Source organism: Electrophorus electricus, chromosome 1 (assembly GCF_041902795.1).
Source record: "Electrophorus electricus isolate QZ-2024a chromosome 1, ASM4190279v1, whole genome shotgun sequence".
NCBI classification, from domain to species: domain Eukaryota; kingdom Metazoa; phylum Chordata; class Actinopteri; order Gymnotiformes; family Gymnotidae; genus Electrophorus; species Electrophorus electricus.
The window spans coordinates 38950533-39022621 of record NC_137497.1 but is presented as its reverse complement, the minus strand read 5'-3'; the positions used below and the strand labels follow the sequence as shown (position 1 = coordinate 39022621).

At 42.3% G+C, this 72089-nt stretch overlaps 1 protein-coding gene across 6 annotated transcripts; it reads left to right on the top strand.

Annotated features, from left to right (window-relative positions):
* Nucleotides 1-42118: 42118 nt before the first annotated feature.
* Nucleotides 42119-48917, top strand: slc35b3 (solute carrier family 35 member B3). 6 transcript variants are annotated; one of them, XM_081719100.1, is made up of 11 exons: nt 42539-43077; nt 43374-43421; nt 43535-43762; nt 44332-44453; nt 45066-45220; nt 46653-46760; nt 46963-47060; nt 47291-47383; nt 47529-47640; nt 47760-47829; nt 48241-48917. In XM_081719100.1, exons 2-11 carry the CDS (start codon nt 43419-43421, stop codon nt 48389-48391), a joined length of 1140 nt encoding a protein of 379 aa, XP_081575226.1. In that variant the 5' UTR covers nt 42539-43077; nt 43374-43418; the 3' UTR covers nt 48392-48917. The 6 variants fall into 6 exon arrangements, with proteins under 6 accessions (XP_081575213.1, XP_081575226.1, XP_081575222.1 ...); XM_081719096.1 differs by having other exon boundaries at nt 42539-43259; XM_081719087.1 differs by lacking the exons at nt 42539-43077; nt 43374-43421 and adding an exon at nt 42119-42242.
* The last annotated feature ends 23172 nt before the right edge of the window (nt 48918-72089 follow it).

The following is a 72089-nucleotide window of genomic DNA, read 5'->3' as shown; positions in this document are numbered from 1 at the left end:
GTGACACTTCTCCGATCTTTTGTAGGCCTCGCCAAGAACTGAATCTGTTAATACTATGCTGATAAAGGCATTTTGTACTCTGATTGGACTTTGTTTGAACAAGGTTCCAAATGAACACTGGGCCAGCTGAACTAGACCTTAATCCACAGTTCTCGCTCCGACGCTCCCTGTAGGACTTAGTCAAACACGGACACTGCACAAACAAATCTGCCTGCCAGAGAAAGGTTGCACTTCTAATTAAGGGTCCTCCAGTGTGTCCTCAGTTCCAAGTCAAGCGTCAGCTCACCCTGATTGGTATAAATCTTTCCTCCTTGAAGGTTGTGCTAGAGGGTCAGGAGTTCGCCAGGGTGGTGATTTGCTTGTGCGTTTAAAAGACCATTGATTACATAATTTGGGGGGAGCAGGTATGTCGGACGGACCCAGCTGTGGTGTTCCGTTATTCAGGGCTGGGCGTGGGGCTCGGGGGTGGGGGTTGAGGGGGGTCAAGGTGGAGATGAATGCTTACGTCAAACGAAGCCTGCTGCAATTACCTTCGCACTGCTAGCAAGCCCGTCTTGGACAGGGTGCCGACATCCATGCCTGTGGATGTTCGTTCAGCCTCAGTCCCTTGTGTTATGTATGTGTCAAAACTTCTCGGCCCGAGATCGTATCTCTTGGCGAGTCCGACACTGACAGAGGGTGTGAGCCGTTGCTTGGCAGTGCAGACTGTCTGTGGGGCGATTACGGAGCAGGAGATGGCGGGCGGTCACCTTCCCGAGGCCGCGGTCACCGAAGCAAAATAAACGGCGGGGAGGTGGGGGGGGTGAGGAAGTGGTCCGCATTAGCAGGGGCCCAAATAAGAAGATGAAATGCAAAGCTGTGGTGCGTAATTGATGTGTTCCTTCTCAGGAGCCTTGCCTGCTGTTAACATGGGTGGAGGATAGTGTGTGTGTGTGTGTGGGGGGGGGGGGGGGTAATTGCTGCCAGACAGTCCTGTATATTTCAACAAAAGTTGATTAGTGTAAGTCTGTACAGTAAATAATTACAACTAATCATGCTGGCTAATGGCTATTAACATAGGAAATATACAAACAGAAAGAGGGATGCTGGTGACTTTGCTCTCATGCTGCTAAAAGCAGCTTCGAAGTGACTTTTTAAAACCGTTTTTGGAACATTAATTACAGTTCTTTTTCTTTAGATGCAGCTGTTTTTCATTCTTAATGTAGAATTTTGGTGCAAACAGGTTTATGTAGTCAATAGACAGAAGTGGCTAAAGTACTCTAAACTGCTTAAACTGTAAAACATGTGAAAATCTAAATCTATGCAATCATGTCAAAACAGCTCATGTAGAAAATGTCTGTTGTATATAATGTTTGTATGAGGGATTTTAGGCATTTGTGGCAACCTAGTGAAAACAGATATGGCATACTTAACACTATGGAGTGTTTATTGCTCTGGTAGGGACATCCATTCATGTCTATGTTGCTGAACCATTCCAGGCCCTCTGCTAACCTGGTCTTAATCACCCACTGCTTCAGGAGCCCCTGGAAACCTTTCTGGTGGTTCTGGAAGCTTTTCTGGAGGTTCTAGAAGCCTTTCTGGAGATTCAGGAAGCCGTTGAGGAGCCTCTGGAAACTTTTCTGGAGGTTCTAGAAGCCATCGAGGAGCCCCCAGAAGCCTTTCTGGAGGTTCTAGAAGCCATCGAGGAGCCTCCAGAAGCTTTTCTGGAGGTTCTAGAAGCCGTTGAGGAGCCTCTAGTACCTTTCTGGAGATTTTCTGTGCCCCTGTTTCCTCCCAATTGTTCATTAAGTCAGAATCTCTCCAAAACTGCTTTGCAGCAATGTGAACCACAAAAAAGCACTAGACAAAAAATAAAATGCAACAAGATGAATGAAACTGAGGTGAACTTTGAGCTAGGGTAAGAACAGTAGAACCAGATCTCCACAGCAGCAGTGTCTAGCCTGGGCTGTAGAGTTCAATGTTTTGCAGTAGAGTTCACTGTTTATCTAACTCTGGTTCTCCGTATACGAAAAATGTCTGTAAAAATTAGATACAATCATGAGCCTGTCAGTGTATATGTGCCCACCTTTAAACACATTAAACTACTGACACATTTGACACATACTGTGTAAATACATACAGACCTTCTATAAAAATCTGTTTTTAATATGAAGCTGTTCATTTGAATCTGCATGGTGTTTGAGAGATGTGGAGAAGCAGGACTGAACATTCATTCTGTAGGCAAATACACAGCCAGGAAACTGCATGGGTTTAACATACCTGCACCCAACAGGCACAAGGGAGAATTTATTCAGCCTTTAGTGCAAAAACCTTTTTTCATCTACGTCACTGCTGTCGGGTTTGTTCTGGGCAGTTTGTGCAGGACAGACTCAGGAGACGTTGCTTCATGAACATTTCCCCAACACCTGATCTGAGCCTTTTGATATTCAGCAGATTGTGAACTATATTTGCGACAGGTTCCTGTGGTTACAAGTCCCTCTGCAGCTAAAACCAGCTTATATCAGCTCATACATATCAGCTGGTAAAAAAACACCCAGGTAGTAAGTGAATTACGACTGGCACCAAGCTTATATTGTCAGAAGCCCTTGTGCATCCGCACTGGCCATTTTGAAGGCAGTGTGTCAGTTAAAAGAAAAATTCTCACTGAAACACCAATGTTGCCAGTGAATTAGTAAATTAGTTCTAGTGAATTAGTATTCTTTGGCTCTTTATTTCCTGTGTGTTGAATTTTAATTTGATACTTTTCCAAGTGCCTCATGGTAAAGTGTCCGTTGTTTCTTTTTCCCTTAGAAATACTTCAAGATGAGTGTTACAGAAAGCACCGGATATGCCTTGAGCCTAAGCAATACCCAGAACACACCTAACACAACACACAGAACAGTGGCAGCTAAGCTTCAGTGCATTCTAATGTCATTATTCACATCACAGCGTCTGTTTAAATAACCCTCTGAGTGACGGTGATGGTGAGGGACAGGAGTCGAATGACTGGAGGCAACAGCAGTATGACCTAAAGGAACTTTCAGGAAGATTTTTGCACTTTCAGTTCTATTCCATGTAAGATATGTATGGGGAAAACATATGAATAGTGCCGGAACGTTCGTAATCATCTATTTCACTGTGCCATAAACAAGGAATGGACATCTGTTTATTGTCCAACCGAGTGGGAGGTCTTGACTGGGGGGACTAGTAGAGGTTTGTTTTCGTGTTTCTCAGAGATGTGGCGTAATCTGTGTAACCGGTCTGCTAAGTAACTGCTGAACAAGGTGTGAGGTGTCGTGATGGGACTGCGGGATTGAAATAGTAGCAGAATTTCATTCATTTATTTATTCATTTACAGATTGTTCTGCAAAACATTTGTGAATATTTCATTGTCTAAGAAAAAATTCCACTGAGTAAGATTTTTGGAATAAACTTTCCATTTTACAATAAATGTTCCATTTCCATAAATAAATAAATTATTATTACTGTAATAAATATCGTGATTTTCCTACATTTTAATATTTTCATCATTTTAGCCATTCACCCCCAGATACAGTCTTGAACTGATTGAACACATCAGCAGTCAGCCTTAGCCAACCTAACAGAGAAGAAACACACCAGGACATGTTAATATCCAGATTTGTCCTGAAGTAGCACCTCCGACCGTTTATAAGTACCCCTAATTTATTTAACCATTCTTGAATGGCTGCCATTTAGTTAGCTTGCTCTCCACTGTGAGTCTTACCCTCACTAGAGCCTTCCACATTCTTTCAGTGACGACAGGAAATCTATTTATTGACAACCGAAGTATTATGGTTCAGAAAGAGAACTAATGAGGGTTGGGAGATGAGAAGGAGCCTCTCCCTCCACTATGCTTTAAATGAATGAGGGCCATGGAAGGAATCATAACCCACACTAGAGTGGACATCCGTCAGGTCAGTAAGGATTTGATTGTCTTTTGACTGAGTTTTAAATATTGAGGTGCTCTCCTGGGACAGTGAAATCACATACCTCAAACAGTTGATGCTCTGCTTGCGAAAACAAGAAGCTTTTCTATGGAATTTTCTCTTCAAATATTAGTCACTTTGATCTTGGGAAGTTGAATCTGTCTATAGAAACACATTCAACAAGCAGTTTTACAGGGATCTGTCTGTAGCCTGTGACCCTAATGTAAAACATAACACAGTAGATATACCGTAGATTAGCCAATACTTCAGACAGTTAGATATACTTTCACTGTCTCCTATTCCAGTGTAGTTTAAAAGGGCCAATAAGGCATATTTGCTCACTAGCCAGGGGCTGTTTTCTGGATGTTGATTAAACATAGTTCTGTACAAAACTTTCCAGATTTTCTTTAGAAGTTAAAGAAAGACATGAGTAATGGTTTATCTATTGATGTCTTAAGTCATGTTCTATTTTTTCCATCAGCTGTAGAGAGGGTTAGTTTGTAAAGACACCAATGTATCCTGTTTTGCTTGGCTGTCTGGGGAGACAAACTGACTAGTCACAGCAGATTGTAATTAAGGGATTAAGTGCTTAGAATAATAATCTTTGTTTAAACAGTCTTACTGTCTGCATCCCATCAACCAAAGGAAGCTGTTTAATGTAAAAACCAAGAGAGGATATTAGTTTCCTCATCAAAGTTTCCTTTCAGATCATTTTCTCAAATCCTTCCCCGCAAGTCTCACCATCCTACCTGTGCCATGCATGGCTGTGATGCATGTTAGACAATTAATAGTCTGTTAAATGACAAACGTTCCAGTCAGGTGATTTGCTCCACATCGCTCCCCGCATGGGGAGAGCATGAGGTCCGAAAAAGCAGGCGAAGACAAAGGGGAGGGAGGACTGCAACGAGTGAGTTTCAAAGGGCCCCGCTAGGTTGGTCAGGCTGGGATGTTTTGTATTTGACATGATTATGTATGACTTAAATGCTATACTGTTAGAATGCTGGCAAATACCAATAATAGATAACTATATAAATATATAAAAAATATATACAAATCCGAGGAACATTCCAGTTGAGTAGCTGCAGTGTAATGTAATAAAAGATGTAGTGATATTCAAAGCAAAATTGAAGTGAAGTACGTGTGTGTGTGTGTGTGTGTGTGTGTGTGTGTATATATATATATATATATATGGATGTATATATAGATACAGTCATGGCGTCGAGGAGGACAAGGGATGTAGATAGATGAGCTCGTCAAAGTCCCTCTTCTGGAATGAACCGCAGGCAGATGACTGCTAGAGTCGATAGGCCACATATCAACCTCGGCACTTTGGTGCAAAGCATTCCCGCCGGACGAGAGCAGCAAGGGCCTCCATTATCCGCAGTTCTCTCCTGGCCCTGCCCCCTGACAGGGGTATTAAAATGAAATAAATCAGCCATTAAGAGCAGCCCGTGGAAACCACAAGGCTATTAATACCCAGGCTGTCAGTGGAGAGAAGGCGTCTGATGTGATAACCACAGACTTCTAATTGTGCCAGGCCGGTTTTTATTCCTCACGTTTTTTTTTTCTCTCGGATGAAAGGTAAAAAAGAGCAGAACAAACGCATTTCCATTCATTAATTCGGTGGAGGTGGCAGGTCGACCAGCCATTTTAATCGAATTACAGCATCGCTGGTGTGCACAGGTGTGTAAGGTGGCCTGCTGTTACCAGAGGTTAAGGCATTCGTTACCAGCTATTAAGACACCATTAGAATGATATTTGCCACCTCAGCTTAGGACAATTTAGTTGATGTATGACCATCATTCCTGACCATCAGGAGATGATAGAGCATCATACATAGTTCATAACAACAGCAATGAAACATGCTCATTCCATCCCATAGACTGGATTCACAACCTGAAACAAAAATATCTACAAATGACTTAATCATAATCATCATTCCTGTGCTAGTCTATGTCCACGGGCCTCTTTACTGAGGTAGGTTCTTGGTGATAAACCTATTATATGGCTATTGTCAGCCATTTTGCATGAGTTAAAAATGTAAAAGAAACAAACAAACAAGACAGAAAGGAGTCCTGCATGTACTGTATGTTGGAAAGTTTAAATGAATCTCGAGTTGCTTGTGGCAGAGCAATTACCTTGAAAGCCAAACTCCCGTGCAGACAGAGCCCAAACAAATGGAGCCACCTTGTGAAGAGTTTGCACTTATTTGGAATTTTTCCCGGTGCCACTTTTTCAGCTGTCAGCTGTTATTGATATATTCATTAAAAGGAACCTATTCTCTCTTATCAATTTCTCTTTTGACAGTAGCATGTTGTCACCCTCAGTTGACAATGAATCAATTTACAATTATGATTGTTGATGGCCCATGACACGGGCGGCGCGGGAGTGTCATTAGATGAACATTAAAATGAAAGGCAGAGCGGTGGATCTTCAGAGCAGCCTGCTCACGCTGTCTGCCTTCTCCTTCCGCTCAGCTGAGGCTGGGCTCTGTGGGGCTGGGCTCTGTGGGGCTGGGCTCTGTGGGGCTGGGCTCTGTGGGGCTGGGCTCTGTGGGGCTGGGCTCTCTGAGGCTGGGCTCTGTGGGGCTGGGCTCTGTGGGTCTGGGCTCTCTGAGGCTGGGCTCTCTGAGGCTGGGCTCTGTGGGGCTGGGCTCTCTGAGGCTGGGCTCTGTGGGGCTGTGCTCTGTGGGGCTGGGCTCTGTGGGGCTGTGCTCTGTGGGGCTGGGCTCTGTGGGGCTGGGCTCTGTGGGTCTGGGCTCTCTGAGGCTGGGCTCTGTGGGGCTGGGCTCTGTGGGGCTGGGCTCTGTGGGGCTGGGCTCTCTGAGGCTGGGCTCTGTGGGGCTGGGCTCTGTGGGGCTGTGCTCTCTGAGGCAGGGCTCTCTGAGGCTGGGCTCTGTGGGGCTGGGCTCTCTGAGGCTGGGCTCTGTGGGGCTGTGCTCTTTGAGGCTGGGCTCTGTGGGTCTGGGCTCTGTGGGTCTGGGCTCTGTGGGTCTGGGCTCTCTGAGGCTGGGCTCTGTGGGTCTGGGCTCTGTGGGGCTGGGCTCTGTGGGTCTGGGCTCTGTGGGGCTGGACACTGGGAGTATGCACAGTTGAGTTAGTGCTTTTGCACAAGTGACATGTGCCTGTTTTAAGATGCTGCAATAAAGCTTTAAACACGCACACACACGCACACAACTTAAAACTTCAGAAGCACTTTTTTACACCGTTAATGGGGGACTTCTGTTCAAAATATCTCTGGAAACCTTGCATACTACACTGCAGTTCTCATTCTCTCCTCTCTCTCTCTTTCTCTCTCACTTTATTTATATATAAATCAAAGCAGTGTTTTGTGTGTAATATGAATTTTACATTGTTATATGGCATCAGCAAGACACTAGCTAGTGTCATAAAGTTGGATCTTTTTTACTTTTGTGCCACCCAGGTAGAGTTTCTGACCAATCTGTTACTTTATGTGGTAAATATTTACATCTTAGTTTGAGTTTCACGTGATCTATGGCCTCACTGTGCATGTGCGTACAAGGGCTTAAGTGTCAGAGAGCAAGAGAGACTGTGAGAGAGAGTGAGATGGAGATAAAGAGAAAGAGAAAGAGAGAGAGAGAGGTGTTACTTCTCCCTGTTGCTCTGAGGAAAAGCTGTCTCTGCCTCTGACCTTGTTGCCATGGTAGACTAACGTGACACTAGTGGAGATTTGATTGCCTGCTCAGGCTGAGCTCAAAGAGAAAAGACAGACTAAATGAAACTCCATCCATCTTAATGAAACACAATTATTTTCCACTTATTAATCATTGAGAAATCAATATGACTTTTCTGGGCTGGATTTGTCATCCAGTGCTGCCCACCGATGTATCATCCCTACTCATAGACTCGGTCACCTGTGTCATTTCTCCTAGACTGAGGGAGTGAAGTGTGTGTGCATGTGTGTGTGTGTGTGTGTGTGTGTATGTGTGTGTGTGTGAGAGAGACAGACAGAGAGAAGAGAGATATAAGGTTAAAAACAGGCCTGCTTGGTCAGCATTAAGATGGATGGAAGCTCATTAAGACTGATTCCTGATGAGCATTTTGCTCCCTGATCAATTCACTAAACATCGTATAATAGGACACTATCAAAGTCTGAGCAAGGTTATTGACTTATGGAACAGAAGACGGATGATCGTTGCCTTTTGATTGCCTCTCAGTGACCTTAATCGCATGTTTCAGCTGATCTGCTGCAGCAAAGAAAAGTGGGATGCGATGAGCAGAAGCAAACGCACGTTTAAGCGCATTATTCATAGACTGGTAAATACCTCACACCCAATTAGGCAAGTAAGCTGAAAGCAAAGCCCTGCTCGTAATGACTGCGAGGAGAGTGTGATGAGTTCTGTTGTGATTTATTCCCTTTCTTGCTCTTCTCTTGGTTTGCAGGACCCATGAAGCAAAGCTTTTGGTGCTCTTTTCTTCTTTCCTTTCCGTTGTTGTTTGAAAAATTGCCCAGGCAGTAATAATTTCAATGGCTCAATCCTTTGTTTTCCCTTTCGATAAAGAGAGCGATCCAGGCATTGCTGTGATCTATGGCTGCTGGGCAGTGCAGAGGAACATGCAGGGCCACGTTTCACACCCAAGAGCCTCCACTTTACGGTGGGGCTGAGCCCTGATGAGAACAGAGCATTGTGTGGCCCCCGCACGGTTTGGCTGGGTGAGGAAAGGGAACAGCGGCTGCACAGGGGTCTCGTCTTGCTCTGTGGGGTCCAGCCAGCTGGGGTGTGGTGAGTCCTACATCAGCCATGGAACGAGGCTGATGATTAGATCCCATAAAATCAGCAGAGAGCCGCCATGCACTGAACAGGCTTTCTGTGTGAAAGCCTCCACAGGAGCGGCTGGACAGGAGAAGGGGAAAAAACACTGATGGAAACATATTCACTTCTTACCCGTACATTGCATGTGGATCCGGGATGGCCCGTGCTTTCATTAAGCACATCTTAGGACAGTTGGAGCGTAGGTCAATTGGCTATCCTAAATAAATTGGTGTTTGTGTGTGTGTGTGTGTGTGTGTGTGAGAGAGAGAGAGAGAGAGAGAGAGAGAGAGAGAGAGAGAGAGAGAGAGAGAGAGAGAGAGAATGATTGTGCATGTCTGCATGTCTAATAAACATGTCCTAATGTAAGTGTTTGTGTGAATGATTGTTTGTCTGAATGCCCAGTGGTGGATGCCGCTCTGTCTTGGGTGTTGTCCTCCCTCACTGCACCCGATTCAGTCCCCCAAGGGGCTGAGGTTTCCGGTTGAGAGTGCGCTGTGTACAATTGGCTCCTACTTCTCACTGGCATGTGACTGGATCTAAAAGCTGTGTGTGTGTGTGTGTGTGTGTGTGTGTGTGTGTGTGTGTGTGTATTAATTGTAAAGCGACCTTGGGTTCCTTGAAAGGCACTATATAAATATAACTTCATTCATTCATCTGACTCTCTTCCAATTAAAGCAATAGCACACACAAAGAGGGCAGTGATAAGTCTTAAGTCACAAAAGCATTAAAAAATGTTCAGTGAGTGCAGTATGAAGGTGTCAATAAAGTGTGTTCAGGTTGAAGGTGTCAATAAAGTGTGTTCACTGTCAATAATGTGTGTTCAGGCTCAAGGTGTTAATAAAGTGTGGTCAGGCTGAAGGCATGGTTGTCCTTAATTTAAATGAAACATTTAAGGAACTCTCTCACTCTTTTTCTCCTTTTGCATTTATCACCACATTCTATCAGGTGTTGTCTCCTGCCAACATCCCCTCTGTGATCACAACATTATTTGCAACATTAGTGGAAAGAAACAAAACCTGCAGGAGGTGAGTAGCAGCAGGCTTTTAGGCCCAAAATGAATCCATTAGAATATATTAGCTGGGCCCATTTGAATTGACACCCACTGATATTCTGCAAGGCTGCTTAGGCCTGTAAAACAGAGCCCATGTTTTTGAACCTCTCTGATCTGTGTCTCTCTGCACTTGTGTCTACAGTCCTTGCTGCCTTCTTCTGGGATGTGTAGGTGAATGCAGGAAGAATGAGAAACGATAAGCAAGGACGCGTTCATGTGTTCCCCCACCGCCAGCTCTTTTACTGTTACAGCCTGCTGCAGCCCATCTAGCATAAGACATGCAGAAGCTTGGAGTCATCTGTGGTAAGGCTAAATTAATGGGCAAGGAAACAATTAATTAGAGCGGCAGGCCATAACGGCTTTACGGTCTGTAACTGCGGCAATGGAGGATTCTTTAAAGCCCATAAGTGGGTAGTTTTTAGCAGGCCAGTAATCGACCAAGAGGGGCCGCAGACCCCGGGTGCTCGCCGCGGCAACCAGATGAAAGGCTTGCGAGACACGTTTACAGCTTGCGCGAGTGGCAGGGAGGCCAGCCAGGGCCGGGCGCAGACAGAAAATGAGGCTGTAAAGTTTACAGTTAAAATAATAAAAAATAAAACACTCACGCATACACAGCAGAGGAAAGGCCAGCGGATGGTCATCTCCAGACTACACAGGGGGAGTACAAGGAGGAAGGGGGAGGGGTAAAAACCCCAAAAAAACAAAACCACAAGGTTTTGATGGACAGCCCTCTGCTGAGAGTCAGCGGGATGTTAAACTATATGGCAGGTTAGTGCAGATCTTAATAATGTTGGCACATGAATGCCAAAAAAGATCAGCATGGTGAGTCTGGCACAGGAAGGGGGGGTGGGGGGTGGAAGCTAATACCGTGTCATGCGGTGCGTCAAATAAGCCTGGCTGCAGCCCTGACCTTCCAGGCCAGATGGCAGGAGCTCGGTGGCCATGTCGGAGGGTTGAACTGTCCTGTGACCTATATGATCGTGAAGAGAGGGTCCGCTCTGTAGCAGCAGACTGGAGGAAGGACCATCTGGTGTCCTACTTGTGCTCACTCGAAAACACATGAGCACACACGCGCACGCACACACACACACACACACGCATGCGCACACACGCACGCGCACACACACGCACGCGCACACACACACACGCACGCGCACACACACACACGCATGCGCACACACAAACACACACACGCGCACACACACACGCACGCGCACACACACACACACACGCACGCACACACACACGCACGCGCACACACACACACACACACAAAATATATTGAAAGAAACACATGTCTCTACTGCCTTATGTAAACAAGAAGGCGTACATTATCCTAAACATTGTAGATGATACCGGGTTTTCATATACAGTATGTGCGCACATGAGTACGTATGTATGTGTGTGCACATTAGTGGTAAACTGGCCACCAGTTAATCATTTTAGCTGCTGCAGCAGCAGGTAACTTTAGTTTAAGCTGTCTAATGATTCTCCAAGGTTAGTGTGAATAATCGAGTAGTCCAGTTAATCTTGATTTAGGAACAGATTGTCCACACTACAATGCAGACTAACTTCCATCTCTTGCTCTTGATCTCTGTCCAGTTCTTCGGGTAACAAAGTTATGCATTTGGCATGATGCTAGCTGTGATTGTCCTCCTAAGCATTCAAAAATGATTCTTCTGTTTGTTTATTTTTTGTTGTTGTTTGGGCATTGCTAATTGCTGTCCTGCGGCACCAACCCATCTGGGAGAGTGAAGGGGAGCACATGCTTCCCCTGAGAGTTGATAAACCAAACTGCTGCTCTCACACCACCACAGGGCTGAACGGGCTTGGAGGCCAGGGCTAAGCGCCCAGGTTGGTGCTCCTGAGTGGGCAGATGTACGGGATTGGCCAGCATTGCTATGATAGACGGGACCCACCCTGAGAGCATGCCACTTGGATGTCTGGCCATGGGATGACTGTAGCATTGCTGGGATTCATATCTGGGTCCTTGTATTGTCAATTGCCCTGCTCCAGAACTACATGATAAATGTTTTATGAGGTGTTTTATGCTAGGTTTTTATACTGAAATGTTACTAGTGCTCTGTGCTGTGTAATACAGTAAAAATGGACACGTTATCACCTTTATACTGAACTCGGGCTCATGTGTAAATGTTATCAGCCCACCTGCTACCATGTTTAATATCAGTATCATCCTCTAAGGATCAGGTGGGGAATTAAAATAAAGGCACCACATCACCTCTTGCTCCAATTAAAGCTCAGCGTTAAATGAATGTGAGTATGGAGGCTGGCTGGCTAGCAGTGATGACCTAATCTCACATGAACTAACGTGTGCTTATTAGGTTAGAAGCAGCAGCAATGTGTCTTACCACTTTGCTGAGACAAGGCCAATGCAATCTGCTGAATGGAATTAGATTGTCATTGATGTTCCAGGGTGAGTAGCAACAACAGATCGATGGAAAATTACCCAGTATTGTGTGTGTGTGTGTGTGTGTGTGTGTGTGTGTGTGTGTGTGTGTGTGTGTGTGTGTGTGTGTGTGCGCGTGTGTGTGTAGATGTTAAAAGTGGTGGGTCTTGCACTAGGAAGAGTGTGGATGAAGAAAGTTCTGTTCTTTCTGGTTCTCTTCCGCTTGGAGCTAACACTATAGTTACAGAGAGGAAGGATGAGGGAGAGAGAGGGAGAGCGACAGAGAGAGAGAGAGAGAGAGAGAGAGAGAGAGAGAGAGAGAGAGAGAGAGAGAGAGAGGGAGGGAGGGTGAGACAAAAAAAAGAACAATTCCAGTACAACACTAATGGTCCACATCGTGCCAATAAAATAAAAAATGGCTCTTTTAGTTCAGTCAATAGAGAGTAAATGAAAATGTAACCTTTCATTAAATGTGCTTCTATGATGTCTCTTCCACTTGTTGGCTGTTCTGTTTCAGTTTGCTCCTTTTCTCAATTTAACGGTAGATGTGTATGTTAATGTCTCCAAGCAGGCCTTGTGATTAGGTTAATGGTATAGCTGAGTGACGTTTTCTCCTGTGGTTCCGTGTTAGATTATGCCAACAGAGCAGCAGACCCATACAGCCTCCTGCAGTGGCACACGACTGGCCAAATATAGCCAATAAACTTTACTACATCTATAAATCAAGGGGCATATAGGAACTCCACTATGTGCAAAAAGGCCATAGCTGTTTGGATGAGACATTCATTCAGTTTTAATATAATAATGATATGAATAATAGTAATAATAATAATAGCTTCATATGGATTCTCCTTGGGAAGATGCTTTAAACACACAGCCTGTAGGACAACGTGTGTAGGTCAGCTGATGAAATCCCTCTGGTCACCACATTAAACCCGTTTTAGCTGCACTCTGCTGCACTGCACTCCAAACATTCAAGATGAACCAGTTCAGTCGATTTTTATCAGCCTGTAATTTTAAGGGGAAAATTTAGCCACTCATGATTGAAGCTAATCCAGAACAGAGAATCCAGAGAAGGGGAGAGATGTAGAGGCAGGGGAAGAGACAGAGAGGGAGAAAGAGTGCACTGAATGCAGCGTTCTCAAAAATGAAAGTCAAACCTATAACCCGATTACAAACATTTGTTTATGTTTTTGTGCCCTATTTTATTATGTGCTTTCGCCTTTCTTAATGTTATGGGGACATACGGCATGGAGTCGCCAAACCGCTTATGACACATTTTCCTAAATGAGAGAGAACGAGAGAGAGAGGGTGATAAATCTGCAGGTATCCTTCGTGTGAGCTGAAAGGCTGAGGGCCCAGTTTTCACTGTGGCCAAGTTGCCCTTTTAATTAATTAGCCCTAGCAGGAAGTGCAGCCCATGGGGGCAGATCAGCCCCTCCGTGTGCTGCCAAGGTGAGAATGTCCTAAAGGTGGAAGGAGTGAGACAGGCCTCTGTAGATCCTTACGCAATAGGCACACAAGCCCACCATGCTGCTGGACACAATCAATCCCCGGGCAGCCCGGCATGCAAATCAGTACTTGCACTCGCCAGTATCCTGCTGTGGAGGACCCGGGCTGTGGCACATCAGAATAACATCCACATGACGAGCAGCGTGGCAGAGAGCAGGTGGAATGGGAAGAAATAATGTATGAATGGAATAGCGATGGGAGTGGTGTTGACCTTAGCTGTTTTTCGCCACCCGACCTGCTAGGTGCCATCCGCCACCCACCGTCTTGGAAGCAGTCCGAGCTCTGGTGCTCTTCGAGATGCCTGTAGGCATGGAGATGTAGATATTCGCACTTCAGAAATAACTCATAGATTTCTATTTGCATTCAAAGGCCAATCTGTAACAGCGGTGAAGATATTGGATGTTTGGGTTGACATGTGACCCCGTGTTTGCGTATGTGCATGCAAGTGCAAAATCTCCTCTTTGTTTTGGTTAAGAGAGATAGATAGAGTGAGAGGGAGAGAGAGGGAGAGAGAGAGAGAGAGAGAGAGAGAAAGAGAGAGAAACTTCTTTTTTTCCTTCTTTTTTTTGTTTCAAGTAATGAGTGAGTGCACCTTTTCCGCCCCAGGCCTTCATACACAATTTAGCCAGAAAGCCAGTGCGGATCATGATTTAGCTTTTGACACGACTGGCCCCTGGGCTACGGGAGACTAATACAGATATCTGACTCTCCCCCCACTGTGGAGCCAGAGGAGAGACAGCTCCCGAGCCCTTTTATTGACTAAATGATAAAGAGCTTTGTAATGATAAATAACAGTCATTTTATTGTGGAATTCCCAGAAAAGACACATACTACAAATATATATATATATATATATATATATATATATATATATATATATATATATATATATATATATATATATATATAAAAAACCATAGAATGTTACTGGCCTCTCTAAACTGGCACTGGGAAAGGTGGGAATGGAGAGAATGGAAAGAATTTGTTACAACTTTCTCCTGTTTCTCTGCCTTACAGGAGATGTTTAATTCAGTAATCAGATTCAGGCTGATTCAGAATGTTCATAAATGACTACCATTACACTTACAGCCTGAATATCACCACATCAGGACATTCACACACACCTGCATGCATGCACAGGTGCAAACATGCACACACGCACACACACACACACACACACACACACACACACACACACACACACACACACGTTCACATATACACTTATTTTGTGTGTATGTGTCTTGGATCACAACCATCAAAAATCTTTTCTATTCATATTTGGTAATTAACAGTACTAAATTACTGCACACAAATTGCACACACAGTTTACTGCATTACTACACAGAACCACACCCCAGGAATCAGTAGTATTTACTGCTAATAAATTCACTCCATAGATTGGAATGAAAACTGTTGGCATTCACACTATATTAAATTAAGTGTTATTATTCAATCAGAGGTGGTGTCAGTCACCATTTCCTTTAATAGACTATTCTGAATCTGAATCTGAATTTTGTTGGCAAAGAAAAGATCTACTGAGGAGCCTGTAAGTGAACAATCTAATGAGTGAGAAACACCTGGAAAGACACATCCAAGTTAGGCCAATTAGCACACATTACAGAGCTCACACTTTCTAATCAGTAGGGTATGGATAGCACTTATTTAAACAGAAGTCTGTAATGATCATACAGTGATTAAAAATAAAAAAGCAAAGTGTTTTAAAAATGGCATGGAAATGGGAGGAAAACAGCCTGGGAAGAGATCAGAGCTAAAGAGTATGAGGCCTACAAAAACAATACATTTTTCATTTGAAAAGCTTCATAACACATGACATAACAATAAAAACAACTGATTTTTCTCATTGAAATTAATCTGTAATTGTTAATTTTGTAGATTTTAAAATATTTTATATATTTGTGGCTGGTGTGTGTGTGTGTGTGGGGGGGGGGGGGGGGGGGGTTTCTGGGTGTGTGTAAAATGATGATGAATTTCAAGCCATTTTTTCCACATAGGTCTTACAAATATTCAGTGATCAAATGATTCGGTTGAACCAGAGGATCATTTTAATAGATCCACATTAATTATTGATTATTCTAATTAAATAAGGATAGAAATGTCTGCACAAGCATGACTAAATAAGCTTTTCAATATAAGTTTCTTAATGAGGAGAGCCTGTTAATGTCTTTATACTCTCTAAAACAACTTTCTACATAATTGTACTTGGGACTTTTTGACCCTTTTTACATATTAAACTCACTTTTCAAGGTGCCTTTCGAAGGTAGTATCAGTGAATAATGAGTTTGGAAATAAGCTCGTTAATTGACTCTTGGTAAATTTAGATTTTCTAGACCGACATATACATTTTCTCGCCTTTTAAATGTGAACTATTCCAGATAATAAAGTTATTAATCTTGCCCATATAGTAATTATCTCTGTAATTATGGTGTAATTGCACATACATCAAGGACACTTGCACATAAAGAGTAGCTCATCGCGGTTAGACCAAGCACAGTTGAAGTATCGGTCTTTGCGTACTTTACGCAGCTTTACACAGCTGCGTGGTGATGCAGTGACTCTGAAGCCCCCACACCCAGGACCGTAAACCTGCTAACAGGATAATGCTGGTTTAATTACCCTTGGTCAGCCCACTTACGAAGCCATCAGTGTTGCAGTCAATATCCCAGAAGATCCATTCATGCTCGGGCTGATGGTTAGCATGGGAGCATTTGCTGTGCGCTTTAGCCTAATTGATATCCTTATTTAGCAGGGGGCCATGGGGAGAGAAATGGAGTTCAATGGAGCAGTTTACAGTACAGAAAGCTGATCCCTAGACGAGAGCTCACTCATACCCAGTGTCACTCAGCTGTGCCATTTGTCCACATGAACATGCAGGTTTGGGGCTTGTAGAGGTTTGTTGCATGTGTCTTTACTTACTTGTTATTGTTTCACTGCAAATTCAGTCAAATGTAACTGAATAAGACCTTGAGCAGACTGCAGTGTCCCCATCTGACCTAAAGTCCCCTGCTAACACTTACTGACAACAAAAATATATGCAAGCACCTTGTGATATAGTTAGAAAACCCAGATCCATAGATGCATAAAAAGGATTCATATTCTTAGATCCACTGAATGCATATGCCTTATGCATTAGAATTAATCAAAGGGGACAATATAATGCACCATAAATGACTGCCGTTAAATATAACTGGGCTGGATTTCCAGACACAGATAAAACGGTTTGGGGCTTAATTACACAGCAGAGATTCTCCACTGAAAACCTGACAATCATTTCTGCATATATATGAAAGTCCCTCTCAGCATGATTATCTTAAAAGCTACTGTGTTTACACTTACTTCACTGATTACAGCTGTTTTGGACTTTCCTTTCACAATTAGCACACAAATTATTATTATTATTATTACTAGTAGTAGTAGTAGTAGTAGAAGTAATACTAGTATTGTTATTTTTGTTGTTGTAAACATTATGTTATTAAAACATTTTTCCTAAGTCTGCAGACTACATGTAGAAGCCTTGTTATAAATGGGTCGTATGAGTGCATTGGTGGTAAGAAGTGGGTGGAATGCCTTTATCTTTATAACAAAAGTGTCATGATTGCACTGCTGTCCTTAAACGCATATTTTATATTTTATTCGTACCCCAAAAAAATCAGTCCATGATTTTCCTGCTGCCGAGATGCGGTAACCTTCTACCAGAGAGACATGCGATATTGATATAAAGGGGGTTACCTGCACCTACCATGTCAGAGGTAATCATGTAAATAATATATGATGCCCAAGATCGGAGGTGGGGCGGCATGTGAGGTGTAGAAGAGTCGAAGGTGGGAGCAGTCTGACCAGAGGTTGCCAAAGATTCTTGCCAAAGAATAAGCAAAGTTTTTTTTAGTTCTTCAAACAATTGACTAAAAGCAAAAATAAATGAAAACTTATCATAGTGCCCTTAAAGTGGGTTTTTAGGCCTTGTGTGCTGAATTGAGACATCTCATTTTTAGTCAAAATTAATTAGCCCGGACCATGCGCAAAGTGTGAGGAGTCATAAAAAAATTATTTCTCATACTACAGCATATTTAGTATCAGAGCTTATGAGCTTCATACATATGTACATTTGGTTCATGTGTCTTTAAAAGTCAAAGCATCTTATTTAGCAACTCAAGCAAAGTGAACATGAAATGTGATGGTATTACTATAGTAATTTACAACATAAGTATAATTTAAAATGAAAAACATATTAAAAGTAAAGTCAATGAGTTTAAACATAATTTATAGTAACACCACAAGAAAGTTGCACATTTATCTATATGTTTCAGATTTCCTATGAGTGATATCATACATTCTATACCTCCAGGCTTGACTATTTGTCACAAGTTTGAGAGCCAAACAGCCACAAATGGCTTCCAATTTCCACAGAGTGTAGGCAGGCCATTTGTTTTACTGTCAGGATGAAGAAGAGCCCAAAATCGGAGTCGATAGTCATGTTTGATATGACCATTCGGAGACTGATTAAGGGTTCAATCAGGATGCAGAACCCAGGACCCAGGAAGCATGGCATGGGTGGGCCCTGGGCCCCACACATGCCATTAGCAGTAACGCTTGCACTGTTTTAAGGTAGAGAATAAGTTACTACTGAATTGACAACATGCTTATAACGCTCTGGGCCAGTTTACTGGATGCCAATTGTGTCGTACTTTGCTCAGTTCCCACTGACAATGTAATTTACGCTCACAGTCACTTTGTTCGAAACATAACTTCATTAAAAGCACTTCGTAGGCCCATCTGTTGCCATGCACAGCTTGTGTTAGCCATCCCATAGTCCTCCATCAGTGTGCATGCTCTAACCAGAGGCTTGCTGGTGACTGGATATTTTGGTGTGGGAAGCTACTCTCAGCTCAAATTGACAACACCTACAACCGTGTTGTGACCCTGCTCATGTGAAGGCTGTGTTTAGAAAGGACCCTCACCTAAACATTATCCCGTGAGCAGTGGTCCAGTGCTCAGAAACCAGAGGTAGAGAGCTGACAAACAGTGAATGATGGGCTATAGCCTAAAATTGTATAGAATGTGTCTATGGGACAGGTGTACCTCACAAAGAAGCACAGTAGAAGTGCATGGTACAAATACTGAGTACAGCTGAATGGTACAAATATTCTAAATAATCTGAATAAGGCAGAGACTAGCTTCACCATATATCATTAAAGCACTAGAGTTATCCATGGAAAATTTTTAGCCAAAGTGTGTATTTGGAATGCAGTATATGTAATATTCTGTGTAAAAAAAAAAAAAAAAAAAAAAAAAAAAAAAGTTAACTAAATGTTAACTAAATTACAGTGATATTTTTATTTACATGTGTGTAAGAGACAGTACCATTTCAGAAGTGTTTAACAAGTATAACAGCATGATTTCAGCTTTTTGCAAGATTTACAATGTCAGGATCTTAGAACGATTAAAATATTTCTGCTTCAATATTAGGTGAGCAATAACAAAAAATGAAAATAGATTTGTTAAAAATTCTTTATGTACTAAATATTATAACTTATTAGACTAGGGTTGGGTTGTTCTGGTGACTGAGAGATTATTAGATGATGCTTTTAATAATGTCTGATCTGCATCTCAGGCCTATCAGATATTATGGATTTTTGTTTTGATTTAATGTGGTTTAAACATGCCCTGTTCATATTTATGGATTGGAGAGCATTATTAAAAATGTATAAGACTGTATAAATTTGGATTCTAAGTACCATACATATTTATTCATGCAAAATGTTATTTATAAAACAAACAAAAAAAATGTAGGTAAAAGTTCTTGCATTAAGTTATAAAACATTTGTAAGTTAATAAAAATTGATTAAATTGAAACAAACTAATTTTATCCCACTGATGTCTGTGTAAACACTATCACTCTGCATTGTGCAACTGCTACAGAATTTTAAAACCTTTTGACCTTTCTCAGTCTCGACTCAAATAAAAGACATAACACCCAAAACACATACAGAAATGGCAGCCTAACAAAGTTACATCTGTCCACATTTTACAGGGACCATATCACAGAGGGCTGGCAATGCAATCGAAAATGTAGCCGGCACATAATACATAGCAGAAACCTAATGCATTTTTATTGCAGTCAAAAAGATTTATTTTCTTTTTGCTGTGTGGATGCAAGAGCTCTCACAGGGGATCACAACATCCAATTTCTGTACATTTCAACAAACATCAGTCATTATAAGTGGGACCACACAACAAATAATCATATATACACCATTACATCACATTCTGGTAATCATCATCTGACACTATCAGCTGCTATTTAGAGAAAGGAAAGAGAAGCCTTAGCAGCCATCAGCTTATTGAGTGGTAGATTTGTGTTACATCACTCCAGTTGAAGAAAGCCTCTCTTATTACTTATATTATTTATATTATAAGTAAATAATAACCAGGGATTTGGAGGGCTATAGCTCAAAGGAAGACACGCTGCCTCTGTCAGAACTTGCTAGAAGTAGCGACTAATTCCCAATCAGTTTCTGAAGATCCTGACATGAATGTCACTATTTGTGTAATCTGACAGACATTTCACTTATAAAAACTGACGCTATATTAAAATATTTGCTTTATCTGGGACGTGCCAAGTGAGCATTCTGTACAAATAGCTCCTGCGCACGAGAGCGAGCACTTGAATGCCTCACCGAGAACAGAGAGCAGGGTAAACTGCTGAAGTGTGGTAGAATTTCAGAAGTGCGGAGTATACTCACAAAAACATGGCTGTCAAAGTATGTAGGGTCTGTGAACAAGCACATGCGTGCCCTCTGGTCTCACGCGTACGCTTGGCCGGACACCCACCCTATATGTTTATGCGACTGTCAACCGCTAAAGAGTTAGGGAACGGAAAAAGTTTGTGTTTTCCTTCAAATCTTCTTTCCTCCCTTAAGGCTAATTGGAAACAGTCGAGACGAGCAGAGGTAAGCAGATGCAGCCGTGGGGGAAAGGCTTTCAGTATAACTTCAGATGCTGATCATTTTCCTGCCCCTTAGTGAGTCAGCTAGGCAACATGTTTTCTGCGTTTAGCCGTTTGTTGTTCATGGATCTTCTTAAGTGGCATTTTGTTGGGTTCCGTTCTGCAAATGGGAGTCTGTGTAGGACAAGCCTAATTCGCATTGCCACTCAAACTGTAGCGGTAACGAGGAACCAGTCATTCAATTTGCTTTATTGCTCTGAGGCAGATTTATCAGTAGTGCATCAGTGGATGGGAGGGGAAGTCCTCAGAGTGGCCAAGCACAGTAGGACCCAACTCAGCAGTCTGTGTCAGCAACAGCCACTGACAGGGCTGACTGTAGTGAATACGGCATATGTCACATTTTACATATGTAAGACAACTATGTTGAATTGACCTAAATCCAACAAGTAGACTTGCATGCAGGTTGGCTGACTTGCAACCCGAGTGCCTTCACTACATCTATCCGAAGCCCCTTGCAGAAAACAAAACCGTTAGATCTTTGACTTCCAAAATGCCGGATTTTATGCTTTCATTACAGTTGCTGAGGGTAAATGTCTGAGCTGAGATCGGCAGGAAGAGGCCTCTCTGAACCACGGTGCACACAAACACATGGCATACTCACATGGCTTCCTGTTCGGCCTGTGTTGTGGACCACGGCTCAGAAGTGGTAACAGTAAGGAGACGTTGGAGTGAGGGATCCCCTGGATCTTTGTGGACTGTCTGTTATCGCTGATTACTGCTCTTACCCTGCCATCTGCTGGTACTGCTGCTCTCTGGTTCCACACATGTGCAATCCCTTTGTCTCTTCCTCCTGTTTCTCTGCCACTCTCAGCCACGGTCTAACATGGACCACCATCTCTCTCTTTCTCCCTTCATTCTCCTGTGTCATTTCTCTAAACTGCAGAGATAGGAAGAGAGAGAAAGAGAAACAGAAAGAGAGAGAGAGAGAGCGGCAGAGAGACCTAGAGAGAGCGATTGTTACAGAAAAATAAGTACGGTGTTTGAAAGCGACTTTAATTGAGGCATTTGTTATATTTGAAAAGGTGAATTCCTCTGGGGTGAATGCAGGAAACTCGACCTATTTCATAGCCTTAGACATTAATAAAGAATGGCATCTTTTGACTTTAGCTTTCAGACCACAACCTTAAATGAGCTAAATATAGGAGCAGACATGGTAATTCCCTCCACCTTGGGGGATGGAACTTAGGACAGGACTGTGGAAGAGGGCCTCCAATTAAAAGTGCAGGAGGATCCAAGCCCACATTCCCAGCCACACTCGCACATGTGCAAAGCAACACGCATGCACATATACCATCTCTCTCTCTCTAGCTCTCCCTCTCACACACACACACACACACACACACACACATACATACACACACACACACACACACACATAAACACACACACACACACACACACACACACACACACACACACACACACACACACACACACACACACACACACACACACACACATAAACACACAAACAGACATGTCCCAAAAGGGTCTGTGCACAACTCAATAATCGTACCATTAATAATCTGAAGAGGTCTGATGCTGGCCCTAATAGGAAACATCCGGACTGAGCTTTTTCTAGCTAATATAGAGGAGGAAGTGGGCTTGTTTTGTCTAGTTGCATGAAAACATGCCATAGAGGCTGCCTCTGTTAGGAGCTGCAGGAGTCCTGCCGGCTTGTGTGTGGGAATGTGTGTGTATGCTTGGTTGGTTTTATTTAGCTGCATATTTGACTTCTGGGATGTGTCCAGTATATAGTACATACATGTTGAACCTTTTTAGCATTTTGCATTTTCGATGAAAGCATCCTGATGCACAACCCCTGTACACACTGTTAAATACGGCAAGCCGTGTGTAATCTTGCCACAAAATAACCACTTGAACCACTTCAATAAAGGTCTACAACACTAGCTCTGTTATAATATCAGATTGTCAGAGCATAATCAAATATTGCTCCTGTACTTTTGAGTCCCTTTATTTCAAGTGCGTTTCCTTCATTTGTCTTATGAGGGAAACCCCATGTGTGTGTGAGACATGTTGGCTAACTAAGAAAAAAGGGAATTTATGAGTCAAGTATGTGTCTGAGCAGTGAGGTGTGTGTAAAATAGCTCCCTGTGACATTCATGACCTGCCATAACCTCCTCTGAAATGCAGGTATGCATCAAATGAAACATTTCTATCAGAACAGCTATATATTGACAATACACGGACATAATCCATCTGGTCTTGCTGGTTTGGTTACTTGAATTATTATAATTTGTTATGGAGAAAGGTGTGCATTTGGCCCAAAAGTTAGATTGTTTGCAATTGCAGGGTCTTCAAAGAGACCATCTGGGCTTCTAGCAGACTGGCTGGATGAGATGGTTTTCTGTGGGAAAAAGGTGACCGGCGGGGCTCTTGACCCTGAGCTCCTTCAGAAAGACTGTGACGTTGCATTACATGCTGGATAAGGCACGTTTCTCCCTCCACATGGGGTCAGGGAGCACTGAAGTGCAGGAGAACCTCAGAAAACCCCACTATAGCACCATCCCCATCAGGTCCTGAAGCGTGACGAGTGAGTTGGCATTTTTCCCAGGTGCCGTGTGGATTTTAAACTGGTTTATGGCATCTGACGTTTTCTCCCCCATGCAGCCGTCGCTCCGTCTTCCTTTAAAGAAAAGGTCACTGAGGTTGTCACACAATGGTGATATCGACATTAACCTACAATCGTTTTGGATGGATGCTGCTGTAACTGATTGCTAAGAAAGTTGACATTTAACTGCCAAAGAAGCGGCTGATAAGGGCTATCAGGGCTGATAAGGGCTGAGATCCAGGGGACTCAGAGGCTGTGCGGTCAGAGCGATAACTAGAGCTCACACTCCTTTAGCGAGACATCAGGCTTTATGTGAACCTGGCTGAGAGATATTACAAATATAAATATGCCTGCGCGTTCACCATTATTGGAATCAAGGCTGTCCATGCCATGTGACATGTCTACTTAACATGCAGGCATGAAAAATGACCCCATTTGAAGAACATTATGCCAATCTTGTCTGAGTGGTTTTGGTTTGTTAAGTACAATTTCTTTCAATCTGCTGACCTGTGTACTTCACCTTGGATTTCACTCTGACTACAGTTTTTTTACTACCTACAGCACAAAGTGTGTGTCAGTGTACGCTGTTTACATGTGTTGGCATGTGGGTGGCTCAGCATGTGCGTGTCTGTGTGTGTGTGTGTGTGTGCGTGTGCATCAAGGCATTCGCATGTGTGTAAGTGACCAGGTTGAGGTGTGATCTGTTATTCGGACAGGTTCGCTGCACTGTGTGCTGGAAATTTCCCCCGAGGCAGAGTCATTCCTCTCTGTCGTGCATTCAAATCCGTACAGCGCTGAAGCCCTCAAATCAGTGGGCATACATCACAGCAGCAGAGGAAAGCACCTCACCAGACTCCCCACTGGTGGGCCCGAACCAAACACCACACACCAGAGCATTTGTTCATTCCAACACAGGAGTTGTAATTTAAAAAGGTAAGTGTTTCAATTGTTTGCTTTAATCAGAATCTCAGATGCCTATTATACTATTGTTGGGGTTCCATAGAGGATTGATTATACGTTGATTATACTGTGTGGGTTATAATAGTAAATTCTTCAGTGAAGCCAGAGTTGAGATTCCTTAATATATTTATTTTTTCTATCATGTTTAATTGTTTCATATTTATGCTCTTGTGTATAGTTACTTTTTTATTCCATTCTTTATTCTTTATTCCTGTATTTAGTTTTTAAATGTTATACAAATTATAAAGTTTCCCAGATAAAAGCAAAACAGAGTACTAACTGAACACACATTTGCACATGTTAAACTAATGCTCTTTGTCTCTCTCTCTCTATCTTTCTATCTCTCTCTCTCTCTCTCTCATTCTCTCTGTCTCTCTCTCTCACACACACGCACATGCACAGAAAGAGAGAAAACACCCATAAATGCTTCCATCTGTTCCTCGATCCTACCTCATCTTATGAGGATCCATCTTGCTTGAGTGACGTTTGGTGAGCTGCAGGTTGTAGTTCAGTAGAGCGAGCTGAACAGAACAGCATTCGGAGTGATCTTCGTATTCACACGCCTCGTGGAAAGCACCCCTCCCCTTCTCACTTCCACTCCTCCTTCAGCTCCAATACACCAAGCATAAATATATTATAATCTCATCATCTGTCCATTTATACAGGTGTCAACCACTGACATGATTTCCAGCAAGTGTAGGCTCTCCGTTAGCAGACAACTGAAGTCGCAACATTATTATCAGAGCAAAATGTATTCATGATAGCAGAAGTCCAAGAGCCTTCTGGGCTTTGTAATATAATACCGGCCTCTTTATCAAATTTAACAGTTTATTGGAAACAGCTTGTACACATGATTTAAAAATGACGGGGGAAGGCTCCGAGGACCTCTCACTTTTTTCTTTCTGTCCTACCCCTTTCTCTCTCTCTCTTGCTCTCTCTCTCTCTATCTCTCCATGTTTCTCCCACTCACTCTCTCCAACTCTCTCTCCCCCTCTCCTCTTTTTTTTTTCTCCCTAAATTTTTAACTCTCTCTCTCTCCTTCTGCCATTTTCTCTATAGTTGTGTGATGTGGCTTCTCAGTCGAGGTCTCCATAGCAGAATGGTGGGGTCCTGCAGTTGTACAGAGGCTACGGTCCTGGTCTTGCAGTCACACTGAGGCGACGGCCCCTGAAGTGGGATGGCTGCCCCACTCACATGCTGCTCTCCCAGACCCCAGGACCCTCAACCCTCTCCCTCAATCCCACAATAACTTGAGAAACAGAAAACACCATACCATTTTGGTGTCAACAAAACCGGCATCTATAAGTGTAAAAACAGTAAATATATCAATAACCATAATTCAATTTATTAATAACTTGAGCTCAAATTTTGGAGTTATATATTCATGCTTTCCTGGTTTCACCCTCACACTCTTTGACTGCTTTAATCTGGATTTTCGTGAGTTTCACCACAGTCAGGAACAAGAGCAGTGGCATATAGCCCAGAATATGTCAGCCGAGAACATACAAGACATGCAGACCTGTATGTACATATGACATATATGAGTCAGAACACTGTCATTATGCAAAACCTGCATCAACAATGATACTTTTGCTTAAGCATCTTGATGTGTCTTTCACTTCCTTTTCACGCAGGGGTTCCCATGGCTGAGGAGGCCTGACAGTGCCTCCCCTGGTAGTGATGTCTCTGGGCTCAGCAGGGCTCAGCAGCCTTGAGAGGCAGCCTTCCGAAAGGGCTGGAGTAGAGAGAGGTGGGGGGGGGGGTGATGTTCTGCTGGGGTGACTTTCTCACTTTAGGAATGTGAGAAGAGGTGTGTGAATTCCTGGAGATGTGATTTAACCAGGGAGACACAGAGAGAGCAGGCAAGCGAGAGAGAGGCAGAGGGAAAGCGGGAAGAGAGGAACGGAGAGTGACAGATAGTGTGTCTTCTCGGAGAAAGTCTTCCTCTGGGTGTCAGGCCTCTGTGTCCCCTGCATCCTGTGTTCTCACCCTGTCGTGCTATGCCTGCCCACTGCTCCTGGATCTCTTTCCCTCTCACGTGCACCCTGCCAATTACACTCTTTCGTGGGTGGACACATGATGCGGCCACCTTCTGGAGGTACAGCTGTGCTACAGCAAGTCTCTGAAGCACTCTCTGTGGAGACATCCCTACTCGATCCCTCTCGGGTTTTGGTGGTGAGCTTTTTGGCAGTTGACCACATATCTGACTGGTTACGGAGAAGAAGTAAACAGAGAGAAGCTCACCCACATGGTTGACCATGTGGAGATGTAGCTCTGTCCTTCAGTAGTAACTCAGAAGCTGTAATGACTCCTGAGGGGCTGCTAAACACAGCCAGCAGGTCCTTAGCATTGACCCTCCACTGTCATCCACACAAATCTCTCCTAATGATTTAAAGCACACAGCAGAGGCCAGAGAACTAGCTATTAACGATGTGCTTTATAACACACTATATCTATGCGCTCTCCCTCTTTCTATCTCTCGCTCCCTTTCTCTCTATTTCTCTCACTCACTTTCTTTCTGACAGAGAGCCAGACCTGGCTTAGGGAGCGAAGGAAGAGATGAGACGGGGAGTTTATGACTACAGAAGACCACCGTCTGTCTTTATGAGGAAGGGTAAAAACAAGAATGGGTTTAATGTTCTCTCCTGGATCTGGACTCACTAACCCAGTCTTTTATAGGCATCAGTTCTTCAGCTTGTGACAGGGACGATTGTTCTATGACAGTTTTGGTTGATATACTGTAAAGTGACAAATTGGTTGATTGGTCACACCTGTTTTGCAACTAACAAGACCCTGGTAGCTAAAGTGGCCAAGTCATACTGCTGTATCCCAGGGCAAGATAAGAGAAATACCAGCACTTGTTCATGTTAATTACGAGACCATGGTAGGCTGTCTGACAGAGATTGGTAGCTGGACCTGCCTCAATCTGCATTGCAATAGGAGAGAATGGAACCGAGAGAGGGAGAGGGAGGGAGAGAGAGAGGAGACTGTGGTGGCGTGATGAAAAGCAGGTGAAAGTGCTCGCAGGCATGGTGTTTATCATGCAGGTTTAGCATGCACATGTGGAAATGAACGACTGCGTTATCTGCATAGGCTGGGTGAGCTTAGGTTTGTGTACAGTCATTTGTTGTGCGTAAGTGGCAGGCTGACGGCACCTGCGAGGCCATGATATATCGGCTCCCGCCTTTCACTTCTGCAACTATTGGCCGGCGTTCAGCAAGCCACCCCCCCCCCCCCACACCTCCCCGGAGCAGCCACGCATTTGGCTTAAATGGGAAAAAGTCGACGTTTGTGTCATGTGTGTTTTACCATTAGCACCATCATCCCAGCATGAAGATTAAGGGCCTGAGTCTCTTCAGGACTGCGCTGAAATGTGGCAAATGACAGCTGCTTCGGATACTAACAAGAAATCACACAGTTATTATTTTCTACGAGAACCATGCCTCACCCATTCGTGAGATGTATGAGGGTTCATGACATTATTGTCCTGCTTACTGCTAAGTACTGTCATGTGGAAATGCACATTTGACTGATCAGGCTGCTGTCAGTTGAGTCACTGAGGCTGTCTGGGAGGGACTGTTCCCACTGCACTGTAATGAGTCAGTTTTTGCTGTCAAATAAGGGCAAAGGAGAATGGGAGGGAGAGCTGATAACTGTCAATCCCATACAAGATTACCCAGTCAAGCCAGCTTGAGGCATTTTAACACACAATCATATGTACGTGCAAGCACATACAAGTCCATGCACACACATGTGCTGGCACACACGCACTCACAAGAATATGCAAACACATGTGCATGCACACACACACATACTCTCACACATACACTTGCATATGCAGCAAAAACACACAGCTTATGCTCATTTGCACACACTCACAGACACATACACCCTCATATGCACAAACTCTAACTAGCAAACACACACATTTGCACACACACAGACAAGAAGACGTACATACACATGCGCAACACACACAATAAAGACGCACACACACACACACACACACACACACACACACACAAAGAAAACATCTCATATGCATCCCCCATCGGTTCAGAGACATCACACAAAGAATGCTTGATTTATGCTTGCTTATTGAGTTCAAAGACTTGCTTGCTTATTGAGTTCAAAAACTCTCATCCTATACCTCACCTTAGTTCACCTGTACTATTTGACTGACACCTATAGAAAAGACTTTAAACCTACCAAACCACCCTATCGTCTTTTCTAACTTACAGTTGATTATAAAAGGTCAATAGACAGTATAATAGTTTAGAGTTATACAAAACAATTTTTGTCTTTGCATAAAATAATACAAATTTCCTTGCCTCAAGGTAAAATCACAAGAACTTTACTGTGACCAATCTCATTTATGAGACTGACAGTAAAATGGGGAGCTAGACGTTATCATATTAGCTAACGAAAATTAATCACTTAGTCTGTCTTTCATACATTTTATTATTTAACATAAAACACATTATGGCAGAGGAATGATGGGTGTTATTGCTCAGCCCTGAATTTAACGCATGAAAAACTGAACAAGTCCACTTCAAACTGTCCATGTCCAACGCAGGGAGAGATAGAGAAAGATAACAGAGACAGATAGAAATACTGGGGGGGGGGGGGGGGGGGTTTGGTGGTTATATTTATACTTACAATGTAATTTTCACAGAGGTCATGAAAATCTAATTTACAATTGTCATAATAGACAAGCTTACGGAAATTTCCACACGAAGGACATGTAGGACTTCTTTTAAGCCTGCACACGTATATGTATATAATAAAGTAAATCTGAAGACATTTGTGCCAGAGAGTAGGTGTGGTCCCTTCCCAGAAAGACCTTTGGAAGTGATATGTGAGGGTGATATTGTTTTATATCGTTTTGCTTAAAAGTTGATGTTTTATTTCTATCTTCTAATATATTTTCTTTTCTTTCTTTCCTTGTTCCCCCTAGCGGCAGCGTGTAAGGCTGCGCAGGTGGGCATCGTTGGGCCCAGGGCTCATGTTACAAAAACGGCTGCCTCCGGCAAACTTAGGTGTGCTAGGCTAAGCCGCTAATGTAAACCTACAGTTAACCCTGATTAAGTGTGTTTCAGCACCAAAATAATTAATGAAAATTCTACATGCTACACTTCTGCCATATACTGGATTGCCTGTATAAAAATGTGCTCACACACTAATTAACCTAATTAAGGGCTAAGTGGATACGCTTCTAGCTTAGGACATTTTCTAGGCCTCTCCTGGTCACAGATATTTTTTGCATTGCCAGACTCAACAAAATGGAAGCCACAAGACCACAACCACACATTTAGTCACTACTTACATAAGGAGCAGGCAAAAACAAAGGAAGACAGTGGTGTGACAGCATTGCACCATAAATGAATTATTAAGCTTGGCAAGAGATCAGTTGTTCCAGGGATGTGATTCAATTTCTTCCCGGCCTCATATTCAGACACCTACACAAATATGAACCGTTTACCACAACAGATGAATTATCCCCACGTGTAATTAGTCTATGTATTAATTTATTGTAAATGAGTGCTTTCTAAACAGGCTTAATTATATAGTCACATTTAATTATATTTGGTTTCTATCAGACTCACAGATGGAAAAAACATATTTATTTTGGGATCTGGAAGTCCACCAGGGCGCGGGCGGTCTCAGCGGGGCCGAGAGCCGTCTGCTAGGAATTTGCTGCATTAGCTCGCTCTCTAAATGTGAGATGAACCATGTTGTCAATCAGCCTCAGGCTGCAGAGACAGGGGTAGAGCTGTCAATCACAGAGCAGGCTTCAAGCTTCCCATTTATGTCTTCTCTGCATTTTCCACTCCCTCTGATGACACACACGGTCAAAGTTTGCACAATTTTCAAGGCGTTTAATATTTTTGAAACAAGACAAGAAAAGAAAAGAAAAGAAAAGAAAAGAAAAGAAAAGAAATGAAAAGGTTAAATATTTTTCTTGTAAAAATTTGTTTTAAATGTCTTTCAGGACCATAAAAGCAATTTAATTAAATAGTGTATTATGTGATCACACTCTGTGGAATATTTGATCATTTTAATTTTAATTTAATCAACTTTTAAGCAAGATTTATTTAGGTATGTGGGATGTATATATGTGGCATTTGCCCCAAAGGATCCAAAAGTGCATGCAGACTTATAAAGCATACCCAAACATGCTCATGGAGGGAATTAACTTACTGTAAAGCGTCAACAATACATTCAAATCGTGAATTTGTTTAGTTGTAAATTTGTGGTAATTTTGCAATAAAATGGGGATGGAGGTGGATGAGGACAAGTGAAAGAACACTACTTGATTTGTCATTGGTGTTTTCTCACTCTGCTGTGTGTTTGTAAATTCCAGGCAGGGGCGCCGGCTTGAATCAGGTACACAGAGTCATTGGTCTTGCAGATCTGCCTGTGACGCTTTCTGCCCCCCAGTGTAGTGTGCTTAGCTCCACTTCTGATCAGCATCTTTATGGCTTATCAGCCCTGGGCTGCAATTTTGGCTGGCTGCTTTTACAAATGAACACAATCTGCACTGAGCCTCCACTCTCTGATTGCAGAAGGAAACAGTTGAGAAACTTCACTGGATTATCATGCTACTTGAGAAGAAAACAAACGCACACAAGCACACACACGAACACACACACACACACACACATATGCACACACAAACAGACGAGAACTGGCCTGTGGTATAGCCCTGTCACACTATTGGCACTCTGTGTCTGCACTTTGTCTTATTTCAGTAGAATAATATAATTGTCCCTCATTTTATTGCTTGTAAAGCCATCTCCTTTCTGCAGGCGATGTAGGTGATCAATGTACCATCTAACCGAATCAGTTCTTCCAGGAATACTGTTTGTTTGGAAGATGATCCAACGTGGGACAGAGGGGGATGATTCTGCTCTGCTTGTATTAGTTTAGTGAGTTGGGTCCCCATGTTCACTGCCAACGACACCATTTTTCACCTTATGAGTGTTTTATACTGCAGCCTCTCTGTGGAATATGGTGGATGAGGCATTACTTAACCGGAATAAATAGTCATGTTTGTTAGTCCTGACGTGCTTTGAGATCAGCCTTCACTAGAGGCTATGAAGTGAATAAAGGTCTCCCTGCGCTAGCAGTAGCAAGGTCTGGGCTTTAGATGATGGAAATGGTTGGTTTATCGCTGTCCTCCATGACTGGGAATATCTGCGAAAAAAAAACAGCTATGTAAATGTATTAATACCTCTCAGTGCCTTTTTTGTTTTTTCTATTCATATATATATATATATATATATATATATATATATATATATATATATATATATATATATATATATATATATACACATACCTGTTTGCCTCTGCTTATAAAAATCATTATATTATTTCTTTTTTTTTTTTTTTCCCGTAAAATATGTTGTAGCAGTGCACAATTATGGACAGTTTGACTGTGAAAACTGAAATGTTTGTCTGCTTGTAGAAAACAAGCAAGACTTGATGCTTTAATTAAGTTCTTTAATGTCATTAATAAATCAAAGCAAGATCGCCCTCCTTTAGAGCTGCATTCCTTACATTACACAACAATTTGTTACACAATACAGTCATGATTATTATAATAGTCCCTCATTGCAATGACTGACAATTTATTAGGATAATTGGTGTAGACATAATTTGATGAAACCTTGTGGTTGATGATGTTCTGTTAAGAAAGTCCCATCTGTGACCCTGTCAAAATGACTTTATTTAAGTTTGGCAGCTAATATATGCACTCCCATGCATATTCTGTGTGATGTAGTCTCTACTATTTTTCAATCAGGAGGTTATCACACACACATATCTATTATTCAACATGCACTAGGAAGTTATTTTTGTGCAGTAAGAGCTTGTGTCTCCTTGACTTTCTGTCTGTCCCTGTGTACGAGTGTGTCTCTCCATCTGTCTTTCTCTCTGTCCCCGTGGATATATGTGTGTGTATCTCTGTCAGTCTTTCTCATTGTCCACTTGCTCTTGAAAAAGAGGAAGTGAAACTGTAACATAGAGTTCAGTTGTAATTGGCTATGGTCACGCTAAGCAAACAGGAAGGAATCTGCAACTGATTAGAATTCTTCCTCCCCCAATAATAACAGTCCCAAAATTAATTATGCTTAGGGTCTATTCCCACCATTGGCTTTCCTGTTTTGAAGCTGTTTCATAGAGAACAATTCCCCAGACAACAGAGGCTGCTATTTTTCAATTACAAAGGGAGCCAAACAGGGACCCTGAGCCAGAAGACGCCCATCAATCAGCTACCTGGGGCCAGTCAGCACACCATCTCCCGAAAGTGTCGTAAAGTGGAGATGATCTTGAGAGAGAGGGTTCATAGTGGCAGTTAGGCCACAACATTAGGATGAAACTCTTGGGAAACTCGATTCAGACCAACATTTGACCATCACTTAGGCAGCCCCTCAACTGCTGAGCCATCAACTCTTACACCTCCAGTTCACTCACAATTACTCAGTTACATGTTAACTTGTGTGTATTGCATGTATACATTCTTTCATAAGACCTGTATAGCTGTGTAATGCTGTCTTTTAGGAAGTGCTGCGCTGTAAACTGTTTAGTTCTATCAGTATGATCAGTATTAATCAAAGCAAGTTCTGTTCAACCATGATACAGGGGGTGTTTGGGAGCAGTATTAAGAGTCTGAGGTATTTGATTGAGGTTGAGGTATTTCTTGGACTGAGATAGATTCATTAGGTAGATTCATGTAAATTTTTTGGTATTGTTTTAAAACAATTTGGGATTCATACTATTATTCTCACACACTATTTACACCTAGCCATGCAATAAGCCAACAAAAAATAAAAATGCAAACAATGTTTCTGAAGTCATGCTACACCGAGACAATTGCAGGGTTGAAGAATGTGAATAATAAAGAGAATCCTCTCATTATATAATCCTCAGTTACAATAGTACAGGGCAAAGCAGCTTTTCAGCCACAATATCAGCGGTTATTGCAAATACACTGAAAAAGCATAAATTCAGACAGCTCCAATTCAGATTTTTTAAATTCCCAACTTCTTATTTCAAGCAGGGTTTAAGAACTGTGGATTATTCTGGAAACATCTGGGATTTTCTTCTGCGTTTTGGGTTTTTGGAAACTTCAGAGGTTTCCAGAGGTTTCCTCAGATTACTGCAAGACTAACAGATGGTTTTTCTCCACGCCCTGATCCTGTAGCTTTACTCCAGCTTAACTACTGCTGTTCTAAGGACTGCTGTCTACTGGGTGCGTATGACGACATGACATTGGAACTTTCATCAACACATAAAAACCTGCATCAAAATTATTAATCTGAATTTACTATATTGGGGTAATTAAAGAAATCTGAAAGTTGTCAGCATTTTGTTGGAGATGTTGCTGGTTTTTGTCAAATGTGGAAAGCTCATTTGCATTAGTTTACTCTGTATTCGGTGAAAATAGAGCATTACTAGTCCTCATGAGAGCACAGCAATAATATTCTCTCACTATTACACATCCGACCGTGTACAATGGAATAAGATACAGCTGAAAAGATTTTATATTTTAGAATTTATATTCCTGAATATTTAGAGCAAAAAGACATGCTTTTTGTTGTTAAATGGATCACATATGACTTAAAACGCCTACAGATATACCTTACATGATCTTATTAAGTGAATACATATCTGCCATCACAGTTCATAAGGGAAACTTCACTGAATGTATTAAGAAAACTTGGAAAATTAGATGCTTTAGGGGACAGAACATGGTCATTACATCACACATGCTATTAATAAATTTCAGCGTCTGATTCTCTTCAATCAATGCAAATAGTTAAATTCAAATCGAATGTCTGTCTTAAAACAAGCTGCTATAAAAAGTGCATATTGTTTTGTTTATGCTGGAAATAACATCATACCTCAACGTTATTACAGTATAATTCGTTCGAAATGCTAACATGGATGTGCAGCGCTTGTAAAAGTTCCCATGTGTACGCACAGAACTTGAGCTGTGCAGAGACGGATCCTGGCTCCTCCGAGACGCGTACGACGAAGATACGCCTTTACTGTGCTACACGCCTTTACTGTGCTATATTCCTTTACTGTGCTACACGCCTTTACTGTGCTATACGCTTTTACTGTGCTACACGCCTTTACTGTGCTACACGCCTTTACTGTGCTATATTCCTTTACTGTGCTACACGCCTTTACTGTGCTACACGCCTTTACTGTGCTATATTCCTTTACTGTGTTACACGCCTTTACTGTGCTATACGCTTTTACTGTGCTACACGCCTTTACTGTGCTACACGCCTTTACTGTGCTATATGCCTTTACTGTGCTATACGCTTTTACTGTGCTACACGCCTTTACTGTGCTACACGCCTTTACTGTGCTATATGCCTTTACTGTGCTATACGCTTTTACTGTGCTACACGTCTTTACTGTGCTACACGCTTTTACTGTGCTACACGCTTTTACTGTGCTATATGCCTTTACTGTGCTGCACACTTTTACTGTGCTACACGCTTGGTTGAGTCCCCGCAAAGCTCGTGTCTCTCAGCCCCGGACAGTACTGAGAAGCAGCACTCACCCACACATTGCTTCGCTCAATTTGTAATGTTGTCTCTCTTTGAGGAGAAAGAATTTGAAATTGGAACCATTTGATAAGCAGTCCTGGAGTAAGAAAATCAGCCTGAAATGAGATCATGCAAGCCAAAGAGCGTTTAACCATGGGGTAAAGGGAGAGAGGTATAGAAGAGGAAGGAAAAACCAAACACGCAGCCTTACGTGAATCTGTTAAAATTGTGGTTTTGATGGCATGTGCGCGTACCAGTTGTATTTTTGTTTAGTGTTTTTTGTAAGAACACTTGAGAATAACCTTTTCCAGGACATGGTTTAACAACTTTGTATCAGTGAGACATTAGACTTTTTAGCGCATTTGTGTGTGTGTGTGTGTGTGTGTGTGTGTGTGTGTGTGTGTGTGTGTGTGTGTGCATAAAGAGCTATTACCGACATTCAATAGCTCATCTATCTTAACTTGCGTTAGAAGTGGTACCTCTCGAACTATTAATCATACGAGTCTCGGAGTATTGGATTCCAATGATGCAGCTCAACGATCTCACAACAGCAGCTTCAAAGAACTGTTTCACCTGAGCCTGTCAAAGAAGTCCCTCCTTCTGCTGACAGACTCTGGTTAGAGATTCATACCACGATATGGATGGATATTCCAGTTCCAATCTACTGAAAGAAAGATCTGTTAGTTTGGCAGCTGGACCATCCAGTTATGAAGTTATGCTATGAAAGTGCACAAAGAAGAGCTGCAGTTCAAAGAATGGTAATTTTTTATTTGCCTTGGCCTTCATTCTGAGCTGAGGTTCTGGTGACATCAAGAGGTTCCACAGAGGTCTTGTGATCTGTCGGTAGAGTCCATCTCATGTCTTCCTAACGTCAGCACATCGGCGGACATAGAGAACACACAGGGTGAGAAAGTGGTGGCATGTGCGTATCCATCATGCAGTGAGGTGGATGTACTCAGGTCAGAGGTGAGGGTATAGGACTGCTAGTCTGTTGGTTCAGTTTAACACCACATGTATCTGTCCCTCATGTGTATCTGTCTCTGTGCATTTACAAATACAACATTTAGCAGACGACCTTGTCCAGAGCGAGTGGGGATGAAGGGAATCGTGACATGTCACTGAACGCAGGCCACAGACAAGGTGAGTGTTTAAAAAAGAAGGAAAGAAACAGCTGCCTGTACCTGTTGGGGATCATGCCTGGAGCCCTTAAGGAGGGCAAAAAGAAGACAGACTGGTCTTATGACTGACACACACACACACACACACACCACGATATAGCACGTTATGGATTCAATAAGATGCTGTCTATTTTCTTATGATCCAGAAAAATTTTTCTGTCCTATTTTGTACAAACTGAGGTAACTCAAATTAGCCATAATTATTATGTAAAAAAGCATTCCAGAAATTATGATTGGTGATTTTGCTGTAAGATGTAATGTCACACAACATGCCTACAATTCAGATATCAATGTACTTGTTGCTTTGAAACAATAGCAACAGTCTTTATGAATAATAAAATGTATTTAAATGTATTTAACTATTTAAATAAGTCTCTTTTTTACATGGAAATTATTCTTGTCACTATATTAATTTAAAACAAAGTGTTAAACACTTTTGTCCAAACAAGCTAAAAGTTAATTCCAGTTTTAGGCCGGCACCTGGTTTCTTGAAAGAAGTAATTTCCTGAGGAAGGGTGAAACGGGGGTTCTGGCAAAACTATCAGGGATTGAACACAAGAGGACTTGAGAAATGTTAATGCATTATTAATATCTGAATACAAATGTGTCTGAAACCCATAAAATCTTTCGAAGAACTCCAGGTAGTTGAAAGTGTTGTCAGCGATAATGGTTTTCAATTATTTAGGACTCCGTCTGGCGAATGGAGTTGGAGCACGTTCACTATATGCTGTGGTGAGACCAGGATCTATACTGGTAGTGGTGTACTTTATAAGATTTAATTTTTTTAGAAGTGGTTAGGAATTTACAGGCCGTAGTATTTCTTTGATTATTTGTTCCTGTATTTGCGTGTGTGTGTGTGTGTGTGTGTGTGTGTGTGTGTGTGTGTGTGTGTGTGAGTGTGTGAATAAGTAGATGGCTCTCTATACTGATATCCTACTGTGTGGAAGACTTTAAAATACTGTCTCTGTGAAATGTAAAATTTATGAACCCCCCTCCCCCCACAGCCTGCTTGATTTATGTGAAATAATAATACACTATTTAATGCTTAAACATGGCTGCAAGCAATCCATGGCTATCAAGATGTACAATGGAGTAATGGCTAGGGAAGACAAATCACCTCACGGACTGAGGATGCTTGTTTAAGGTTGCTCGGCAGATATATTAAACTATATGTAATTGTACACTAACTCCACGCTGTAGGCAGAGAGAGAGAGAGAGAGAGAGAGAGAGAGAGAATATAAATGCACATACTTTACACTCTTTTAAAGTGCTTGAGGTAAGGTAAGCCATTACCTGCTATTGCATTACCAGCAATTACCTCACCTAACTAAACCATGAAAAAGGCACAATGGCTGCTACTCTAAGGTAGCTTTAGTGATAAAAGCATCAGACTTAAGAGAAGGCTCTTGGAATTTGGATCTTCTCTGGCACGCATGCCAGCACAGATGCTCAGAAGTTAAGGTCTCCCAAATTAGGCCAACTTCCTTTCGTCAGCCCTTGCTAGTACTTAACTCACCACGATCAGTTCAGTCTGAGTTTCATTCCCAAGCAACTCAGCTGACCAAAGAGTTACGTACACCACTTTTAATATGGCCTTCTTTGGTGCGATAGTAATTATGAAAAGAAATTTCTCCGAGGCAGTAGAAACCCAGAAACTATGAAGCAAAGATAATATTGGGAGTCAAATAAGCGGCCTGATGACAACGACCTTCTGTGCAGGTGCTGATTTGTGGCTCAGTGACAGCCATGTTTAATTAAAGCTCATATGTGTGAAGGATCTAGAAGGAAAGGGATGACTCCTCCTGTTTTGCAGTTCATGAAACGTTTTACCAAAGCCTGGCAAGACAAACAAATGGAGTAATTACCAGCCCAATTGAAACCGCCGTTTGGCAACCTGCTGCACTGTGTGATTTTCAAATATAATGCATGAACCCCTCCCGACTCATCCCTCTCTGTTTTGCTTTCTTCCTCTCCTTCTCTTCCTTTTCCTTTCCCTTGGTCTCCTTGCCCCTACCTGCCCATGCCAAGAAAAACACCTCCTCTAAATCCTGTGATTCATATGCAATTACAGCTCATGTGAATCACAGGTGTTGAATTCTTTTTGGCACACCATAAAACATTACATGCGTGATTTGCACAACCAACAAGCTCCATCATTTTACTTTCTTTCCTCCTCCCTGACCACACATTCTCTTTCAGGGCTTTTTACAAAGAGAGGAGCACCCAGCGAGGCCTTAGGAAGTGGAACATGTCACACCGCTGCCCTGCTCAATGTGCTGTGCCCCCTCGAGTGCAGTTTCGGAATGCACATTTGTGTGGAGTGAGCTCCTCAAACATGCTTCACAGAAGCATATGGAGCTTAAAATGAGGGAATGCAGTAGTAGTAGTAGTGCAGAATGTGTATTGCATCGAATGGCTTATGAGAGTTGAATACTTTCCTTTTTTTTAAGTACAATTAGAAACATTTATTCAAGAAACAAGGTCAGAATGGAGAAATACACACACACACACACACACACACACACACACACACATATATATATATATATATATATATATATATATATATATATATATATATATATATATATAAAACCTTTTTAGATTAAAAATCTAATATGAGGTACAAAGCAAGCAAGGTAACAATATTGCTCAAAGCCAATCTTAACTTAATTAAATGATAGTCTATAATTTGCTTTCTTGTACTTTCCTACATAGAACTATTTTAAATTAAACTGTATCAGATCATGTAAGTCATTCCTTCAAGGTGGGATTTAATATATATAGTATTTACAAACTTTTTCAGAAATTCCTCTCCTGCAATCAGTGGTTAATCAAGGTGAAGTTAATTAATTACAGACTGCACGCACAAACGCACTGGCAGCTTCCAGAGCTAGACACATTCAGACAGAGGTCTGGTTCCCTCTCCTGGTTGCTCTAGAAAAAAAAACTTAAAACACGTCTGAACAGCTGCAGACGTTTCGATGCACATTTGAAACATGAGGCTCTGTATCAGTCCCAAACAGGAATCCGTGTAATGCATAACAGAAAATAATCTGTATTTAAACTTCTCAAATGAGTTCTCAGATAGTAATGCATCAGGCCAGAATACAGTAGCATTATATTCAGGAGGCTACAGTGAAACAACATTTTTTAAAACAAGTTTTCATTTTATGTGTGTGCATCAAGAGCCTTAGTGTTATTAAAACATTGCATAACTGTGCAACTGTAAAAGCATCTTATACGTGAATGTGTGGTTTCAGACAGTTCAGGTCTGAAGGCAGAAACCTTGCCTCAGTGATGTCTGGGATGTGCTGTCGTCTCTTCTTTTAATCATAAAGACATAAAATATAAATCAGGTCAGCAGAGTTCATCTCGGAGAAAGCTAGTATATAAACATCACCAAGCTTCCTTGTTCAAGTGAGTACAGGCCTCAAATAGCAGAGAGAGAGAGAGAGAGAGAGAGAGAGAGAGAGAGAGAGAGAGAGAGAGAGAGAGAGAAAGTGCATGTGAAAGAGGGAGAGACAGGGAGAGAGAGAGAAGAGGAAAGAGAAAAGTCAGAGCAGCAAGTCTAGTAGATCAGAGGAAATAACATGATGGAGGATATGAGCTCTAAGTAGAGTAATACAGCAGAGATAGCATCTGCTTCCCTAGACATTCAGCAGGAAAAGGACAACAGAAAGAGCATTTTAGCTTGGTATGAGGGCGTCCGAATGCCTTATTAAGGAACCTTCAACTTAATATGAGATTGGGAAACATTAAAGGGATACTCCAGAACAGGGCCTTTCCCCCAATATCAGAAGACTCAAGCATTGTATGACATTTCAAGATTATTTTCCCTCTGTCAGTTGCCAGATGTCAGTTTTGAAGGTATAACTGTTGGATGGAAGAGGCAGAGTTACAAGGGCTGGTTTCACCTGTAATGTTGGGTCATAGCAGGATAGGTGTTGGCAGTTTTTATACTGGGATCATGCTCTAAAAAGACCATCACACTGGACATTGTGGGGATACCTACAGGAAACATAACACTGCACCTAATAACTGTAATAGTAGATATTAATGACATCTCATTTTGATTCAAATGTCATTTTAAATAAACAACAACAACAAAACAAAACAAACATATATATATATATATATATATATATATATATATATATATATATATATATATATATATATATAGTCATTGTCATGGAATAACTGAAAATCAGTTACTATAAAAATCCACAACTTCACTAGACATTATTCAGAGGTTTTGAGTTACTTTCTTGAAGATCAGTCTGTTTTAGACACAAACATACCATTTTAACAAGGCAGATGTTTAATCCCCATGTGGGAATCTCGTCTAATACAGACTTCCATTCAATCTCTGGCCTCAAAATTGTCACTCACATCAAAACTGTCACACGTGATTTTAATTTCTGTTTTATTAGACTTGTCTAAAAATCATTTAATCCGACAGTAGGTGGTGGGGTGTAAGCGTAAGGAGACTGATTTATGTCAAATTGTCACATGCATTACATGGACAAAAATTTACATCGATTTAAAAAATAATTAATTAATGAATACGTACATACACACATAAGCAAGCCCAACCTTCAGAGCATTAGTATCAGCTCTATATTTGCACATTTTTAGGCCTTGTTAAGGTGCCATGCAAAAGAGCTTCACGCATCCTCACTGGCCATACGCTTCTGTGAACTGGTTACGCATATGCTGAGAAGCAGTCTGACCAATGGCTGCGTTTCGGGCGTGTACATGCTCGACCAATTGTGGCAAGCGAGAAGGCGGGACCTATAAAGAATGGTCAAAGCAATTCAAGAACAGCAATGATGTGTGTGGAGACCGTAGAAAGCAAATGTCGACATGAAAGAAAAGACAAATCCTGGCCAAATACATTTTTAACTTCTAAAAAGAGGATGTATGGCCACCCTAGATTAAATATCAGAATTTTTTCGTGCATGCGTCTCTCCTTAAATGCTTTCTAAAATGACTCATCTTCTGCCATTGAAACAGACAACAGGTGGATATGAATTCTAATCAGATCAGTTCGCAGGATTAGTTTGAGCGTCCCAGAAGATTGAGTTCCCTCTGAATCACAGCGCAACAGGCCTTATTGGGTCCAAATTGAACTGTTTCAGAGGCCATTTTTTCTCCTGCCCATTTAATATTTTATTCATCAATGGGCATGTGGTGTGCTGTATGTCTATCACAAGAATATGTACCTCCCTGAATAATCAATAAATATTTATTTCATTATTTAGTATCTCATGAGAAGGAGGGCAAAAGGCAAAATTCATTCCACAAATCCATCACTGCTGAGTTCACTTTGAAAGTTGGGTGAGAAAAGTGCTGTGAGCATGTAAACAGCTCTGTGCATTGCTGAATACTATTAGTGGGCCGTAAAAATGGTGCGGCCGTCTCTCTGGGACCATGACACGGCGAGCAGGCCGGCCAAGAAAGAACAGTAAATTCACCAAGATTAATTAACCCCCGGCTTGGCGGACATTTCCAGGTCTCTATCTCAGTGACCCCGTAAACGTACGCGGGACGCGTCTGTCCGTGGCGGCGGGCAAAGGAGTGGGGGCTCACATTCAGAGGTATGAGTTATTAAGAGTATTTTTTGAATAGATGGAAAAATTGTAGCCCGGCTATTTAGTGTCATAAAGCTGGAGCTCCGTGGCAGAGGGGCTCAGCGGGACAGGAGGCAATACCACTCCAATCAAATCTGAGATGGATGAGGGATGGGTCTGTCCACTCGGAGTTTTTATATTGGCAAAGGAGCTGGGAGGGAATAATGCCATCCGTGAGTGAATTAACCTCTCGCCACGGATGGAGACTGCCCCTGTCATCCAGCGCGGAAGGGAGGGGAAATGGATGGGACGGGCAGAGCGAGAGAGAGGGGAATAGCCTCCTCTTACCGTCTCTCTTATACTGAATGGGTACTATTACAGTTAAATAGCTAGTCTTGGTTTAGGCCATGCATTGGTTGGGTTTGTGGCACTCAGTAAATAGAAACTGCAAAATTAGTAGCCTATCTTCCCTTGCACATATACGAAAAAAAAGTGCCAAATAATCTTCCTTTTACGTCTTTTGTTAATCAGGGTAGACTGGATAAACAAGTTCCACTACAACAGAGTGCTGTTTTTTTTGTTTTTTTTGCTTTGTTTGCTTTGCTTTGTTTTTAACAAACCTAAACGTCGTAGCCAAGTCATTAGTTAGCTCCAACAATGTATAATGGATTCATCGCAAGAAATAAATAAGGTATGAAAACTAACACTGTTTAATGTAACTTTCTTACGATATTCAGAACAAATCCATCAAATGCAATTCAACTAAACGTGTTCTACATTATCCCCCGTTACTTCGGTTTAGTTTATGATTTTGGCGAGTTTTTAACTTAAGTGCAGCAGTCCGGTCGACCCTGTAAACAAGTGTTGAACGCAGGATTAACACGGAGTCGGAACATTACTCGGCAAGGAGAAACGAATGCGCGCGACCAATGGCGCCGCGGCTCCACGGGTCAGAGTTCGCGTGCGGAGGAAGTCGCTGGCTCGCGGCGGTGTCTGCGCACGGCGCTGCCGGGAGACGGCTGTAGCAGGGATAAGCGCTACCTTAGCACACTGTAGCGATGTAGCTGGCTGGCTGGCTGGCTAGCTGAAGTGCCACAATACCGCTGTACTGGACTGAAGTTACTAAGAACGAAGCGCTCACGGCGGCAACCGAAATAATAAACGCCAGACTCTTACAAAGAAGCTTCAGCTAAGCGTTAACGTGCTGCAGCCAGTCCCGGAAGTTTTATTTAGCCTTATAGCTAGCCATTTAGCTTTTAGCTTGTGTTCTTGGCTCCAATGTCTCCCTTTTCGTACCGCGAGTTGACGTGCTTGCCAGTTGTGTTGACCGTCACTGTTTTAGCTGTCTCTTTTGTACGTTGATAAATGACTGAGGTGGTGAATATGTTTGAGCGTCGTTGTTATGTTCCTGACTGGCATTCCAGGTGCCTTACAGGCCATTTGATAGTGTCATAGCAGAGATCTGTTTGTTCTCCTATGCCTCACACGAATCGACAAATCGCATTTCACTTCTGTTGTTAGTTCAGGTAAGCGCATCCTGTCTGGATGACGTGTCGTATGGTATTTGAGGGTTGTAGGGAAAATGCGCAGTAATCTCCAATGGAAAACAAGCCTAAAATAACTAGCAACACGTAGCCAAAGCCAGCCGCCCATCATTAATGGTACAGATTTTGAATGACCGTGGTCAAAGATTGCTATTCTTAAGGAGGTAGCTTCCAGACCATTAAGTACTTCTAGTTCAACAGAATGCTATTAAACCGTTTTGTTGTATTTTCTTTAAATCTCAATTGTATTTCCAATTTATCTATGTATGTTACACTAGGCTAGTCTAACTTAAATAATAATTGAATAAGAAAAGTTCAAGATTATGGTAAGGAATATTACATTTCCTTCATTTGAAGTGACATCGAACTGTGCTGCTGTACAAACTGTACAAACATGGCTTTGGTGATATGACTGATTGCATCTCCTCTAAATCCACAGGATCCTGCAGACACAATGAGTTCCAAATTTGGGCTGATCAACTATAATGTCCGGAAACACATCTCCATCTCCATACCTTCCTCCACAGAGGTGATGTCCCCACACATCAAATCTGTCGAGGATCTTCGAGTGCTAGGGGTCAACCTAAGCAATTTCAACACTCTGACACAGTTCTTCATCTGTGTAGCGGGAGTCTTCCTCTTTTACCTCATCTATGGTTACCTGCAGGTATGAAGCTTCTATGCTCTTATTGGCATGGGTATGGGTTTATAACTGGTAGTATGGCTCTAACCTGACAAGCTTGTTTTAATTGCAAGTAAGATGATTAGTTTGACTAAACCTCGCAACAATAGCAACTGCAGCCAGCAATAATCTGAAATGAGATATTGTCTTTGTTTGAAAAACCTGAATCACTGCTTATCAAAGATCTGATAAAATAAGCATATGAAGTATCTTACTGTGCTGGATTTATTCACTTGCATATATGAAAGGACACAAATCGCAGCTCCTTTAAGGTTATGTCACGTGTGCGTCTCAGTCTCTTATGTGGAGCATGTATTATCATTTGAGGTGTAAGTAACAGGAGTATCAAACTCAGGCTGAAACAGTGCACAGTTTGGTGTTTATGCAGTTCACCTTGTCAGGGTGGCTTGGTTTCCCCACTGACCTGACTCAGCTGTGTTAAATCAAGGAGAGCTTTAATCTCTGCAGTGTTTGTTCCCTGCAGGCATCTGATGCTTCTAGATTATTCATCATTTTTTGATATCCTCCAAGTCTGTCTCACTTTCTCCCTTTAGGAACTGATATTCTCCATAGAAGGTTTCAAACCCTTCGGTTGGTACCTCACCCTGGTCCAGTTTGGGTTCTACTCCATATTTGGCCTCATCGAACTTCAACTTACACAGGACAAGAGGAGAAGGTGGGTGGAGCCTACATAGCTTGACTTGGAGAGGAAGGGTTAGCATTAGGGTTAAAGGTTGTCATCATGGATACAGAATATTTAATGAGACTCCGTTTCTAGAAATAGCTGGTTTCTTGGCTGACTCTGTTTATGAAAAGGTTGCAGATTAACATGATTAACCAGATTAACATTAAGGGTCTCTATTGTGTGACATTGGTTGTCACAAACTCCCACTCTTGATTTGATTGTCTGTTTTGGATTCAAATGTATTGTGGAAAATTAAAGCAATCAGTAACATCAAAAGCTATTTCAGTTCTCAAAATGAGAAATTTAGAATTCAGTATGTAATAACACCCACAGTCAGTCAAGTAAAGAGTCATTGCTCCAGCAGGTAAGGCCTAATTAATATCTTAAATTCCTCACCACACATTTTTAAACAGCAGCCCTCTGATCAGCCCACTGAGCCCAATGTGCATTTAACATGGGAACTTCATCACAGGGCAGACATCACCATGGTTAGTCACTAAGTTTTGTTTTTTGGCTCAGGTTTTGCTCCCGTCTCCGTCCTGTGTACTGCCATGCAGAACCAACATGTTTAAGATGTTTTGCTTTCTTCTGAACCACTTTCAGGATCCCAGGAAAAACATACATGATCATAGCATTTCTAACGGTTGGGACCATGGGCCTTTCCAATACATCGCTGGGATACTTGAACTATCCAACGCAAGTCATCTTCAAGTGCTGCAAACTCATTCCTGTTATGATCGGTGGAGTTTTCATACAAGGTAAATGACAGAATGGGTGTGGGAATCCAAGAAAGATGATCACTAAGTCGTCCCCATATACTGTTTGTTAAGCACAGCACTGGTGGTCTCAGTGTGATATTGAAAACCCTTGCAATATGCACATAGGCAGTCTGATAAATTTAAACTGCCGTTTTGAGTTCAGATGATGTGCGTTCTCTGAATGTTTAGACAAGTATTTGTCAACACGTAGGCCTACTTCAATACGATGTCTCATGGAAACATCACATTGTCATATCACATATGCAGCATTGTAACTGCAGTATAATACTTCATGTATGTAGCCTTAATAACCACTGAGGACAATATGGATTTACAGACTAAAAACAAGCCGATAAGTGTTCTAAGGTTTCTCCTTCATGTTCGACTCCTTTCAATAGCTCCTCTCATGCTCTTTAATCCATCACTCAGAGCAGTGACCATCGTCCAGCCTTTGTAGGTGCTTTCACTTTTCACGTTATTAACGCAAGCGTTAGGCTTCTTGGAGAAAGCAGGGAAAAGGGCATGAGATAGAAGGAGAGATGAAGAGAGCCAAATTCAGCCTCTCTCCTTTCATCTCCCCATCATTTTCTCAAGCTTTCCCATAGCACTGATCACTTTTTTTATTTCTTCTTTTCTTTGTGGGGATATTTTTTCTTTCTTGCCGTTGTGGTCCTCTGGTCCCCTGGGGCTGGTGTGTTGCGTGCTGGATGCCAGTCCATCAAAGCATCCCAGAATCAAAGAGTTACAGACCAACCTGCTGCGTCACCTTGTCATCCCCACGGCAACGGACCGCTTCTGAATACCTTGTGTGTCTCTATACTTTTTTTTCCTCTCTCTCTCTCCTGCTTGGCAGTTGTTTTTTTTTTGTTTTTTTTTTTTGTTTTTTTTTTCCACATGTCCAACCTCAAATAGGCAGGCATCATCTCTGTTTCACTCTCTCCTGTTTGGCTGGTGATTGAATTGAGAAGTCCTACAACAAGAGGAAGAAATCCCTCCCGCCCTGATTGTTGAGCTGATGAAGGCAACTTTTTGTCAAGGGCTGAGTTTGTTCAGAGGTCCGACCTGAAGCCGGTGTCAGTGCAGATGCTGTCAGCCATGCTGATCTGAAGCTCTGGCTCTCAGCATGCCACCCAGCCCATCCCCACCTGACCCCACCCGACCCCACATGACTGCAGCTCCAGAGCCACAGAGGATAATCTGGAGCCTCAGTTTCCCTGGCTGACGCATCGGGCCCTGGCCCCGGCCACTGAGCCCAGCCGAGCAAAGCCTGTGGGTCTGGTTCAGTAACGGTGCATATGCTTGAGAGAGTTGACAGGTGCCAAAGCAAACTCAGTTCACCCTTGGAGTTCTCATTTGTTAAAGTTAAGGAGAGGGTTTTTTGACTTCTTAAGGTAGTGTTTGTTGTTGTTTACAGCGATGGTTTGCATTGCAGGGAAACGCTACAACTTTGCCGATGTATCTGCTGCCTTGTGCATGAGTCTGGGTCTCATCTGGTTCACGCTTGCAGACAGCAAGGTCGCACCAAATTTCAATTTGACAGGTAGTGTGCTGCTTCTTATCTATCAGTGTACAATGGAATAAAGTTTTCTGTGCTGTGCAGCTGAACTGATTTTGTGTACAGATAATCATTCTGGCTGTTGTAAAATTATTATTATTATTATTTTTTGGTGTGGTTTTGTTTTTGTTTGTTTTTCATTTTTTTGAAAATTGTTATTTGGGGGGGTGGGGTGATTTTCTCTCAGGGGTTATACTCATCTCCCTGGCGCTTTGTGCCGATGCTGCTATTGGCAACGTGCAGGAAAAAGCCATGAAGCTACACAATGGGTCCAACTCTGAAATGGTAAAACCACTTCCAGCAGGCACACCAGCAGTTTTCCTGGGTTACTTCAAGTTTTGTAGCCAGAATCCAATTCTCATATTCAGTTTTATACAACTTGTAGCTTGAGTGTTCCATAGAAATGAAACCCATCTTTTCACATCATTAAGCATGTTCACCATCATTTCACCCTGTTCTGTGACATTTATTTATATGGTGCTTTTTATAACTATTTGTCTGTTTCTCTGTTTCAGGTCTTGTATTCTTACTCTATTGGGTTTGTGTACATTCTACTTGGTCTGCTATGTATGGGTGGACTGGCACCTGCAGTGGCCTTCTGTTCTCAGGTCAGCTTTTACACATACTGCATGAACAGAAGCCACAGTTCTGTTAAATATATGGCATAAAATGTTTGCAATATTTCACATTTCTATATATTGACACAGATCAAAGATTTGAATGTGTTAAGTCTTGTTGTTGTCTCTGCGTCAGCACCCGTTGACCACATACGGCTACGCGTTCTTCTTTTCTCTGACCGGTTACTTCGGCATTTCCTTCGTGCTGGCCTTGATAAAGCTCTTCGGAGCTCTGGTGGCCGTCACAGGTGAGCCGCTTGCACCTGATACTGAGCAGTTTTGTCTGTTCTGACAAACCTGCTTATGACCGCTCAGTGTTTGAGCGGTACCGTGAATTTATTTAGTTTTTTCTCTTTTTCTCTCTTAGTGACAACGGGAAGGAAGGCCATGACGATCGTCCTGTCATTTTTATTCTTCACAAAACCCTTCACTTTTCAGTGAGAACTCTAATCCATGATTATCACAGCGCTGCTTGCACAGGACAGACATGAAGTTAACAGTACTGACATTGTGTTCTTAGCCCAGTATAACCAATATATTTAAAGTCTGCATACTTTACTGAGAGCTTGTATGCACACTCATTTATATGTAGCACACACACATTTTTATGCTTGGGGTCGATTAACTCAAGGGTGGACTACAAGAAAAGTTTGTGCTAAATATTACAGCAGCAAAAGAGCCTTTCTCGAAAAGCACATTGTAAAAATATCTTGCAGTACCATAACCCCTTAAAATTATAAAAACGAGAGCGCGATACTTTTGTAGTTCTTTCTAGGGCAGGATCTATACTGCACGCTCATTGCATGTTTCTTTTTGTGTATTGATGGCTGTCCCTGTGTCTGGCGCAGGTATGTGTGGGGAGGGCTGCTGGTCGTCTTTGGGATCTTCCTCAACGTTTACAGCAAAAACAGGGACAAAATGAAGCTGCCCTCAATCGCCGAGCTCCGCAAGCTTGTGCTCAACGGCAGGAAGGGTCGCATGCTCTCTCAGACTGTGTAGGCAAGTGACCTCTGACCTCACCTTTATGGGGTTTCTCCATTCAAGTGGATGGGTGCCGTGGTAGCAAGTTCAACGCAGCGACCTGCGGTCCTCTGACAAGGCTTGGCAACAGGGACCAGTGGGTGAACTATAGGGAGAGTGACGATTTTAGCCAAACGGCAGTTTATTGCACCAGCCAGAGGTGTAATCCTGTCGGCCGGGTGACAGCAAAACTGTGAAAGGAGAAAAAGAGACTCCTCCCTAATCATGTCTGAACTGGATGATTAATCAAAAGGATCATCGCAGTAATCTCTTTTTCACCTGCATGTGCCACAAACACTGGCGTCCTTTTACACAGAAGCCAGTCATTTCCATTTTTCTTTTCTTTTTAAAATTTTTTAATTTAACTGTGAGTAAAAGAGGGAAAACAAGTAATATGACTGTATCCTAATGTTTATCAGTGTGTCAACTGCCATATTTGCTATCCATTAATTTGGTGAAAGGGCAGCTCCTTTTACATTAAAAATAAACTGGGAAGTTTATCCAAGCGGACTGAAGTGGTTGTCAGAGCAACAGCGTGAGTAGCTTGCCAGGCATCTCTTATCCACTGGCTGCAGCACAGAGAGTTGAACAGCTGCCAAGCAGCTTCTCAGATGTTTAGCCCTCCGATAGCCCAGGGCTTGTTTGATTAGGAATCCTGGAATAAGATAGCACTAGAAAGAAAACAAACATTGTTCATAGGGCTTGGCTTTAGACCTAATTTAGATGAGCCGTGTGTGTGTCTTTGTGTGTGCGTGCATGTAAGTGAGAGAGAGTGAGAGATGCTTGGGGAAAGCAATATTGTGCAGGCAGTACCTCCCTGTTCTTTGAATCCGCCCATCAGTACAGCTGACTATGACACAACTAGCCAATAACACCCTTGGCTTAAGTCAGGTCATAACTTGTCAAAGTTTAGTGAATCACATGCAGTCAGTGAGTTTCAAATATTGGCACAGAGGCAGCATCTGATGAGGAAGTGTGGCTCTCTTCTCGAACCCTTCCCTTCTCAGCAGCGCAAACCAAAGTTTGGGTTTTAAAGATTCCAAAGCTTTGAAGCATTATTCCTCTCCAGCTTATGTCACTTCCTTAACAGAGTTTGTACTTTTATGACCTAGTGTAAATAATTCTTAAACAGATGAGGGAGCCAGGCTCAAATGATTTCGGTACATTTTTATTTTGAGGAGAAATCAGGCAAAACAAAGCTGTAACCCTAAATTGAGGACATCTAGGTGGAGACCCCAATTTGATTCTGATCCCTGATGGCCACTGGTCAAGAACAGTGAAGCTAGGAGGAGAGGATGTGCTTTTGGTGTTTGCCAGGCCCATGTGACCTTCACAGAGTCTAGTGGTGTCACATTTTCTTTTACATCACGTGGAGAGCTGGGCGTGTGTGTGTGTTGCTTTGCTTAGAAAGAGATGACTCCAGGCTGCACTATGGGAAGAAGGAAAGCCTCTGGAGTATGAGCAGTGTGATGCTATGGGCAATGTTCTGCTGGGAAACCTTGGGTCCTAGCATTCATGAGGATGTTACTAAGATATGTACCACCTACCTAAACACATTTGCAGACCAAATGCACCCCATCATGACAACAGTATTCCCTAATCTCAATTACCTCTTTCTGGCCAAACTGCAAAATTTGTTCAGGAATGTTTTGAGAAACATGACAGAGTTCAAGGTGTTGACTTGGCCTCCAAATTCCTGAGATTGCAAACCGATTGAGTATCTATGGGATGTGCTGGATAAAACCTGTACAATCCATAGTGGCCTCATCTCACAATTTACAGGACTTTAAATGATCTGCTGCTAACATCCTGGTGTCCGAAACCACAGGACACTATCAGAGGTCTTGTGGAGTGTTTGTCTTGTCGGGTCAGAGATGTTTTAGTGGCACAAGGACCTGAACACCTTGTGTGTGAGAGAGTGTGTGTACAAAAGGTTTTCAGAGAAACAGGATGTTTGAGAGAGGTCCTTCATCAGCTGTGTGCAAAGTGCTTCCTAGCTTCCTCATTGAAATTCAGAAGCACTTTTCTTGCACAGCTGATGAAGGACCTCTTGTCTGAATCATCCTATTTCTCTAGAAACTTTGTGTACTTCACTACAATTTTTAATATCTACATGTGTTACTACGGTAGCCTTCTTTGGCTATAAAATTCCCCACTCGCCCTCCTCTAGGCGGACTTTTTCCTTCAAGCTCGGGTCCTCTACCAGAGACCTAGGAGTTTAAGGGTCCAGCATAGTATCCTATCTGTTCCTAGAACTGTGCTCTTCTGTACAGACATCTTGGATGGTGTTCCTGGGATCTGCTGGAACCCCTCTCCCAGTCTGAGAATCGCAGCTCCTAGTGCTCTGATCATCATGGAAATCACAGTATCCTTCACCTTCCACATCTTTTCCAACTCTTCTCTCAGCCCTTGGTATTTTTCAAGCTTTTAGTGTTCCTTGGTCCTGATGTTGCTATCACTTGGGCTCTATCACTACGGCCCTCTTCTGCTGTTTGTCCATCACTACAATGTCTGGTTAGTTAGCCATTACAGTTTGTCACTCTGGATGCCACAATGACCAAGCTAAGTCTCACAGGATCTTGGCTCAGTCATTCTCTGCCACCTTCGGGGGTATCCCAATTTGATCTTCGAACTTCCAGCACATACTCTGCACAGATGTTTCCGTATACTATACCAACCCTTGGTTATGGCATGCCATGTTCTGCCTGATGGCATCTTGCATCCTGCTATTATGTGTTGGATTGTCTCAGGGGCATCTTTGCACAGTGTGGTAGATCTGCCTGGTGCGGTAGATCCCAGCCTCTATTGATCTTGTATTCAGGGCTTGTTCCTGTGCTGCTTTGATTAGTGCCTCCGTGCTATCTTTCAATCCAGCCTTGTCTAGCCATTGGTAGGATTTTGTCATATCAGCTACATCCACCATTTGCTGGTGGTACATACCATGCAACCATCCTCTCATGATGGTTCCTGTTCCTCCTCATTTCATCCAGCTTGTATTTCTGCTTTCTTCTCCTTCCGCTTAGTGTACAGTCTCAAGAGTGCTGAATTTGTGGTGAAACCCTCCACGCATTGTGAAGTTTTCTTGTCTTGAAGTCTGTGGCTTCTATCTCCTCCTTTAGCCCACTGATTAGGCCAGCGGTGTGTCTGATGACTGGCAGAGCATAAGTGTAAGAGCACAGATCTTGTTCTTCCCATTCAGGTGACTTCTCAGGACTTGCCTCACTCTTTGTAGGTATTTAGCTGCTCCAGATATGCTTTTCTGGTATCATTCATTATCCATCCTTGGTGGGTCTGTCCTTATGCTGTTACCCTGCCACCAAGCATACCCTATGGATGGTTTGTATGAGAACATCCTGTTTATTCTCCTGGCTTCGACATTTCCTGTGTACCTCTTCAGACAGGCACCTAGAGCTGTTAATCATTGTTTGGCCATCTCCAAGTCCTCAGGTATGGACAGCTTGTTTTACTTCTCAAGTACCTTCATCACATCTTTCTGCATTTCTATTAGCTGGATAACTCCTCTCCTTGTTGCCCTTATCTTGGCCTCAAATATCCTTCTCCATGGAAGATACTGCTCTTTGATGTTCATCTTTCACATAAGCATCGAAATTATCACTGTTGCAGTGGTGGTGATGGTAGTGCGATGACAGGTTAAAGGGGAAATATCATAACCCCAAAATTTAAAACCAAAACCCTCTATATAAAATGTATGCTTGGAAAGATGAATAATAAATATACATACAGAAGAGTACTGTATTTTAGACATTTTATTTCCAACGGTTAAGATGAAGTCGATGAATAAAAAATGCATTTCTGTGGTAAAAATTTAAGTGAAAACCAGCTTAATGTTTCACATGTTATAAATGTACTTAAGCCATATTCATAAAATATCTTCAATGCCACCCAAATCTTATGAATTCTCCCTCTGCTTTTATTGCATTTAAGATGGTTGAAACGGACGCGTTCTACCCAGCCTTTGTCTGGAAAGTGAAACGTCCGGAGAGAAGGCCGGAGTTGGATAGCGTTATCTATCTTTGTGAGCACTTTGTTTCAAATCATAACCCTTTTAAATGCAGCCAATTTGTCTTAAGGGGCAGCAGTGGAGCGCTTGTTATTATCCGGGCGACTGAAAGGTCCATTTGGATCACGCGAGGTCTGCAAACCCCAGCTGACTGCTGCCCAGCGTGACCATTTGTCTTAGTGTGTGGAGAGAAACGCCAGCAACGTGCACAATGAAGGTTTAAACCCATTTGAAGTGCGACGAGTTTCATTTATCAAACAGCGCTCTTATTCTTTGCACCCCCGATGGTCTACCTACTCTGAACACATGCTACATAGCTACAAGGACTTTTAGAAGGGTTCACCGATCGTGTGTTTATTAGTAAGATCATCAATTTTGCCTAGTGCTATAACCGCAAGGCTGGTTAATAATCCTGATTAGGATAAAATGCAGACAGCGTAACCAGAATAGCACAAAGCCCTCCATTAGCATATACGTTTTAATGTATTAGCTTGACAAGCTTTCACCAACTAGAATGGTACATTTACTTTGAGAATACATTTGACCTTGCTGCAGTGAGACAAAAAATTCATTTAACATCCTCTCCATCTTCTGTTTGCTCTCTCTCTACCGCACTCTCTCTCATCCCCATACAGTACACACACGCGCACACACAAGCCTTCCAGCCTGGGTGAGGCTCTTATTAATGTTGGGTGTGCCCAGGTTCACTGACCCCTCTGCCTGCAACTCTGGCCTCCCTTCATAAATAATGGGGGATGTCTGAAGCTCATCACCTCAGTAAATAGGCTCTGCTAGGAACCCATATAACTGCCCTGGCCCCTCCACAAGCCCAGCAGGGTCGGCTGGCAGCCCATCCATTACCATGGGGCGGCCACCACCACCGTCCTTGGGCCCCGGCCGGCCAGCGCTGGTCATACGGGTGGTGTGGTCACGTAAAAGGGACCGAAGAGAAATCACACCAAGAGGTCTAAAGTGGGTCAAAACCAGCATTCGGGACAACAAACAGCTGGGGTTGCACACAGCTGCTGGCCGAAGTCAACAAACAGTAGGAGAGTTTGGGACAGAAGAGCGAATGGCCCTGATGTGAACCAAAGGAAATCACTTGTCCTTTCTTGACATACTATCTATGTGACATGTAACTTAATTATACATTATATAGCAAAATTTCTATTGTGACTAATCTATATGTTACTAAAATGTTTCTAATATAAAGTACAGATGTACTGCTCATACGATCTAGTCTACAAGGTAATATTACCCACTCTAGAGTTCTATGTATACTGAGCTAAAAGTTGAACCACTTGTTCACAAAAAGCAGAAAATAAATATTTGCCTTAGATTCAGTGTGAATGCTCAGTCTCCATTCAGGCCCTGGTGATGACGTGCACTCCAAGGTGCAAGAGAATTGCACCTCATCCCATCCGTGTGGTTACAGCACCTACTTATGGGACGCGTCTAGTTTGCGTCTTATGAGGGTTGACCCACATGGTGGGGGCAAAGGCTGCAAGTTAGGTAGTAGTAAACATAAATAGAGAAGACATAGATATTGTCTATATACAAACTGATGAGTTGGATAAGGTGAGAAAGCAGGAAAAATCTAAAACATACATGCACTCATGCCTCACTACCACAAGGCAGGCTGTTTAGAACCGTAAATGTAGAACTCTTAATGATGAAAGCAGGAAGATTTCTAATTTCATCTGTGGATTTTCAAGAAAAAAATGTTTGTCTAGTCATTTACTCAGCACAGTTATAATCATCATACAGCATATTTTTTGACTGGACATGTCAATGATAAACACCATTAAGCTTTTAAATTTACCAAAAGGACTTTATCACGCTAAACCATCTGCCGATCTGCCATCACATAAACTATATTAATCTCATGAATTTTGAAGTTATGTAGACTGCCAGTTCTCACTTGGCTTTATATTGTGTGTGTGTGTATTTGACAGTAATGCATGTGATGTATCTTCCAGTATAGATATGCCTTGTCAGCACACTAGCTAGCTATCTTCCCACTTTTTGTGACAGGAGTCCTACTGTCAGAGCTCGCAGAATATTCCACACTCAGTCACCAAGAGGAATTCTCAATAATAAATATCACACTAATAATGAATGGGCCACTGGCTGCAGTTGTCTTGAGGGCATAATATCTAATTTCCTCCCTATGTTTCATTTTTCCACTCCTTCATGTTCCTACAGTCTGTGATTAAAGCCAGCACTGCTCGCCACAGCTCTTATTTATTTTTCAAATCAGCACGTAAATCCGGGTGGCAGACGCTTGTTACACACTGCCGTCAATAAATTACAACAGACAGACAGACAAATTCAGAATGCTAAGCACCTACTCACTCTCTCTCTCTCTCTCTCTCCCTCCCTTTCTCTTTCTCTCTCTCACCTTGTCACAGACACACAGGCACACACATATTTTAAGTAAAGGAGACATACCATAGCTGGTGAATCTTTCTCAAAGCTAAAACTAGTTATTCAATAAGTCATACCGTCTCAAACACATAGTGGAGATATGTGTGTGTGACTTAAAAGAAAAGGTCGGTTTATGCGTTGGCATCAAGATAAGCTGTCGCAAAGTCTAACACCTAATTTATAGCAATATTTACCTTAAGGACAGAACTTACATACCCTGTTACCTTCAAATCTTTGCCACCAGAGCAGAATTCTGTAAGGTACAGCTACTGTTCCTCCAGACATGAGCACCCAGGGCTTTTTACCTAAAAAAGGAGCACACTTCAGCACTCTGAGGTCAGATAGTGACCCCTTGAGGATACATTTATGTCAGCTGAAGCACATGGAGCAACAATGGATGGACCCTTTGTGTAGTGTTGTTTCTGAAAGAGTTGCTAGACCAGCTGCCATCTTGAATCTGTTCTCATCTGACTCAAGAGAACAACTTTCTCTTCTCTAACAGAGCATCTGGGTTATGGCTGGTGTAGAATCACTACCTGTTCTGAGTAATGACATTCATCAGTTCAGTGGTAGCTTGGTGGTTAAGGTCCTTGACTTGTAATCAGGCGGTTGCTGGTTCAAGCCATATTACTGCCAAGTTGGTACTCTTGGGCCTCTGACCAAGGCCCTTAACCCTCAAGTTGTATTCAGTCATAATTGTAAGATGCTTTGAATAAAAGTGTCAGGTAAATGAATGGATTACCCATTCTAGTTTTAGGGCAGTGGTAGCTTAGTGGTTAAGGTACTTCGCTTATAATTGGGAGTTTGCTGGTTCAAGCCCCAAGTTGCCACTGTTGGGCCCCTGAGTCAGGCCCTTAATCCTGAATTGCTCAAGTTATACTTAGTCATAATTGTAAGTCACTTTGGATAAATGTGTCAGCTGAATGCTGTAAATGTAAATCAGTGGAGAATATGGCACCCAAACCCCTCCCCCCACCAACTGATCTCCATGTGTGTCAGTCATCTGGTTTTGTTGTAGACCTCACTGCAGTGACCTTTGATGAGACAGTACCAGTGCATGGGACAACGGTACTATGCAACAAACATTGCAAAAAGAGGAAAACGAGTTGGGTTTTTAGTGGAGGTGTGCAGAGACACTGGGGGGGGGGGGCTAGTAAACAGTGGGCAGGTGAGCAGGTTGGGCTGGTGTGTGTCAGGCGAGCTGAGTCCTTTGACAGACATTACAAAGATACAGCAAGGAGGCTGCATAAGACCTGCAGGCTGTACAGCTCGAGACAGAGAGAGAGAGACAGACGCATATGAGCCTGCTTCCTTTAAGGTAAAATCATATGAAATAAGTAAAATTAGGATAATTAATTTTACTTTTGGGAAGGTCAACAGAAGTAGAGCCAAATTTGTTTATTTACCCTAAAGGCAATAATAGCATTTATCAGCTATTGTCAGAACTTCTTTTTAACAATTACAACCTTTCTTGCATACCCCAGTAGTAATATATCCTCATTCAACTGTCAGTTAAAGAACATGAAAGGCCACCGAGATAAGGTTGTGCTTAAATGACATTTACTGTCTCTTGCTCTCTTACTTCTGTACCAACACATTAACATGATGCAGATTATTTGATTATGTTAAACAGTCCAGAATGTAGTTGATGCCTAAACACCTGTTGATTTTGTTTTAAACATTTCACTGACACCTTAAACCCCAGGAACCACTTTCAGTCCTATTATCCAAAGAAACCTACAACATATGACAAAACTACATTCTTTCCTTTTTCAGAAAAGAATGAAGTTTCTGCTTAATTTTATTGGCCCATGGCCATTTCCACACATTTGCATTACTGCCCGCTTTTCATAAAGGCCAAGGTTAAGGGTTATTTCAGAAACCAGTGGATCCACGTCGGCATTTAATTAGACATTACCTCAACTTAGTGCATAATAAGACCGAATGCGTCTCGGCCCTTTTATGATGTAACGTTAAGAAGGAAGCCGTGCTACCCCACAGCGGAGCAGAGGAATTGCTTTAATCGGAAATAATAAATAATCTGGTCGTCTTCGGCGGCCGACGTGAGGCAATTTAACGCACCAGTGGCGGTTGCCTATTAATTTGCGCCAAGATCGAGAGGGGGAGCCTGGGAGTGCAGATTTGAGGCACAACACGGTTGTGTTATGTATCACCCCAGCTGCAAGCAACGTACACACGCGCGCGCACTACTTTTTTTTAATTATAGCGCTATTTCCCCACAATGTAAATGCTAGCATGGAAGAGGTATATAACTGGGAATTAATAGAAGACTGAGATAGGGGCCCATATGTGTGTGTCCTTGGGGGTGTAGCATCAATAACGGTTGCCCTCGGGCTGGTTTCGGCATAGCACCCGTGTCTGAATGTGAAATATGTGTATGCAGTAATTGGGTACAAAGATTGTGACCCTCCCTCCTAGATGGGTTTATCTGTGAATGGTAGCACTCTGTCCGCTGTTTGAAGGTACGGACTTTGCCAGTGAATCTACATTTCCTTGGACTCACATTCTCCTGGTCCCAGTGTTCAGTACACATTTGCTTTGTGCTGTTTGTAGCACAAAGAAGACCAAGGCTGAATACAAAATGACTTCCTATTTGACATAATGCTCTAAGCAGGGTGTAAAAACCCACTAGCACGTACCCTTTCTTGTGCAATTCATAGGGAGCAGCAAACCATTTGATTCAGTTCTAAACCTGAAAACTGATTCGAAATGGAGATCTGCAATTCATTTAATATTATGACCCTTATGTTTCCTGGACATAAAGTATCTGCACTATAGGAAACGTGTGCTTTCGTTGCATGGGGATGACTGAGACAATAGGACACATTTCTGGGTGGAGATGTGAATGACTGCTACAAAGAATTTCCCAGAGATATGATTTCTCCGCAATAACAAACTCATAAAAGTAGGTGTGGTAAAAGTAGGTGTAATGCACCCAGGTGACTTCTGTGGAGACAGGAAGCTCCTGTGTGCCCATCCATGAATGACACATATAATTAGAGCTTTGGTATAGTGCACCACTGTCTCCATGGCGATCATCACCTAATTGTCAAGGGGGGATCTTACACAGTGAATCTTTATTCTCTTATCCTCTCTCTCTCTCCATCTATCTATCTCTCTCTCCCTTATTCAGGGGGAAAGAAATCTGCCCTATAGACATTTTGTCTGTGTTTTCCTGCAATTAATTAATGCATCCCCAGCTAGTTAGTGCTAGCACTTGTTTCAGGCCGGCGATGGAGGAAGGGCAAAGGGCGGAAGTGAGCCTCATCTCCATGGCTCCGGGCCCTCGCTTCCCCAGCCACTGCTCTCGCACTATTTTTACCAGAATCCTTTTAAGGGGAGATAAATCTGATTTTATGCAAGAAGAGTCTCTTGGGTTTCAATTAACTAGAGGTCATACTGCAGATCTATCAGGAAAAAAAGGAGGATAGATGAAGAAGAAGAAGAAGAAGAAGAAGAAGAAGAAGAAGAAGGAGATAGAGAGAAAGATAGAGGGAGGGACTCTATTAATTAATATGACCTAATTAAACATTTGTAAAAAAAAAAAAAATAAATAAAAAATTCATGGGCGGCAGTGCTCCTCCTATAAAGGCACATTCGCTCTACTTGTATGTTTACCTTGTCCTGATATAACTTGGCCAGCATGCTGCTTTAACACTGCAAAATGACTTGGGAAAAGTTTCCATCATATAGAATATCCTTAAAAATATGATGGAATTCATTGGGGCGACTCCAGTGGGCATTTTCAAAGTCTTCACATATAGCATGCAGGATTCATTTCACACGTTGCCACGAAACTGCTCCAAAGTGCAGGAAAACAGAGTGGGACGATTTGAAACGGTGAATTCACACTTGGAGGACATGTCGCCCAGCATGACAGGCCACAGAGTACAGATATACGTCACCCACAGAAAGGGCTGCTGGGAAAAAAGGTTTGGTGTGAAAGCCACGGCGTGACATGAAGTCTAATTTTCGTGTGTGTTGGTTATTACTCAAGCCCTTCTTCCCCTTCACTTTGGTGAGGATGACCACAGGCCATAATGCAGTGCTCAACTCTGGATGGAAAAGAGCTTCCCAGCTCTACAGCGGCCTCTCTTGCTTACTCTGCATGTGGGTGAGGTTTTTCTTTTTCAATTCAGCACTGTGTTTGCAAGTGCACCGTGTGAAGCCTGATGAATAAAAAAATGACTAGTTTTTAACAGTGGGATGAACACATTGAGAGCACAAACAAGAACCCCTTTTATTCACTTCATAATGTTATCCAGAGGAAAGAGGAAAACTCATTTTAGCAAGCACCTTATCCCAGTTTGTGTACTCACATCAGTTTCGGAAACGTTATGACATTTCAATTAAACCAAAAAAAAGTTGAACCTTGTAGGGCTCCTTATAGGGTTCGGAGGAGGCATAAGGCAGAGAATGTACTTCTTCAGATCACAAACAGGCCAAGTGTGTACAATGCACTGTGAGACATGAAAAGGTGAATGAGTGGAGTGAGTCATGGTGATTTCATTACCTTGCATTATCTCTGTTTCCTTCTCTCTCTGCTTCCATTGCTCCTTTACTGATAGGAGAGGAAGGTGGGGGGAAGGCCTGTACCATCGGCAAACGACACACACTTCACTTCCTCCAGACACCCACACACACAGAAATCAAGAAAGAGATCTCGCCATAATCTTCAAAGGGGTGTTTAATCACTCTGCACTAAAGGTGTGTGTGTGTGTGTGTGTGTGTGTGTGTGTGTGTGTGTGTGTGTGTGTGTGTGTGTCTGTGTGTGTGTGTGTGTGTGTGTGTGTGTGTGTGTGTGTGTGTGTGTGAGCGCTCTGCATGTGTTCCATGTGCTGGAAGGTTGTAATTTCTGACTTCGTGGTGCTCCAAGCAGACTGTTGTGGTGTTAATGTGGGTGAGGCAGCTCACACTAATTAGATGAGCCCTCTCTTCAGTGCTATAATCATGGGCATCTGGGTCCAGCAATTACTTAATATGATATATTAACATATTCCTGGCAGGCGCGTCAGAGGAGGCTGCTCGTAGGAGACAAATTATCCAAATTAATTTCTAATTTAAAATCCTATGCCTTTTATTATAAGCTGTGGGCACCCCTCAGTACAAAATGAAAGGAGGAAGCGAGAGACAGAGAGTGAGAGAGAGCGCATTAAGGATATTCTTTTTGGATATTCAGGGAGGCTTCTGTGTTCTAGGCTAGTTTCAGTCCACAAAGCAAATGAATAAATGGGGGGGGGTGAGAGAGAGAGGGAGGGAGAGAGAAGTCAACGTATATATCTGGATGAGCAGGAATGTGTGGTTAACAATAGGAAGAAAATTACAATGAGAAATAATGATTTCTGAGACAGTTGAGGGGTTTCCTCAAGTCCCAATTAGGGCCAAGAGAACCACAGAGAATAACCAAGACATTCTACTTAATTTTCGCCAAGAGTGAAAATGCCTAAATCCATTTCTATAGGTCAGCCTATGTGGAGCTTCAGTTGGAAAATGATTTTCTCAATAGAGCTTAAGGTAGCCAGAGTGGTATGAACTGTTACAGAGCTATAGTTTACACTGCCCAGTGTCATGTAGCCACTTTGATGACCTCGGTATTAGAAATACTGCGACATTTTCATTGGCGTTAATGATACATTGAACTGAAAAAGATTCAGGATAATTTATTCAGGTTAAGTTAAGAGTTCAATATATGAATTTTTCCAACATGCCACGATGCCCAATGCTCAGTAAAATATTATTTGAAATATCCTTTCATATATCCAAAATTTATTTAAGAAGTGTCTGCCTTAAGTAACAAATCAGTAATAAATCAGAGAACCAAAATTTCAGTATATAAATAATATTCAAAATGTTTTTGTGTATTCAGGGGTAAAGGAAAGACTGTTTTCATTTCCATTATTAATATTTTGATTATTGATTTTATTATTATTGATAACTAGATTCTAGCCAATCTACTGACCTATCTAATGTAAATAAACCTGATACTCATTAACAAATATAAATGAACACATATCACAGCAAGAGAATTAAAAAAACATAAATTAAGTTTTAAAAAGTATATTTGACCCCTGAATTAGGATAGTACACACCATTGTAAGGGACTTACAACTCTAGGTGAACAGTTCTCAGGAATATTTGAAAATTAAACTGAACATTTAATAGAGTCTATGTGAATAAGCAGATTACTACAGTCTGGGCAAAGAAAAATTATGGAGGTCACACACACACATACACAAAGCTTCACATCCTACTTTGGAGAAAACTGAAAATTAGATGTTGGATTGTTTTCAGTGGGAAACATTTTCAGAGATGCTTTTAAAAAAAGTATATAAAAAGAGTATAAAAGTGTTTGGTTTTCGGGCAAATGTGAGAAGCACTTTGTGAGTTAGCTACAGCAACACTGATCTAGCTGCCAGAGCTCAGGCTGTGTGGAAGCAGCAGGGTCAAAATGTTCCAGAACTTCAAGGCTGTGGGCATGGCCACAGGAGCTCGGTGACTGTTGTTTGGTATATTTTTAAGCTCTGCTTACTTGTGTTTTTTACTTCTTCTGCAATTAATTCAGTGAGCCTGTTTATTCTGACTGTTATGGTGAGCTTCAATACTTTTATTTTTTTTTTTACCAGTTTTCTGGTCTCAGAACGCTCCCAGCAGTGAATATAAGGGTTTCCTTCACCATGCTGGGTCTTAGATGCTGCTCAAAAGTCAAACGTAATTATATTCTATCAAGGGGGGGGGGGGGGGATTTATAAGGGGGAGAGATGGATGTGCATTTAAAGAGAAAGGAGGACCCGTAAAACTCAAGCCCAGCTCAGCACCTGTACACACGTGTAGACCTTAATTGTGTTTATGTAGATATTGAGCACAGAAGCTGTAATGATAATGAATCCTTCTGCACAAAGAAAATGTGCAAACACAGCTATCAGTTCTTGGACTAAAGAAAAGAAATACCGAAAGCTAGAAAGAGAAGGGGACAGAGAGAGAGAAAAAGAGGGAGAGAGAAAGAGACCTATTACACTTTTTTAAATGATGTATGGTAGGATAAAGCCAGAAGATATAGATGTGGGAGACTGAGATGGAGAATAGACTATGAAAGCCGACAGGAAGAGAGATAGAATGGTGACAGAGGACAGAGCAAGAGAGAGAAAGAGAGAGAGTGAGTGAGAGAAAGAGAGGGAGAAATACTATTTGCACCAGCCAGTAGCACTCACCCAATGACACTGGTAATATGACATTCATCAGAAGCTGAACTCATATCTCATCAGGGCAGGAGAGAGTGAGGGGGGGGGGGGGGGGATAGAGAGAGAAAAGCAGAAGAAGGCCACGGACCCTTAGGGCAAAAGGCAGAGAGAGAGATTGAGTATGAGAGAGAGAGGGAGAGAAAGAGAGTGAGAGAGAGAGTAAGTGTCAGGACCGGGCACACAGGTATATTGTCAGATGATTTAAGGCGATAATAATCTCCACTTTGCCAGACAGATGATGTTTCGTGGTGGAGGCTGCAGCTTAATGAATGATACATTAGTAAACACTGCTGAAAACGTTATTAGAGGCCGAGCCGGCACAGCTCCACACAGGAAGGGGCGCTCAGTGAAAAAAAGATGAGCACGCAAATGTGTCTTACGTCCCTTCACGCACACTCCCTCTCCTCCGCTCTGGAGTGGTGAATAACAGATGAAAGGAGCCGGAGACAGCGGAGAGAGGAACGCCAGCGCTCTGTGATGTATGCTTTCAGCAGCAGCTTGGGAATTTGCACATCATATTTAATGTGGTTTTAGATGCCTGGGAAGATATCTGAACTAGTATGAAAGAGGTGCAGTCCCATGCTGCCATAAAACAAATAGGTACCCACTAAACAAACTAGCCCAAGTCCTCAGACAGAGACTAGAAACCAAATATTCTTGCTGAATCCAGTCATGGTGTTGCTGCACAAAATCAACACCGAGAGTATTATAAATGTTATTTACAATGTTATTCAATGTTAGTTCTTTTTCAGGCCTTTCACTCTAGTCCGTGTGTGTATCACCTCAAGGTTAGACTGCCTTTATATCTTGCTGTCTGGATGTTCCCATAAGTCTAAGCAAGCTCCAGCTAGTCCAAAATGCAGCAGCTGGAGGACTGACTAGAACCTGACAGTGTGAACCATACTGGGCCAATTCTATTGACACTGTACTGACTGCCACTTAAATATCATATTGACTACAAAAGACTATTATTAACCAATAAACCTCTAAGTGATCTTGCCTTTAAGTATCTAAGTAACCTTATCATCCAGTACTGTGAATAATATTCGTTTGCAAATTAGTAGACAAAATAATGCATGGGAATAATGTATATCATCATGATGTACTAGACTATCATTATTTACATAATTTACTTTGCATCATGCCTCCATTTATTATTATTATCTACTGTCACCCAAGGAGTCTACTTCCCCCAAGCAGACAGGTTTTTGCTGTGCCACTAAGTTTTTGCTTTCCACTGTTGCCCCTAGCTTACTCTTTAGGGGTCTAGACCTAGGTCTGTAATGGGGATGTTAAAAGCAATGTATTAAACTGAATCCAACTGAATCCAACTGAACTCAACTGAATTGAATTGAATTGAATTAAATTGAATATGCACTGGGCTCAGATCCTTCTGAAGTTGCTTTCAGACCATGATGGCATATTGATGTTCCAAATACTCTGATTTTGTGATTTATCCAAACACGTTAAAAAATATTGTTTTAATTTTCTCATTAGTCAGATACCAAACTGAACCATACCTTAACAGATACCAAACTGAACCATACCTTAACAAATAACAAACTGAACCATACCTTAACAGATACCAAACTGAACCATACCTTAACAAATAACAAACTGAACCATACCTTAACAGATAGCAAACTTCTCTGATGGTGGGTGAAGTTTCCTTCTCTCATCCAATCTTGTAGTTCATGGGTTTGTGTATGAATGTTTAAAGGAATATTTCTATATGTTTTGTTTAAAAACATACTATCTGTTTACTTGCTTCTACAACAAGGAGAAAATAGTTATCTTTTATAGGTTTCTGTAAGGCATGGGGAATGAAATAGCAAAGTTGCTTTTGGATCTGTTACTACCAAAATGAGCACACTATTTAGCCACATATAAGTGCTATCAGCACTTATAAAATAAATAATATAGAAAACAAAGATGTATACAAAATGTACAAATATTGCTGGTATTATTTCTAAAGGTAAGTATAGATGAAGCCTTATCCGAGTGTAGTTAAATGAATGTCTGTACTTCAGAATGTTTGTGAGTACTACTTTCATCAAATCACATGGAAACACTGCATCTCGAGGCTGATCTGGAGCTTGGCAAAAATTTCCATCTATGTTGAGGAGAGGTCACACAGACAGTGAAGGCCATTTTAAATAAAATGATATTATAACAGTACACTTCCATGACCAGGGGAGGCCTGATGAACATGCTACTCACTTAAGCTCCAACGCTCTTCCTCTGACAAGCAAGGTCACATTTAAATGTATTTAAAATGAACATGGGTACATTCTCTCCCTCTCCCTCTTTCTCACATAGACACACACACACACACACATACACACACACACACACACACACACACACACACACACACACACAAGTGCTCATGCACACACAGGCGTTGGCCATAAATTACATCATGAGGAGCCTTACAGTCAGAGGCACGGACCAAGGCGGCCCAGCTAGTTCCTGGCTGTGCGGTCAGCGTCAGCTCAGAGAGAAGATAAGCTCCCCTTCACCTTCACGCTTGAGGATGGTGCGGATGGTGCGAGGGCTAGAGGAGCCAGCAGCTTGGCCCAGGCCCAGCCATGGAGGCTAGATCAGGAAGAGACAGACAGTACATCCACTGCCATGCAGACATGCATGCAATATGCTCCACCCATACTTTCAGTTCAGTCTAATCTAAATAGCACTGAAAAGCACTAAATCACCACTTCTGTAGAGCAGGATTAGGCTGAACCAAGATAAACCTTAAAAGGCAAGCAGAGTAAGTGAGACTCTTGTACAAAGGAATTAGCAAATGTTCACAAATGTTGATGTGAATATGCTTCGTAACATCTAGTTTTGGTCTGGGTCTAGCCTAATCTCAAGCACACCCTTTGTGCTTTTGCAAAAACAGAGTCACAATGTACAAAATCCATCCATGTCTGTCTGGTCCAATTTTTTCCATGGATTAACAAAAGTTTATGGAGTGAATTTACAATTAATTGGTTTCTCTTTGTTGCTTTCTTCTTTGCACGTGTTGTTTACCAACATTGCAAATTACCGTTTTCACAGTTATGTTTTCACATTAATTTCTATTGTACATAAGAATATGTATGTAAAATAGAAATTATGCCTCTAAATAAAAAAAATTCCAGCTTTTCCAAATCGCTTCCCAATATGTACTTTGTTTAAACTTGGCATTTTTCCTATACATATTTATGATCACTAATTTTTTTTGCCTAAAAATATGTGCTACCAATATCAACTGTCATGAGATCCATAGTGTCAGTCACTCTAATATATTAATCAAATATTTCACAGTATCAAGCAGTGTGAAATATAAAATATGTCCATAACACCCCCCCCCACCTTCCCGAGGTGGCTGTGGATACAGGTTTGGCTGGGATCAAAGGGACATTTTGGTCTGAATAGTGAGTGCCCTCTGTTCGCTGGTGTGTATGGGTCTAATGTGGGCCTGCCGTTCCATGGCCGAATGAGCCGGCACTAAAGAGATAATATTTCAATAACATAGTGGCCTGATCATAAAGTAACTCAATGGAAATGTGGTAGAGCCTCAGGCTAGCCAGCAGGACAGTCAGCAGTCAAATGATTTCACATCCTTTTCTCATTCCCCCCGATTCCTCGTTTTCTATCTCTCATTCTCTCTCACTCTCTTTCTGGCTCTTTTTTCTCTCTCACATTTCTAAGAGCACGCACATACAGACATACCCTTACCCCTGGATGAATATTTGCAAAGTTCATTTGCACACCCTCAAAATAGTACATATGTACTGACATACTAAAAAAAAATTCGATAAATATGAATCTTGCCACTGGCATACAGCAAGGCACATTTTGAAGTATATCAGTTCAGAAAAACAAACAAACAACAAAAAAACCCAAACACTGGATCTTTCTGTAACTTGCTATAGGTCAGCATGTGGGTATTTTACAACCACCACTCCCCATCAAAATCTTAGCTCTAGTTTTTGCCTCTGTCTCTATAACTCTGTTTCTTTTTCTCTCTTTCCTCTGTCACTTTACCACTCACAAATGAAAATTCTTATTGTGTTTAGTAGTCAAATCTCAGTCTCTGGTGTTCAAAACAGACAGAGAAGCTGAACACAGACTTCAGTGCACGATGACTTGCAGCCGTCGTGCAGGTGAAAAACAGGGTCTTGCTTTTGATACTGCCATCCTGTCCATCATTCCGGCGTACTGCCGCTTCCTCTTTGGTCTCCTCTGTTTTTCCTATAGCAGCATATGATATCTGGAGACTGGGCCACACCACACGGCGGAGCTGACGGCACTTCCCTTTGACATCAGCTCTCTTTTGAGGGCACACGGCAAGATTACGCTGCAGGCCTCGTCCAGGTACGCCCACCCCACACATGCCTACATGAGTCGGGCAGAGGTGTCCTGTGCCCACGTCTACAAACGGCTTGCCTTGAACGCTGCCTCTGCGTGCGGTTGTTCGTGCGTCAGGCTTTAATTGGCCGATGACGGGCGTGCCGTTTCATCCGGAGTGTCGGAGATGAGAGGAGCGCGGCAGCCGTGGTCCTGCTGACGTGGACAACAAGCAGCGTGCTCTGGGTGCAAATTATCACAGCAGAGGAGGAAAGGGTCTTCCCTGAGAGTCTCCGCTACCTCCTTCCTCTTGTGCTCTCTGTCGGCCTTTCTTCTCTCTCTCTCTCTCTCTCTCTCTCTCTCTCTCGTTTTATCTCAAAGGCTCTTTTCTCTCCTCTCTCAGATTTGCACATTTTCCTAATGGCTTTGTGCTGTTGCTCTTCCAACACTTCCTCCTTCCTCCTCTGACAAGCTTGAGCCTGTGGTTTTCTCTTAGAGCTGTCTGTGTGTGTCATATCCTCACACTTAACATGACAGTTGTGAGCAACACACGCGCATTCACTTTAAAACAAAACAGGGCCTTTCTTTTGATCGTCCTTTACACACGTACATATACTCCAGTAAACCGACGCTCACATTATCCGATGTACGATACCACACTGTCTGCCTCTGTCAGCCAGCTGGGCTATACAGTAATGTGACACATGTCAAAATCCTGCCAGGTAAGCAAACAGCAGCTTTGCTGTCTTCTCTCTCTTTCAGTTTTTCACCTTCCACATCTGCATGGCCATCACTGTGTGCGTGCGCACATGCATTTGTTTACACGTCTGTGTGCCCGCTGTGTGTGTGTGTGTGTGTGTGTGTGTGTGTCTGAGTGTGTATATCGCAGTCTCTCTTGTCAGTCTCTCTCATCAGCTTCTTAATGCTTCATTGTTCTTCATCACAGATGCCTCACCAACACTGACGTCAGCGAGGCGACTGGGGACAGAGTTAGAGGTTTTCTCTTCCATCCCTTCCTCACTCTCTCTCTCTCTCTCTCTCTCTCTCTCTCTCTCTCTCTCTCTGTCTATCTCTCTCTCTCCCCGTGTATCCCTGCTGCATCTTTATGATGTGGAGCAGGCTCGCAGAGCTGTTGGATGAATTGTTTGATAGCCCAGGGCGATTCGAGGGGAAAGAGGGGCCGTAAATAGGATTGAAGTTTAAATGAAATAATATGTCCAGGAAAAAGGAGGGATGGGGACAGAGAAGGGGAAAGATGGAGAGGTAAGAGGGAGGTGAGAAGTTCGCGCTGAGATCACCAGCCTCTTTCTATCGCTTTAGAGCAGGAGAGAAGAATAACTGGCCTTGAAATAAAGTTGTTTTGGTCTAAATAGGACTTCTGTATGGTGGAGGTGGAGACCATTCTGTCTGGTGTCTATAGATAGAAATGGGGCAATGTGAAGGGCTAAATAATTAGTTCATCATAGGTGTGGGTACATATGCGCTTATAACCTTTTGATTTTTCTGTGAGAGGAAGAATATATATATATATATATATATATATATATATATATATATATATATATATATATATATATATATATATATATATATATATATATATATAGTGTGTGTGTGTGTGTGTGTGTGTGTGTGTGTGTGTGTGTGTGTGTGTGTGATCTTAAATCAGCAGTTTTACGTCATTAAACTGTCGTGTAAAGAGAGACATGAATGATGAAGATTAATAAGTAAAAAAGTATCCATTCTACACTGGGTTCTGTCCTGTCCTACAGATCACTGATTCAGAGTCAACCACCAGCATCTGCAGGGTTCAGACTACACTGCCTTTAAAACATACTGCTTCATTTTGGAGGGACACATTTCACCAATCACTTGAGCCTAGGAGCATTTTATACCAGGAACATTCCGTGAACAAAAAATCTCTGAGATTTAGAAATGAAGTTAGAAAGCACATTTCAATGTGATTGTTGTATTATAGAGCCTGCCTTTCCTGAACTGACACAGCAGAAGGGGCGGCCAGGTGTTGAGGTGGCAGGAGTTCACCTTTGGGTAGGTGGCAAGATGGCCCCAAGAAACTCAGAGCAGACTGCTGGATGAGGCCTACGAAGAGCTACACTGTAGCACAAAAGCACAAGGACATAGTGTTGGCAATTTAAAAAGACATGCAAGGCTAAACCAAATGCTGCACACAGGAGCTCATTAGTGATCCCGTCTAATTACTGCCATGTATTACAACCACAGCAATAAATACTACTATGACTCAACCTCATAAGATCCAGAATAGCACCTCTATAGAGGTATGAGCTGTCTTCAAATGAGAGTAGCATTAGCCATACAATGTCTGTTTCATGTATTCATGTTAATGTGTTGTGTTTATTTGTAAATTTTTAACATCCTTGAGCCCAGACACAGTGAAAGAAATTCCAGAGTTAAAGCTTCTCACACCTCTGAAATTTAGGTGCAGCTCTACCTGTGAGCCTCTACCTGTGTGCATGTGGTAGCAAACTACTTTTGTGGTATGTGCTGGCTGTTAAGATTGGGTCCTCTGTACAGCCTATTCTTAATCACTGAGGACAGTCTTGTTCAACCCTTTCATGCCATCTGGACACTTGGACAAAGGCTCTTTGGAGTTTCCCAGCTCAAGTCTTCTTCAGAAGCCATCACAGAGGCAAAGTTATGGGACTGATGGAGGGATCTCAGGCAAGGCAGTAGAGGCCACAAACTTCTGTTGTGATGGGACAAGCCACATAAGGGTGAACTCACCCTGAGTTAAGGATTTGCCAGCATTATCTGCTGCCCTGTTTACCTCTGAGGCCCGGTGCATTTACATGTATGGCATTTAGCTGATACTTTTATCCAAAACAGCTTACAATTATGACTGAATACAATTCAACCAATTGAGGGTTAATGGCCTTGTTTAGGGGCCCAACAGTGGCAACTTGGCAGTGATGGGGCTTGACCCATTTTGAACTGCCTGTTTAATCTCATTACTAATTGACTCCAGGGCAACCTGGGTCCCTCCCTTCAGGTCCAAACATCTGCATAGCAGACTCTCTTCTGAATGCATCCTCCATGAGTGGACATCCCTATGCAACTCACTGCCAGAGCTGTCCACACAAGACACATATCTCTGCTAGTGAAGGAGTTGCCACAGTGCTCTGGGGCAACCCTGGCTGCTAGAGCAGAACTCCCACAATTCCAAGGATAAACAAGAAATCACTGGCTGTACCCAGTACCAGGGGCAGTGCCTTAAGATTCCATGTACATTTATATCCTTCCCAAGTGCCCTACAGCCCCTGAATGTCCCAGGAAGTATGGTTCCCATCAGCACACCGTAATCTGGATGAAGGTTTTTTAGCAAAACCAAGGCAACAGAGCTGCCACTGCTTTAGCCTTGGTTGGCACTGCTCTTCATTCCCAGGTACACTGCCTCTCAGTTAAGGACACTGCAGCCATAAAGCAGTTCATCCAGAAGGGACTTTGAAGGGTTCATTTGACATCTACCTCCCTGGCATGTGTCTCTTCTTTTTTTTTAAGAAGAAGAGAGGTCTCTGTATGCTTACACTTTGATGGTTTTTCACTAAGCTTGACCTGCATAGCCCCCACAATTTCATTCATTCACAACACTAACAAATGATTAGTACTACCTCAGACTACTAGACAACCAGGCCGTTTAGCACCTATGTAAACAAGATCCTCAGAGACATGCTCAACCAGTTTTGGATTGTTTACACTGATGACATCCTGATGTTTATGGAAGTGATTTGAACCAGGAGTAGTTTTGTGGAGCAATGGAATGTCCAGGCAGTGCTGAATTGGCAAATGCCTAAAATGTTGAAGGAATTTTAATGCTTCTTGGGGTTCAGAAACTTAAATCATGGATTTATAGAGTGGATCCCCCATGCCCAGATCATCCCATGTTTGTGTATCTCCATGTCCAGCATGTTATTCTCCAATAGTTACTTCAATCACTTTGATGCACAACTATGGTGTTGTCCTTGATGATAACACATATAATGTCAAACATGACTTACAGGGATTTTCCAGGGTTTTATTATTATTATTATTATTATTATTATTATTATTATTAATAATAATAATAATAATAATAATAATAATAATTAGCGTTTTTTGCAGAATCAGGTACAGTGGATCCCCTGACTACTATCTACAAGACCAATATATATTCTCTGCCTCCTCTCTCCTGCTACTAATAAAATGTTTGATGGTTTTCCTTGACTACGCATAGGCGCCATGAGGGAAGTCCCCAAACATCTCCATCCCGAGACAAACTTCACACTAAATTAGCCACAATTAGCAAATGCGACATCAGTGCTCCAGCCCCACTAATGCCATTATGAACCCACCCAATCATAACTTACAGTGCACTGGATCATTTCTCAAATCAATGATCTTGGTAAGTACTTGTAAAAGGGCCCTATTGCCAAATCAGCTGGATGCGTCCAATTAAAAGGAAATGGGGGGAGAGAAGGAGGAGGGTTAGGGTTGATTAGCACTTAGCTTCAGGGCAGCAGCATTATTATGCAGCAAATGGAGCTCAGTCAGAGTCAGGTTAAATGCTTTTAATTCACAAAACCTCCCCCACTGGCTTTCAGAAAGAGAAGAGTGATAATGATCTGTGTGGATAGAGCACACAACACTAACAGCAGAAACAGACTGGAGGTGCTGAAGACTATGACATGTAGTAGACTCAGGGGTCATAATGGTAGCAAAACCTCATTCTGAAAAGGCTTCAGCATATACTTTACTGTGTATAAGCCTTAAACCCAATGTATTCAGATATCAGGAGGATGCTTTTATGAGCTGTGCTTCTCCCTGTTGCTTGATTTTCATAGCTAGAAGCATCCCAGCTGAAACCTTGTGGCTTAACATAAACCAAACAAGCGTACTGCTGCTCTGTATTTGTGCTTTCCACATGAAACACTGCCAGCAGTGGAGCAGGAATCCATAATGACACCTAGCTGTTATTCTTCCCCCACCAGCAGACAGACATAGACCAGAGTGGTACAGATCCTCATCTCTCCCTCTCTGCAGGCCCACAGCCCCATGGGAGTTTTATTAGGTGGCGTAGTTGTACTCCACGCTCCAGCACCCCATCCCGGCACCAGGTAGCCATGCTGCACCGCCATGAAATTAAGCAGAAAACGTTCATGCCGGCGGATTAGCTTTTAAAAAGCGGCCTAATGTAGCATGAAATGCTGCGGCTATGCTCCGGCGAACAGATGCATGTGCGTATGACCTATTTTCACTGTGTTCTTTCTCTCTCTGCCTCATCCCCGACACCCCACCCTCTGCCTTCCCCTCCCAATCTCCATCCCCTTGCATCTCAACATCTGGATGCTGAGAACATTTAGCTGGTAATTGGTTTGGGCTTTTATTAGTCCGATGGCGACAAAGAAAGAGTGGGGTGAGAGGGGGCTATTGGAGAGGAGAGAGTCTTGGATTGGTGAACGAGAGAGAGGCGGTTGGGTAAGATTGGACAGCTCCTTTGAGTTGGTTGGGGGGGATGGAGGACCAGAGACATTTAAGGACTGATGGAGTAGCTGTCTTGGCATTGTGGTAATGTACTATTATACCCTAGACAAGATATTCCACATCTCCTTTTATATATCTC

Coding starts and splice junctions, on each gene's coding strand:
- slc35b3 (XM_081719087.1), top strand. CDS start 42,216: ATGGATTCATCGCAAGAAATAAATAAG. Junction 47,061..47,290: donor ATGGGTCCAACTCTGAAATG/GTAAAACCACTT, acceptor TCTCTGTTTCAG/GTCTTGTATTCTTACTCTAT. Junction 47,641..47,759: donor AGCTCTGGTGGCCGTCACAG/GTGAGCCGCTTG, acceptor TTTCTCTCTTAG/TGACAACGGGAAGGAAGGCC.